At 39.4% G+C, this 58,675-nt stretch overlaps 8 protein-coding genes across 12 annotated transcripts in view; 2 read left to right on the forward strand and 6 right to left on the reverse strand.

The window, feature by feature from the left end:
* Window positions 1-10,634: 10,634 nt before the first annotated feature.
* LOC144043874 (GTPase IMAP family member 7) lies at window positions 10,635-12,418 on the reverse strand. 2 transcript variants are annotated; one of them, XM_077557942.1, is made up of 3 exons: window positions 12,281-12,418; window positions 11,855-12,006; window positions 10,635-11,716 (listed from the first exon to the last, which is right to left on the reverse strand). In XM_077557942.1, exons 1-3 carry the CDS (start codon window positions 12,303-12,305, stop codon window positions 10,865-10,867), a joined length of 1,029 nt encoding a protein of 342 aa, XP_077414068.1. In that variant the 5' UTR covers window positions 12,306-12,418; the 3' UTR covers window positions 10,635-10,864. The 2 variants fall into 2 exon arrangements, with proteins under 2 accessions (XP_077414068.1, XP_077414067.1); XM_077557941.1 differs by lacking the exon at window positions 12,281-12,418 and having other exon boundaries at window positions 11,855-12,271.
* Window positions 12,419-14,480: 2,062 nt separating this feature from the next.
* hmgxb4a (HMG box domain containing 4a) lies at window positions 14,481-21,448 on the reverse strand. The gene is made up of 13 exons (XM_077557846.1): window positions 21,345-21,448; window positions 20,684-20,779; window positions 19,683-19,819; window positions 19,508-19,583; window positions 18,794-19,387; window positions 17,336-17,539; window positions 17,057-17,238; window positions 16,874-16,955; window positions 16,737-16,801; window positions 16,568-16,664; window positions 16,336-16,490; window positions 14,836-14,958; window positions 14,481-14,744 (listed from the first exon to the last, which is right to left on the reverse strand). Exons 2-13 carry the CDS (start codon window positions 20,718-20,720, stop codon window positions 14,700-14,702), a joined length of 1,797 nt encoding a protein of 598 aa, XP_077413972.1. The 5' UTR covers window positions 20,721-20,779; window positions 21,345-21,448; the 3' UTR covers window positions 14,481-14,699.
* Window positions 21,449-21,552: 104 nt separating this feature from the next.
* On the reverse strand, window positions 21,553-26,923 carry ankrd54 (ankyrin repeat domain 54). The gene is made up of 8 exons (XM_077558300.1): window positions 26,298-26,923; window positions 26,028-26,075; window positions 25,838-25,936; window positions 25,659-25,730; window positions 23,499-23,546; window positions 23,127-23,251; window positions 22,799-22,906; window positions 21,553-22,691 (listed from the first exon to the last, which is right to left on the reverse strand). The coding sequence occupies exons 1-8, from the start codon at window positions 26,656-26,658 to the stop codon at window positions 22,617-22,619; spliced, it is 936 nt and encodes a 311-aa protein (XP_077414426.1). The 5' UTR covers window positions 26,659-26,923; the 3' UTR covers window positions 21,553-22,616.
* Window positions 26,924-28,071: 1,148 nt separating this feature from the next.
* Window positions 28,072-35,477, reverse strand: foxred2 (FAD-dependent oxidoreductase domain containing 2). Its single transcript, XM_077558299.1, has 10 exons — window positions 35,334-35,477; window positions 33,849-34,066; window positions 33,469-33,774; window positions 33,133-33,384; window positions 31,705-32,013; window positions 31,177-31,343; window positions 30,865-31,030; window positions 29,365-29,591; window positions 29,086-29,256; window positions 28,072-28,920 (listed from the first exon to the last, which is right to left on the reverse strand). Exons 2-10 carry the CDS (start codon window positions 34,061-34,063, stop codon window positions 28,691-28,693), a joined length of 2,043 nt encoding a protein of 680 aa, XP_077414425.1. The 5' UTR covers window positions 34,064-34,066; window positions 35,334-35,477; the 3' UTR covers window positions 28,072-28,690.
* Window positions 35,478-36,572: 1,095 nt separating this feature from the next.
* hmox1a (heme oxygenase 1a) lies at window positions 36,573-38,976 on the forward strand. Its single transcript, XM_077557640.1, has 6 exons — window positions 36,573-36,655; window positions 36,743-36,783; window positions 36,859-36,970; window positions 37,223-37,438; window positions 37,522-37,794; window positions 38,322-38,976. The coding sequence occupies exons 2-6, from the start codon at window positions 36,743-36,745 to the stop codon at window positions 38,469-38,471; spliced, it is 792 nt and encodes a 263-aa protein (XP_077413766.1). The 5' UTR covers window positions 36,573-36,655; the 3' UTR covers window positions 38,472-38,976.
* An 815-nt stretch (window positions 38,977-39,791) lies between these two features.
* Window positions 39,792-49,344, reverse strand: mcm5 (minichromosome maintenance complex component 5). Its single transcript, XM_077557777.1, has 16 exons — window positions 49,070-49,344; window positions 48,332-48,458; window positions 48,123-48,251; window positions 47,888-48,060; window positions 47,653-47,808; window positions 43,345-43,514; window positions 43,083-43,254; window positions 42,900-43,011; window positions 42,472-42,615; window positions 41,990-42,055; window positions 41,720-41,896; window positions 41,526-41,638; window positions 41,296-41,424; window positions 40,626-40,768; window positions 40,350-40,477; window positions 39,792-40,149 (listed from the first exon to the last, which is right to left on the reverse strand). Exons 1-16 carry the CDS (start codon window positions 49,237-49,239, stop codon window positions 40,048-40,050), a joined length of 2,211 nt encoding a protein of 736 aa, XP_077413903.1. The 5' UTR covers window positions 49,240-49,344; the 3' UTR covers window positions 39,792-40,047.
* A 6,442-nt stretch (window positions 49,345-55,786) lies between these two features.
* On the forward strand, window positions 55,787-58,191 carry LOC144044271 (uncharacterized). Its single transcript, XM_077558591.1, has 5 exons — window positions 55,787-56,074; window positions 56,163-56,326; window positions 57,530-57,640; window positions 57,706-57,871; window positions 57,947-58,191. The coding sequence occupies exons 1-5, from the start codon at window positions 55,858-55,860 to the stop codon at window positions 58,132-58,134; spliced, it is 846 nt and encodes a 281-aa protein (XP_077414717.1). The 5' UTR covers window positions 55,787-55,857; the 3' UTR covers window positions 58,135-58,191.
* engl (endoglin, like) overlaps window positions 58,025-58,675 on the reverse strand; it is a 17,602-nt gene continuing 16,951 nt past the window's right edge. For all 4 annotated transcript variants that reach the window (XR_013291220.1, XM_077558589.1, XM_077558588.1 and 1 more), the window contains exon 17: window positions 58,025-58,675. This exon is cut by the window's right edge and continues 73 nt beyond it. The gene's annotated coding sequence lies outside the window, so the exon portion shown is untranslated.

Below are 58,675 nucleotides of genomic sequence, written 5' to 3' on the forward strand. Positions count from 1 at the left end.
AATTAAAAAACAAGAAAATGCTGTAATTTTTTACTGTAGATCTTACAGAAATTTGTTACAATGTACATGTAACATGTGTCCCCCCCCCCTTTCTGTCATGGTTTTGATTGGGTCTTGTTTAGTTTCATTTCCTTCTGTTATGTTTTGGGTTTTGTTTGAGTTGAGGGTGTCTGGGGATTTGGGGACCTGGGGGCGGTTGGGGCTGGGTTGGGGTGGGTGGCGGGGGTGGGGGGACGGGGGGTCGTGGGGGGAGCGGGGGTTGTGGGCCGGTGGGGTGCCTGGTGGGCCTGCAGTGCCCCGTCCTGCTGCGTTGGGTTGGGGGCGCGGGCCGCGTTGGGGTGGGGGGCGCTCCTGCTCCGGGGTTTGCTCTCCGGCCGGTGGCCCCTGCGGGGCCCGGGGGTCGTCCTTTGGCGCGGCCGCGGCCTGGGGGGCCCTGAGGTGTTGCGCTTGCTCTGTCCTGGCGGGGGTCGACGGCTCCCCTCTTTGGTGGAGATTTTCATGCATGCTAGATCCACCACACCAGCATCTATCGAGACTCAGACACAATTTGTTTCTCCCTCAGGTCATTGATTCGGTGGAGGCTGGTGTCTGTGGATCTCACTCTGCTTCGTCTGTCCTTTCTACCTTTCCTCAGTTTCTCCTTTGGGCCCTTGAGGTTTCCCTGATTTGTTGGAGTTTAGATGTCTCTGGGGTTGGTGAAGGTTAGTGGCCCGGTGGGTGGTGTCTGGTCGGTGCTGGGCTTCGCTCTTCTTTCTTTTCTTTGGTCCCCCTTCGGGTCTCCTGGCGGCCCCACGACTCTGGCTGGATTTTGAAGTGTTCGGTTTAGGTGAACGGTATGGGAATTCTTATTTTTTATTTTTTTCTTTCTCACGCACACACGCACGCACGCACGCACGCACGCACAAACACACATACAAAAAAAAAAAAAAAAAGGGAGAACAATGATGATGACATTTCAAATGATCAATACTGAGATCTCCCAAAAGAAAGAAAAAAAAAACAAAAAAAACAATGGCGGATAGCCGTGTCGTAGTCGTTTAGCTTGCTTATGCTTTTGCAGCAAAATATTTTGCTTCTTTATTCCCACGTTCAACAAGCGGTCTTGAATCACCCGCCTTTGTCACTTCTCCTGTGTTCGTCTTTTTCATGTTGTTTTGATACATGCAAAGCCATGTTTGTTCTATAGATTGCAATAAAGTTAGGAAAGAAAAGTGTTTTTCTTCTTTGCTGATTCTTCTACGCTTTCAGTTAACTCCCTCTGGCTGCGCTACAGCGCCACTCCAGAATTGGCATATACATTACAGCCATTAAATGTCCTCAGCGTCTTCTTTTGGACACACGCAGGTCTTGAAATGCTTCTGTGTGTACGAGATTTGTTTGAAGAACGAAGCCGGCTTTGCTTCCGCCTGGACGGGGCCTTACTCTCTTGTCTCCCCTTTTTCTGTGTTGATTCATTGTGTTTTCCTCCTGCCATGCTGCCGTTTTTTGCCCTATAGTTCCACCACGTTTTGCCTTGCTTGTTTTTTTGGGGATGTTGTTGTTGTGTTTGTCTGCCAGATCCTTGTTTACCTCCTTGTTTTTGCTTGATTAACTCCCTTTTTTTTTTTTTTTACTGCACCTCTGCCTCCTCGCCCTGTTTCCCTGCAGCTCGGTCCTCATCCCACCACAACGTAACCTTTTCTTTCTCTATTTTTTTTGTGGGATTTTTCATAGTGTGTGTTTTTTTTAGTTTATTGTATCTAAGTGATTGTAAAATCTCATTTTATTTTAAATCTCTCTTTTTTTTTGGTAAAATTACTATTACTAAATATAAGAGTTGAATCAGTTCTACACCTTTCATAAGAGTCCTTTCTACAGAGGTATTGCTATACTTCTACTTATCCCCTTACAGTAAAGAGTGCCAGTACTTTTGCCACACAACCTTTATTACCTGCGCGGTGCATGAAATGTAGTCCACTGAATAGTCAGCAGAGAATTACTGAATGGTAGCACAGTAGAGCACGCGGCTAGCAAGTCTGACTCACAGTCAAGAGGATCAGGGGGTTTAAATCTTGATTTTGCTACATGTGCGGTCAAGTAACTTACGCTAGCTGTCACGCCATGTCATATGAAAAGCTAAGGGAGATCACAATAACATATTATTATAACATAAAACTTACCTCGGATTTGGTCATCACAAGCTATAGCTAAACACTAAATGGAGCTCACAAATTGCATTGTTCCTTATTGGTATGATCAAGTGTATTTTATTTTATTTTGATCTCAATACTGGGTTTTTATCCGGTTAAATTTGTATGTACCGGTATCTTTAATACACCAATACAATTTGCAAGTGCCTTTCAAGCATCCAAGGAGACTTCATAACAAAGACTTGTTTTAAAATTGTTGTGTTTGACTATTAGGATAACATCTAGATCAAAAGTTACAATTTGAGATTTTAAATGATAAATTCAAACACTAAAAGTAAGCATTGTTTTTGTTTTTCTTATATGAATAGCCTATGTTGCTAGTTTAATCAATAGCTTTTTAAAAATCATGTTTGTCCAGCAAACCTGAAAAAGACAGTGTGTCAGTCAGTAGAATAAAATGTTTTTCACATACAGGTAGCACAAGATGAATAATATGCTCTTGGTAGTTTTATACGACTTTGAATAAAAATAAAGTTTAGCTGGACACGTGCACACAAACGCTGGCCCACAGACACAAACACACACACATAAACAATTGCAGCCACACACACGCTGCTCAGAAGGAACATAAAACGAGCACTAATGGGAAAAAGATGAGAGGGCTCTCAGTGAGCACAACCAAAAAGAGGAGGAGAGACAGACGGCTGTTGGACACACTTACATCGAAATGTTCAAATGTTCAATTGCTAAGATTAACATCACGCTTATGAGCCACAGGTTTGGAGTTATTACAAATAAAATCATTCTGTCTCTAATTACTTAATCTTATTTACTTGTTTATCAACTCATTCAGTGCCATTGTCGGAAATAGACGTCAAAAATAAGTTTAATTTTTTTCCCACTTTTGTCATCAAGAGGGTGAAAACCTAGATTTTTTTTTATTGAACATTTAGAACAGATATAAAATTTGTGATTAATTGTGAGTTAACTAGTGAAGTCATGCAATTTATTCCATTTAAAATTGTAATCGCCTGACGCCCCTAATTTTTAATAATCTTTTCTCTTTTTTTATTGCGTCAGGCGATTAATTTTTTTAATTGTAATTAATCACATGACTTCAATAATTAACTCACAATTAATCAATAATTTTATATCTGTTGTAAATGTAAAATATTTAGTTTTTAGGTTTTCATTCTCTTATTAACAAAAGTGGAAAAAGTGTTAAACTAATAAAAATAGTTCAAATGAATTTTTTATGTCTATAGCTGTCAATGGCAGTGAATGAGTTAAATATGTGATGTGCAAGATAAAAGACACTCTTTTTAAATTCTTAATTAGTTCATTTTCATTTTAAAATTGTTCAAATGTCCCTCATAACCTTGTTACAAGCAATTTACAAATCCCTAATAAACCCAACCACCCTTTCTGTCCCTCGTGCTGAGTGTGAGAGGCATTTCCAAATCAATATTTGAGGTGCTTTACTAAGCTACAGTAGATGAGTGGGGAAAGGACAACCATAGTAAGAAATGTATCGTTACATCAACACATCTGTGCGTTATTACCTATGTTAAGGCGGCCTTTGAATGAGCTCTTTGTATTGAATCTCATTGGAAGGCGCAGGTTTATCGAGTGTTATTGCGGCCTCATTATTATTATTACACTTTATCCTTCCAGGGCTAAAGTGAAGTTATGAGATTGTTAAGCAAATGTATTTACTGTATGAGTAAACTATTTGGAATGTTTTCTTTGGACTACAGTATTGTCTGCTTGGAGGAACCTCGTCTGTAGCGTTTAATCATAGCATGTTATTTCGGTGTAAATCAGCAGTCGGGAGAACGGCCTACTGCTGGGAAGGAAAAAGTGTGTCATCTTGTTTATTTTCCTTTGCTTTGCTGTCTTTGCAAGCCCATAGGGCGCGATGATAACAGAAAAATATTGCGGCGGCGGCCACCGTCTTTCACATGACGGACTGCCCCCAAATCCAAACGGGGACCGCAAGGACCTTACAACAACATTTATGCACTGAGGAAGAGGAGCAAAACTTCCAGCCAGCGTGTTAATGATGGCTCACTGGTGATTCCCTCTCATGTTTGCTCAGATTTTGGTTTTGCTTATACACACAGCCACAAATCAACTCGCCATGTCCTTTTTTTTCTCTCCTTCTATCAAGTCTCATCTTCCAACATCACACTGACCACCATGTCTGCTCCCTAGAGGTGGCAAAAGTAGTCACACTCTGTACTTAAGTAGAAGAAAAAATATTTGTGTAAAGAAAAAAGAGACTGGTAAAAGCAGTAATCGAATTCCCTTACTTGAAGGGGAGTTCATTTTTGGTCATATTTGTTGACATGATAAATATGATCTGTGGGGGGGAAACATCTCACTCTAACTTGTTACAAGAAACCATCGCGTCCAGCGTATAACAACCAATCAGAGACAGAAGGCGTCAAGTCATCTTTATTTACATAATAGTTTCAAACACAAAGCGCTTACAAAAACACATAACGTAAAACATTAACAATAATACATAACTCGGTGTCATTTGTTGTGCATTTGCAGGCACATTCTTCATAACATAACCTTGTGCTGTCACTGTCTCTAATTGGTTGTTTTTCCTCTGGCGTGGTGGTTTCTTGCTAATCAAATGAAAGCCACAAGGTGGGAAGGTGACTGATAGCCCCTCACCCCCCCCACCCCCCACCCCTGGATCATATTTATCATGTGCTGCGTGGGGTCCAACAACTCCTCCAACAATACGACCATATTAGTCGTTTTACCATGCACGAAAATCTTCACATGGGAAACTAATGGGGGGTTGAGGTTAGGATGAGGCTGTTGGAGTATGGTTGATGTTACAAAACATGTAGTCAACACTAAAATAATTACTGGCCTCAGTTAGACAGATGCTCATCTTCCAACCAGACGACCCGGGTTTGAGTCCCACTAACTCCTGTTATGGTTCAGTTTAGCTTTTTTACACACAAGTAAGACAAGCATTCCCACAGTTTTGTTAACATTGTAACATGGCTAACAAAAAATACTAAATTAGGAAATTCTAAAAGAAAATACACGCTCCTTACCTGTATTTTTCTTTCTTTCTTTTTTTTTTTCCAAGAAGTTTGGAACTCCACAATGAAACTGGTGGATTTTAGACTGGAACAAAACATAACACATTCGGCTTGAATCCTGAATAAGGCCATGGATTGGGAATATCTTGCTTCTCTGAATCTGTTGCATCATCATTAACGCTCTCTGGTTCATGTTCATCCATGTTACTGCTGTCCCTTTTTTTTTTTTTTTGCCCTGCAAGTTCCCAATATCCCAATCAAGCACTCAATTAAAAGAAACCTATTTTGATAAGCATCTGTTCTGAAATGTTGGGAGTAAAAGGAAAAAGTCATCAGAAAAAAAAAACGTAGAGTACAAAGTAAAGTACAGATACCTGAATCTATTTAATTACTTTTTTTTTTCTTCTTCTCAAGGAGAGCTCAGTATTGTTCATTCGATTTGACATGTCATCATTGCTCTCCTTTTTTTATTTTTTATTTAATTTTTTATTTTTTAATATATATATATATATATATATATATATTTTTTTTTTTGTATGTGGGTGAGTATGTGTATGTGCGTGTGTGTGCGCGTGCGTGCGTGCGTGCGAGCGTGTGTGTATTCATCAGTTCACCTAAAGCCTATTAAAAAAAAATCCCTTACTAATAATATAATATAATAATAAATTGCCAAATGCAGAAACATCAATGTAAGTTATCACGATGTGGTGGCTCTCGCTAACAGGCAGAATTAAGTAACCAGAATTAGGTTAAAAAATTCTATATACGTAGACCATGTTTCTATAAATTTTGATATTTGGTTTTTATTTGAGGCAGATATTTTTTCCATTAAAATGTGATTTATGAGGAGGTTAGACCATTGGTCGATATTCAGAGTTTGTTTATTTTTCCAGTTAACCTATTTAATTACATTAAGAAAGTACATTAAATTTATTTCACTACCACCCATGTATAGAAAAAGCATCCGTTTCTTGCTAGATGCGTTCCATTATTTTGTCTATCTTAAAGCACAAGAGATAAATATTGATAGGCTGTATTTTTTTGGGGTCATAACGCTTTCCCCATGGATGCCTGTTGTGCGTCCACTAAGACGGAGTATATTTGGACAGGTGTTCTATCATATACATTCGCTTCAAGGGGCTTAGTGTGCTATTTCACTGCTGTTTCATGAAGAGAGAGAGGCAGGATATCCTGAGCGTTGATACTGTATACTGTACCCTATTCTGCATGTGTAATCCCTAACAATAAAAAACTGTTTAGCACCAATTTTCCTTTACTTTTTAACTCCCCCCCGGTTTTTGACAACTGCGGCGGTCACATCTGGAAGACAGATGTGGAGTCCCAAAGCTTTGACTCTCTCGCTCCTTCTAACTCACTCTCTCTTCCTCATGTCAGATTTTTTCCCCCTCCTCCATCCCTCTCTCTTTGGGAAACATGAGAGTAGGGCTAATTCTCCCTCACTCTCCCTGGCTCCCTCCCACAAGGCCGGACCACCCGCATTCGGAAACGCCTAGCTGTTCCCCAGCAAGAGCCGAGCTTCAACTGAATGAGAAGGAGAGATGTAAGGATGGGCCATGGCTGCTGATGGTTTTAGCAGAGTATCAATTACATCATTGTAGAAGTCCTAACCTGCTATTGTGTCAGGAGGAACGTCTGGCAGAGATGGTTCCCATTGCATCAGTAGTCCTCGCTGGAAATTATGTAGCATAAATCCCTACACCACAGCCATCTTTAGACACTTTTCAGCCTCCACTGATTTCCTACTAACAGTAAACATGTATCTCACAACAGAAGATATCCACACTTACCCTTTGACTCGACACTGTTAGATTCGCGCAAAGGAGCCGAAAAGTTCATCATTTTGACCTTGAATAACCTCTCTGGAAACAAATAATGATGATTGATTGTTATAGACAGAAACACTGCCTTTACACAACATGCATAGTAAGTCAGAAAAACTCTTTATATTATGCTCTTTATATCATGTGGCTTAATGAAGGTTTGATTTAGGGGCTTGATTTAATATTGAACATTATTATTTTAATTTTACTTTGAGGGATTAAGATTTATTAAAAGTTATATATATATATATATATATATATATATATATATATATATATATATATATATATATATATATATATATATATATATATATTCTAAGATTGGACGAATGGTGATTTGCACGACAGCCCAAGTGATTAAGCAGATATTTATGATATTTATGAGAATAATCATTTAGACATCTAAGTAAAGAACAACAATAAAGAAGGCTTAGAAATAAACAATAAATAAAATCACTTAACAGAGAGGTACCTGAAACAAAGGCAACAAAACCAAGAAGTTGAATAATTAGGTCTAATCTCTATGCAAAAATGATTCTGCAAAATGTTAGTTTTTTATTTTATTATTAACATTTACTCATTCACTACCATTGACGGCTATAGAAGTAAAAAATTCATTTGAACTATTTCTATTAGTTTAACTTTTTTTTTCCACTTTTGTTAACAAGAGTATGAAAACCTAGAATTGTTTTTTATTATTATTTCGAAAAGATAGAAAATTTGTGATTAATTGTGAGTTAACTAGTGAAGTCATGCGATTAATTACGATTTTAAAATTTTTTATCACCTGATGCACCTAATTTTTAATGATCTTTTCTTTCTTTTCTTTTTAAATAATTGTGATTATTATTTTTTTCATTTTTAATAATATTTTTATTAAGAAAAGACTATTAAAAAATTAGGAGCGTCAGGGGATTTTTTATTAATCGTAATTAATCGCATGACTTCACTAGTTAACTCACAATTAATCACAAATTATATTATATTATATTATTCTATTATTATTTTATTATATCTGTTCTAATACAATTTTAAAAAATCTAGGTTTTCGGGAAAAAATTGTGAAAATGTTACACTAATAGAAATAGTTCAAATTAATTTTGGACATCTATAGTCATCAATGGCAGTGAATGAGTTAAACTATCCAAACATAAAAAAAAATTCATGTTATTCTGTTCCTCAATTCTGCACCAAAAATAGATACATTTGCTCATTGGTCTCCCCCTGGTGGACGAGTGCTAAAACAGTTGCGTAGCATATTATAGACGCCTTATTCTAAAACTTTTTGCACCAAGAAAAAACACCAGAAAACATAATGGCTTTCAAAGCACAACCACATCAAAACACATTCAAATATAGCGCAGTAGGCCCAAGTGTTGTTCGAAAACTAAGGCACATGATTTATTACTGAAAAGTGTATTTCCTACTTGTGTTAGCCACTGTAACGTTATGTGTAGTTTGGACATGAAGACCGTATTAAAAAAAAATTTAAGAATAACGATTCAATTAAAAATCATTACACTTAAAAGTCAGATAAAAGAAAATCAGGTAGGCCTACATAAACAAATGTTTGAAGACATTTTTTAAATGATCAAATGCACATTTAGTGCAGTTATAAGTTAAACACAACTGATTTCCACTATATATAATAATAATATAAACCAAAAAAAAGTGTCAAGCACTGTAACTTGCATTGTTTGAACATCAATTGAGTGGTTCTTTCACACTTTGAGAATCATTGCGTTCCAACTGAGGTCGTTTACATGCAGTGGGCCAGCATGGCTTCCTAGTGGTTGGCATGTCTGCATCACAGGTCTGATGTTCTGAGTTTAAATCTCGATCTCCGTCCTTCCTGTATGAAATTGGCAAGTTCTTCCCACGTACCCCTCCCACATTTAAAAAACAAAATGAGATTTAGAAAATAATAAAAAATAAAGGGGTTATTAACATGTAGGATGTAGGGATTAGAAACGTTTCCCCCCATGGGCTTCAATTACATGGACACTTGTTATTCACAGGCTAGCCTTGTCCCTATCCCCGGGATCGTGGGGTTCCACTGTACAGTTGTAATATCACAATTCACCATTAGATGGCAGACATACCAGGGGTAGCAGAGGAGGGGTAGGGAACCCTGGTCCCAGAGAGCCGCTGCCCTGCATTTTTTCCATGTCTCCCTCCAACACAGCTGACTATCAGCAAGCTCCGTAGAAGCCTGATAACGATCGTGTTCATCAAATCAGGTGTGTTGACGGAGGGATACTTGGAAGACAGACAGGACAGTGGCTCTCGAGGACCAGGGTTCCTTACTCCAGTTGCACAAGGACTTTTATTGACCTACTGTGCTACAATGTGAGCAGGCCGTAATATATGTACCTTTTTTTGCTGATTTGGAATGACATATAGGACAAACAGTAACCGACCTCGGTAATACTAACTTTTTGAGTGAGTTTGTTTTTGCACTTTTGTGCTGTTCAGCAGTTTTGTGTCATCCTTCGTTGCACATGGGAGAAAAGAAAAATCACAATAGGCCTACAGTTTGTGGTTATTTTTTTGATCGTCCAAACCGTTTGTTGCTGAAGGGTATAGATCTTTTAGCATTCGTGTTGAGAAATATATTATTAAAAATGAAATACGTTAAGAACATGTATTTTGTCCAAAAATGGCATTTCCTTCACAGAGCAGATAAGCATGTGCGTATAGTCCTATGTAGCCCCCAGTAGCCCTGATGAAAAATTGTGGACCCTTCATCAAATAGCCTAGCCATTCCTTGTCTAGATATTAATGCAAGTGTAAATGGTTGGCAACCAGACAAGTGTGTACCCTGCTTCCAGTTTTTCCAAGAAGCTAATAAAGACAAGTGTTACTGTAAATAGATATAAAGGTTTATTAAGATATTAATAGATTTATAGTGCCATAGTGAGGAGGTATAGCCTATTCCCTAATTTTTTGATGACCTTACATGAACAAATAAAATTATCAGAAACAGCTATCAGTCTGTGTTGAGCGGAGGCTGTGGGTGCCTGGACCCTCCAGATGTCTCTGCACGCCTCTGACTCAGTCTCAGTCTGAAATAAACATATTATTTCACATTTAAATCTAATGGGTTCAACCAAAATTACGTGTGAGAAAGTCCGTTTTTAACAAGAACTCTTGTTTTGAATTCTATTTTAGACTTTGCATGTCAACCTGATATTGTGGCCGGCGAGCGCGCTCTCGCCATTGCAAAGGTTTGTGTCGCCACCAAGTGGACGTTTCTTAGCAGAGCATATTTTAGATATACAAACACGTTTGTTTTTTCGGAATTCAAGGCGATTAGCTCAGAAAATGTACGAGAGAGACAGACAGAGAGAGAGAGATTCGTGTCTGACATACACTTTTCGTTTGTCAAGATATTGTCTAAACAGTATCTTAGTGAACATACTGTGCCCATTTTGTTGGACAAAGAAGAGAGAGGGAAAAAAACGAATTTCTTGAGTTGCTATTTAGTATTTTTGTGGTGACTTTGTACAATGATGTACACATTAATTATGCATTTAATAAGACAAATTGGATAACAATTATGCTCAACAAGGTTGAATGAAATTAAACCCAAACAAGGCAAAACTAATTTTATTAACGGCTTTCATCACTGTTAAACAAGCAATGACATAATATTGTGTGGCATTAGAAGCTGGTCTCCATGCTGCTACAGGTAGCGTGAGCTTGTTAGCTTAGCAATACAGTTGTGAATGCTGATTGCTGAAAACAGTGAAAAGACTTTAAGGCGCAACTTAAGGCATAATACTGTACTTTTTTTGGGCAACATCTACTCTTATTTTAATGATTACTTTATTTTGTGTGTTCTTCTCCTGCGCACCTCTGTGGCCACTGAGCCCACAGTGGCGCCCATCACACCTCCAATGGGCCCACCAACAAAGAGCCCGACCAGAGCTCCTAGCAAGGCCTCCCTTCTCACCATAGTGGGCAGCCACTTCAACCATCCCACCAACTTCTCCCACAAGGCTTGAAGAGAAGAGGCGGGAGAGGAAGGTGGCATGCTGGAAGAGGGAAAAAGATGATCTAAGTCCACTTTTAGCTCTCCTATGCTTCTTTGTGCCTCTTCCAGAACTTCTCTCATGTCTTCATCAGTCACTTCTGAGTCCGCAAGCAATGAAGGATCCCCATGTGCTTCCTCTCTCCTCTGTCTTACTATCTCCAGCTGCCTCTTCCTCACTTGTTGACTAACCTCCTGGTACAGAGGGCAGCTGAAGTGCTGAGCCTCGCTCTCTTTCACTGCCTGTTCAACTTTCTCTAGCAGCTCCTCAACAGCTTTGCACTCTTCCGATTCTCCACTCCCGGTCTCCAGGGCGTGATATCGACCGCCGCATCTTTCCAGCAGCGCACGAAGGTCCTTGCGCCACGTAACCAGGTAATCCTCCAGCTTCTCGTCCTCCTCCAGCTCGTCCAAGTTGGTGAAGAGGATGATGGTGTTTCTGCTGACCGCGGAGGCGTCTAACAGCTTCTCCAGGACATCAAGTGCTTTGGTCTCGCCATCAGATGGCTGGTTCACAGGCACACATAACAAAAAAGCGTGCGGCCCCGGGATGGATAAAGTAATCAAGGAGGAGATGTGTTTTCTTCTTTCCTCTAGGTCGCAGTCTGAACTGAACCAGTCTGGACTGGAGACAACAAGCACCTACACAAACATGAATAGCAAGTAGTTCCAATATTAGCATTCTGTCCATACTTATGCTATTTTTACGCCCCTGCCAAAAATGTTATGAACAGTCCAAATGAACTGCCGAACACTGCGTGTGTCCTGTTTCGGTCCTACCTGTTTGCCGGCAATGTCGGCAGCTTTGAATTGAATGCAACTTTCGTTAAAGGCTTCGTCTTTTCCCCGAAGGCTGTCTTGCAGGCCCAAGATGTTGCAAACTGTTGACCGCCCTCCTGTCCCGCTGCGGCCCAGCACTACCAGCCTCAACTCTGCGCATGATGACAAGCGTAGCGTTGGGCGTTGCATACGATTAGAAAGAAAATACTGATGTAACTGCATGCAATACAAAAATAAAATAAAACGGAAAATAAAGACTGATAACTTGTGTGTCAAAACATCTGTGTCAAAATTATCAGTGCTACCAGCGCCCGTTCAGTTACCTTTTTTTAAAGGCATAACACAAACTTTTGTACTAGCAAATGTCATAGCCTGTGTCGATGAAGCATCTTAACTGTAACATATGAGTAGCCTTCTCTGACCGACCTGTTAGTACACCAGAAGTCGACATGTCGACCAGTTCGCTGCAGTATTTAGCGAGGAATCAGGCGGAGACGGCGCTTCCTCATTCCTGCAGGATGACTCGCAGTCTGACGGTCGACTGCAGTTCCGCTTAGGAGCGCTTGTGGCTTCTGATACTGACGGACAATGCTGAGAAGTAATGAAGTGGAAATGCTTGGTTAATTTACGTAAGTCTTTTTTATCAGATAGCAGCGATACTATATGAGAGAAAATTATTTAAAAAAAGAAAAGAAAAAAAGGAGCATGGACGATGTCTATCATCCTCCATGCCCTATAGACCATTAACGATGATGAAAACATGTTTAGAAAAGAAAAATATTCCCCAATCCATGGCCTTCTCCAAGAGAACTGTTTGATACTGTCAGCACCAATCATTTATGGCGAATGTGTCTCGTGCGAGCCTACAAAGTTTGTAGGTTTGAGGAGAGATGTGTAATACAAATCATGTTCCTGTCAAACATCTCCATCATTCGAAGCAGGAAAAAAACATAAAGGTGTATTGTTTCAGTTCTTACCATTCTTTGGTTATTCAGTAAACTACACATTAGCAAAGTAACGGAAACATGCCTTTATAGAACGTCCAGTGATTTTTTGTTTGTTTGTATTCTCTTTTTTCTGGAGAGCTCAGTTCATTCGGTAATTTTACCGATTTGACATGTCATCATTATTGCTTTTTTTTATTTATTAATTTTTATGTGGATGAGCATGTGTATGTGCGTGTGCGTGTGCGTGAGTGTGTATTCACTAGTTCACCTAAAACCTATTAAAAAATCCCATACCGTTCACCTAAACCGAACACTTCAGAATCCAGCCAGAGTCGCGAGGCCATCAGGAAACCCGAGGAAGGACCAAAGAAAAGAAAGGAAAGTGAACCAGAGTCCTTCACCAACCCCAGAGACATCTAAATTCCAACAAATCAGGGAGACCTCAATAGCCCTAAGGAGAGACGGACTCATTATTGAAATGAGTACTGTATATAACTAGAAAAATTCCCTAGAGAGAAAATGTATTTTGGCATGTATACTTAAAAGTACAGTTCAGTCTGTATTTTTTACTTTTACTTGAGTTGAATCAATACTTCTAATTTTACAGCATGATAAATTTTGCCACATGTGTTTAACAGCAAGGGCAAATGACATGATCAAAACAAAACAAAGCAACTTGGTTTATTGGTGCTATAAATGACCTCTTGTAAATATAAAATAATTGTTTTACCAGCCTACAGTTACGATGAAGTTGCTTCTAAGGGTGCCTAACAGTTTTATAAAATGTACAAAACAGCTGGGAGTTTTTACACTTCTGTTAAAGGGTAAAATGTTAAAGGTGTATTCAAGGATATTTTGTCGCTGTGTCTTACGATTGCTTCTCGATCCTATCTATCAATCTGACATAACGACGCCGTGCGTGCTCGTTCCTAGCTAGAGAAGTTTGAGTGTTTGTAGCCACTGAGCTTCGGACCCTAACCCACTGCAGAACTGGTAAGATGGTCTTCCGCATGCGCATTAAAAAAAAAGAGCAACAAACAGACGTTTGGCTTCTACTTTTCGAGAAGATCATTGAATACACCTTTAAATGAGAAATATATTAACCTATGAGTGCATTCGGAAATTCACTGTGATGCAGTGACACCACTGAGTGTTCATGTTCTGAGTCAGAGCGCACTTCCCTCCCATTCATTTCCAAATTCAGCCTATCGTCGCTGCTATGTGAAAAACACGTCAATTTTTGTCATTTTTATATTTCTGGGATGAAACTGAATGCAGACATCCCAAAAACATAAAAATGTAAACATTTTAAAAAATGGACATTAGTGTTTTTCCACATAGCTTTGAAGCTTGTTTTAAAACAATCATGTGTGAATTCACATCTGTACTGCGTGACACACTGATACACCGTGACCCCAGTTACAAGACTCCATTTTGGTGCACTCTGAACAACCGAACGCCAGATTTAAACCCGCCCTGAGTTTCTAAACGGTCGGAGTGAACCAGAGAGTGCTCAGATCGTATTTCCGAATTCACCCAAATTAAAAATGCCTAAAAGGTTGCAGATGTTCTTTAAACCATAAAAAACACACACCGACATTTACAAAACAACTGTACACAAACAACATAATAATATTTCATACAAACCCACACTGTCCAGTATCAATAAAACTAAGTGGTAAGACTATTAACAATAAACTGTTTATTTTAAAAGGCTAACAATTAAAACATGAATATAATACGGTCTAAAAAAATATTATGATTTTAAAACACGTTGGGACTAAAAATATCTGCAGTTTGCAAAGTTTCAGTGGCTACTAATAAAGTCCAAGGATGCCTCCATTCAGGGGTTTAACTTTTCACTGCAAAATCTCTCCGGCGTGCTTGAGGTCCTTCACTCACAGTCCAGGCATGATGTAGGCAATGTTGTCCAACGTGTTTGACTGACAAGTAAAAAGGGTGCCCACTTGTTAGAACACCCAAAGGAAAACAAAAAAATAATAAATTCATTGAAATATGATTCTAATACTATACCAGCACGTTCCGGGGACATCCATTTAACTGTGGTATTTGAGCAGTGAGACACGTCAAAGGCCCCAAGGCGCACAAGATGGAATCAAGAAGTACCGACAGGCTCCCAGATACCGCCACCATGCCCTAAAAAAAATAGAAATAAAATAATAACAGTCACTCAAAGGCATATTCTGGCTTGTGGTGTGCTTACGTTAGAAAAGCTGCGCAGATTCTCCCATCAACTGTATGCGTCACTTACACACCTTTATGAAATGTGCACACTTCGGGTGACATCACTGTTGTTCAACAGGTAACTACCAATCATGGCTCAGCTTGCCAATGTCACATGACCAAACTCAGGAAACAGGTGAACCGTGATTGCTTGTTCCCTGAGACACTGTGATGTCATTTTCAGTTGACAGCAAGTCACAAAATCACAATCCAAGTGTGATAGTGCTGCGGTCCCCCATCTGTATTCCCGCCGCGCCACCACGCCTCCCCTATTTTTTTTTTGATGCACCACATACACTCACTGACACGTCTGGGAAGCAGGTGGATCGGAGCGGGAGGATATAATTTCCATCTGCTCCATCTCACAGTGGCTTAAACTTTTTTTTTTATATCAATTCAGTCAATTTCATACTTTTCATGCACAGTACACTTTTTAAGTGGTGAAGTTGTACTTCATTATTACAATATTTAATAATTTTTAAAAAATCTATTAGCTGTTAAAGTCTACTTGTAACTTTGTGTTTCGCCACTAGGATGAGCTGTTGTTTCTCTAATGCTAATTAGAAGTTTAACATGGTACCAACTTGTTTTTTATGTGCATTGATTTTCATTTTCCTATTACCTTTGTGTAATTTGTAGGACTATATTTTTAATAATGTTTAGTTTGCAAGTTAAATTAAAAAGGTAAACTTTTCTTGGTTATGACAACATAAAGTGATGATGAAGGGAAACAGGCTTGGGCAAGGATGTGTGGCGCACGTGTGAGAGGGACTCAGTTTAACACGACTGACCCAACACAAAGCTTTATTTAGAACAAAGACTAAAAAAGAAAACTGGTAAGAGTTGAGTTCACTTGAAAAGCTCAGAAAACTCATTTTCCATAACTGCTCGGAACCTGGGGCTGCATTTTTGGCCGACTTTAGGCAACTATTTATAACATTAGCATGCTTTAAATCAGCTTATTGTACATTAATGTTCCTCTTTAGATTGATTACAACAATCTGCAGTAGTGCAAATAACTCAATGTCAGCCAAAAGAGGGCAGGGCAGCTACTGCACATGAACCCACATGCACGCTGCAAAACATCCAAGAACAAAAATTTTGCTTTAGGGAGCCTGCAACGGATGAATGGCATTTCAATAACAAAACTGTATTTGATTTGGGTAAATCGAAGTACGAGTTGGCCACAGATTGAATTCAACTCAAAAGTCAAGAAGCCACTGTATTTATGCATGTTCCGGTCCCCTGTGTTATTAACCTCCATATGCCTATTATTGGTGTGGGACCCACCTCTGTTTCCTGGAGCCGATGGCCAATCAGGGATAATGACTCTCCGAGCAGCTGCAGATGAGCAGCTGCATCGATAGGATCTACCTCGGGGACTCGTGCGGGGGAAAGAGGCATGGTAGCCGGTGCTCGGTTAGGTGACACCAAACCAGCTTTGGCTAGGAAACAAGATATGGTCATAAGAACCACTTTCATGAGGAGTCAAGTTCCAGGCAAGAGTTAGTGACACGTGTACCTTTGCTTTTGCTTTCATTGGAGCTTTTGTGTTTGACTGTGGTAGCTTCGGCCTTGTTCTGTTTGTGCTGCAAGTACTGAGCTTTCTGCCTCCAAAACTGCAGCAGGAATACAAGAGAGAGTTACGGCAAAAACTCAATAGTGGAAATAAAAATAAAACAACTACTCACCAGTTTGTCTTTTTCCGGCATCCTCTTCCATACCTCGCCCAACTTTTTGCTGAGCTCACCAAAAACTGCAGGGTAAAAATAAATACGTATTAGTGTTATTACAAGAAAGTTAAGACTTTTTTCAACAAATGGTATACCTAGTCCTGGCTGTTCAGCAGTTATGTTCACTCTATACTCCTTGCAAAACACCTGATATGCAGATGCACTCTTCTTCTTGGGCTGAAGGAAGACAAGCAAACAAGCACAGTCACATTAAAGGTGGAAAGGTTTTAAAAGGATTCATTTTGGTCTGAAACGTCATCATGCAACGAGAGGCTTGCCTTATCTTTTTCCTTGTCATGCTTCTCCCGATCTTTCTCCTCTTTCTTCTTCTTCTTCTCCGTGGTCCCGGCATCACTGCCTTGTTGTTGGTGCGGAGGGATGGGTGTGCCCATCGCATACATTGGACCAACAGCGCTGTGAGAGACGGTGGGATGGGAGTTGCCGTGGCTCCTTGACGAATCTGAAGAATGACATTCAAATGCGTTGTTTGAGAAAAAGCATTGTAAACATAGCAAAACAGACATGGATGAAATTTAGGGGAAACTATTTGACAGCACCTCCAAAGCCTTTGCTGTGCTTTTTGTCCTTCCCACTCTTTTCCTTCACTCTGTCTTTCTCCTTGTCTTTTTTCTTCTTGCTTTTCTTGCTCTTCTTTTTCTTCTTTGACTGGTGTGTGTACGAGTCGTCTATAACTAGTTCGCCCGCCTCCAGCTCACCTCCCGTCGACGAGCTGTCATCTCCCATGCCCCCTCCATAATGACCTTGACAGAAAGCAAAACATTAAATGTTGCGTTACAAGTGGTTCATTTGGAACTGCAATGTTGCGTTGGTATGGATGCAAAGCTTTGTATAGTAGGGATGTAAGGATAATGGCAATATTGCGATATTAAAATTGCAAAGATATTGTCGTCATGTCACGACAGGAGACTCGGCTCTTTTAGTGTTCACTTATTTGTTTTACTATTATTTTATGTTTCATGGTTTTATTTTATTTTAACTATCAATCTATTATGTTTTATGTTTACTGTACAGCACTGTTATTTTAAAGTGCTTTATAAATAAAGTTGAGAGTTGAGTAAAAGCATCACAGCTGTTAAATAGGCAGGTTGTATTCCATGGCAGTTGTGCAGTGCGCGCACCCTCTGGTGGTTAGTCTATTAGCGCAGTTTAATCTTAAGCAGAAATGTTTTAGTTATCACTCCCATAAATCTGTCATAATAGCAAATATTTGTCAACATCTTCATTAAAAAAAAAACATGATTTTCTGCCCATTTCAGCTGAATATAGCATTGTGAACTACATATACCATGATCCTGTGTCACTGAGCCAATAGGAGCACATGATAATGACATGTGATATGACATGGCTTAGGCTATTTCTTTGTCATTGCTGTTATGCATAAAAACACAATTTTGTGTCGTTTTTCCAACATGAGCTTTTTTTTCTTTCTTTTTGTTTAAACACCAATCAATGTTGTCAAGCTCGCAATTACACAGAATTTCTGATCCGTCAATTGGTAAGTATATTACGTCATCATACTGAATTTGTATCCAAAGGGCTGGGCAAGTACCGTTACCAGGTATGAGTACCGGTCCAATACCAGGCCTTATTTCTAGGTATTTGTACTCGTGGCGACAATCAATATTGCTTGTAGCAGTTTTACGATCAGGAACTAGAAATGTGAAATTAGAAGTGAAATAGAAAATTGCCATTCATTTCATGCCATTTTTTAGGAAAAATATTATATTAGGATATACTGTATAGATCTTTCTTTAAAATTGTTTGTCATTGTTTTAGTTTTTTTAGAAAATGTACACCGCATGGTTCAAATGACACAATTGCATTTATGGCACAATTTGAATTCAATTGGAACTGGGTACTTGGTATAACTACTGTACGTAAAACAACTGGCATTATCAGGACTCATTGAATTGTGCCAGTTTATCTTATTGTTGTGGCTAGTAAATTCATTGTAGTTGATCATTTTCGTTCCTATATAATTAAGGTGTTGTTACCTTCCACTTCCACCTCTTTCCCCACTACTGGCAGAGGATCCCGACTGTGTTGTGGCTTTTTCTTGGGTAATTTTGACACCTGCATCCGCTCTCGATCTTTCTCTTTCTTGCCACTCACTTTGGATGAGTGGTGTGTTATTGGGGTACACTCTGTTTCCTCTTTCTCTGGTGACATAATTAGTTTCATTTTGAGCCCGTCAGCCTCCCGTAATGTTAGAGGCTCCTCTTTGAGGGCTCCACCGTGGAACAGCGAAGACTTTGAGGAAGATGAGGAGTGCTTCTTGGTGGAAGATGATGACGATGATGACGAAGGCGTGGGGCGGGAGTGAGAAAAAGAGTGGCTCCCTTTGCTTCCACTGCTGCTGCCCTCCCGCTTGCGGTCTTTTGAAGAGTGTGAGGACAAGGAGGGATAGGAGGGCTTTTTGTGTACATTGGGACTGGGGTCCGATCCTGTGGCCAGGGGAGAGGTGATAGCTTGCAGGAGACCCATTGCTGTATCTGCTGGGTGGGACGATGAAGGGGAAGAGAGTGTCGGAGAGCGGTCGACAGATTTGTGCTTCTTTTTGTGGCTGAAGTGGCCCGAGCCGTCATGCTCTGAGAAGAAAGTCACAAAGGCAATCAATGTGAAAATACAGTTTTTCCTTAAATAGTGCCCCTACCTTTTTAATGGCATGTCTAAATTAGTTGGTAGCTGCATCATCAACTTGAACTAACCTCTGTAGTAGTAGTCATCGCTATATTTCTTCTTCTTTTTGTGTGAGTCACCTCCCAGCATGAATAGCTCTGAGTCCTAATATATAACACAAAAATTCTAATCTGTATTCAACCATTCACCAAAGATATAACGACCTGTGTAATATAGAGCAAAACTGTGGTTACGAAAATTTACCTTTGGCCGTTTTTTGGAAGACTTGCGAACCTGAGCTGCAATCTCCTCCTCCTCTCGTAGAAGATCTTTGTATGACCTCCTCTTCTCCCTTTGGCTACGACCAGCGACAAGACCCCTCTCTCCCTCCATCCCAATGTCTAACTCACGAACACAAATATTTGAAAAGCATAGTAAAATAAAAACATATTTAACAAAATGTTCTGAAAAAATACAGCTTTTGCCATAAATGTTCAGTACTTAATCATTGTCTATAACAATGATTCCCAACCAGGGTACCATGGCAGACTAGTTTGACATACAAGAGCACCACGGGAAATAATCGAAAACCATCTAGTTTATCTGAAACTTATGTTTACTAATTACAAATACATCATTGTTAAAGAGGAAGTCAACCCCCAAAAAATATTTATAATAAGTTGCATGTGACCCCCACTTCTCTAAACATGGTATTCTGATTAATATTGTTAGTGAAATATAAATTATGCAGCAAAATCCACCCGTTTTTATCCATCTCCGGGGCAGCCATTTTGCGACTTGTCGTCAACTGATGACGACAAGAGTTGTTCCCAGCTCAGCTTTAGAAATTAAGCAAACTGTGATGTCATTTTCAGTCAACAGCAAGTGGCAAAATGGCCGCCCACAAACACATATTCATCAGATTGCCATATTTAGACTGGCACATTATTGTCTAGAACATTTCTGGGTTGATTTCCCCTTTAATTAATCTATGTAGTGATGTATAGTGAACGGCAGAAAAAAAAAAAGTTCTTCCATTAGATGGCAGAAAGTGCACTAAAACTGCATAATCATCTGCCATTCTAGTGTATTAACTTTGAGTTGTATATACACAGGCCATCATTATTTCAGTATTCACATTTTTTTAATGACATTTATGATGATCCATGAGAATTTTCTCATATAAAATGGGTGCCTAGCTAAATGATGGTTGGGAAACACTGGCCTTTAATGTGTTTTCTGCATTCATGTAAAAATGTCATTACCCATTTCTCCTTTGTTGCTGATCTCTTCAAAAGCCATTGCTACTCAATGTATTTTCATCTAAGAAGTCACAGAGAGCATGAAGGCAGAATGGGGACCTAGAAAAGTAGAATTAGAAAAGTAATTGAGAGGGGATCATGTTTGAATAACTGTTGCCCAGTAACAACAACGCAAAGTGTAATATATTGGCTATTATCGACGTCATTGTCTCACCTTCAACATTGCACAGATAATGAATTACATAGATATAACTTAGCAGTCCACCAAACACCGGCGTGCTTTCTACAAGAGTTGCCATTGTTTTTTTAAGGATACTATGTTCTTGTCGGTCACCTATTTAAGAGCACAAATAGTAACAACTTCCCGCCTACTTTTCGTAATGATACACAAACACACCCCCTCTGCCATCAACTTGACTACCCGGCTTCGTGGGTCTTTCCACCCCTGTAACGCTCCATACCGCGAGGGGCTCCTCTTTCCTGGAGAATCGTCTCACTAAACCCCGGTGCTTTCCACATAGCGAGGCCGCTGTCCATTTAACGAGGATTACACTCATGCAAACGTGCGTTCGCCTAGTCTCAGTTATTCACCTTCAACCTCGGTCTCGTGCTCATTTGCGAAACTACCAGAAGGTCAGTGAGATGATGTTTATCAATGAATTACCTCAAATGAGTCTCCAAATTACGCGGGCCAGGCCGCCATCTTTACTCCGGCGAACAACAATACGTCTGCGCATAGGGGCGGGGCTTGTGTTCAGCAGCCAATCAACGACGAGGTAGAACAGGATAACGTCATTAGTGTCAGTAATATACTGTACAACTGTACTTTAGATGCGCGCGCTTGTACTGATAAATTGAAATACAAAAGCCAATTATAATCACACAAGCGATTCCATTTATTTGATCAAACATACATTTTGACAGCACTTTTACACTAGTTAAACATTAACATGCAATACAAATGGGAAATATCCTGTTGATGAAGAAAACAAAAGTACAAAAGTAAAAATGGTTGCACATTTAGTTTTAAGTATAGACCTTCAGTAATAATAACAACAGGGAAAGGCAGGCACAGTCAGATGCATCATATTCCACCAATTCAATCTGTGCTCTGCCGTCCAGTCTGTTGCCAATAGGCAGAATTGATGAGGGGTTGTTGGCAAGAAAGTGAATAAATCAAATGCACTTGGAATTACATGGAACTAATAATCACTGATTTAATGGGGAACATCCTCTCCCATCAAAACATTTCTGCAACTGTCACCAACCTCAAATTGGTACTTTTTGGCACAATAGAGGTAGCTTTGTTCAACATCATCTTTAAATCATCAAATTCTTTAAAGGTTTTCTTTTTCATTTTTTTTTGTCAGAAAACAAGATATTATTGGAGGGGCACACTGAAGATGCAAAGGAACAATAAAATGGTTCTCCCATGTTGTCAATGTTTTTGCTCCACTAAGATGGCTGGACAAGAAATTTTGCTTGACAATGAATAGGCTAGTAATGAATCAGATTGTTTCACAAAGACCAATAAATACTGTATATTCAGCACATGGACTGCTTTCAGACTGTTAAAACACACACATTTATATTTAATGGTGGTACACATTCTGTTCTTAAATTAATTTGTTATATTATTTTTCAGAGTCCTAATTCCTAAACCTTCTATCTTCTCCCTGATTTTCACAGACTTCAGTCATATAAAAAAAAAATACAATTGTTTTACTTTGTTTAATTGTAGTTAAAAAAAATAATAATTTAAAGTCCCTCTCTTGATCAAATAATTTGTTGCAAAAAGCTAGAATTCTAGGATCTCTGAATGACAATCCTTACAGTGAAATACTTGTCCAGATTACAAACAGAGGTATCAATCAGTGTTCAAGATGGTGGAGAGGTTTGCTTTAAAAGGGGAGCAGGAATCCCGTTTCTTAATCATCTACCTGGCTCCCAAATTCTGTTTCTGAAGGCTGAGTGAAGTAAAGCTGGCCAGTAAATCAGTCACCTCATCCACCTAAAAAAAGACAATGGGATTTTTTATTGTAATATATTTGATTGATTGAAATTGATGATAAATCACCAATGAAATCATATGCAATGTTATGTGTGTGCACATCTTACTTGCTCTTTGGTTCGTGTGTGTTGCAGCCGGGAGGAAATATGCTCCAGTCTCTCTTTAGCTTCACTTTGGCCCATTAAATTGAGATATTCCCTCAGCATTTGAATAATCTGAGTAGAGAAAATAACATGCATACATTGACATCATCATTATCACCAGTACATGCATAAAAGTTTGGAAACTTGCAGACATCTCACTTTAAAAAAAATATATATATATATATACGTATATAGCCAGTATAGTATACCAAATAATAAATAAAAGATCTTGGGGGGGTAAATTGAGACATTCACTTGGGTTTTAAAGTATGTCCAAGACTGTGTTCTCTACCTGTGTGACTTCTCCTCTCAAGGTTTCTAAACTGCGAGAATCCCCTTCCTGCAGAATGTTAAGTTTGGAACGTGCAAGATGTAGAGGGGTCCGGCCTGCTCGGTCAAGGGCATCGACACGGGATCCTTCACAGAAAAAAACAGGATGGCACAATTGTCAGCTCAATCATTAATATTCAGTGACACCAGAATCTTAACCTCTGACTGTAGCCTACATTTAAATTGATGTACGTAATTACTAAGCTGCTACTCAAATCTGTTTTTGAAATAATTTCAAGATAAACAATATTACATCATCTTTTAATTGATTGTGATGTTTTCATCGGGAAAAAAAGTGGGTTACATTGACACACGCAAAGTACTACTGTCTCACCTCCTCTTAGCAATGTGGTGATGACAGGCACATGGTTTGTACAGGCCGCTGCAGAAAAACAGGTTAAAGCTGCATTAAGCAAAGCAAGCAAGTAAAATTACAGATTTTTACACATCTATATCCAGAAGAAATGCCCTGATGTGTAGAGCAAGCCCTAGCGTGTTTACAACAGCGTCTATAAGCCAATAAAGCTGTTCTAAATAGAGGCATTTGGGGCGAAAACGTTGAGATGTAATGCGTGCTCCCGTCTCCGGGTAGTTTCCAATTTTCTTTTTTCCACTTCCGCATTGTGGTTTTAATTTCTTTTTTGGGTGATTTGAATGCATTGCTGGAATGCTAAACTCCTGCGCCATAATGCGTAGAAGCGCTTACCCTGACACTTGAGATAAACAAAACGACTGCAAGCTTTTACATTGATGGAATCTGCTGGGAGTAAGAAAAGGACACGTTCTAGCACAGCTGGAACTCCGGCACGGACCCCCAAAAAAAGAATAAAGGAGAAGTTTTATCCAGCACGACAAAACAAGCCAAAATATAGTCTGATAGGCACAGACAGAGGACTCGTGTAAACATCGGAGCAGTGACAGTGACAATTGGCTTGCTTTCTACTGAGAAGGTAAGATATGATAACAACTATATGTCAAAGTAAGACGTAAACAATAATCATGACAAATGAAAGTGGAAATCAAACGCTAATATTGCTTATGAGCGTTGTAAATGTGATCTAGAGGACATGATCCGTGTATGGCTGATACATGTCGCACATTCTGTTTTCTGCATTGTCCAAGTGTTTAGTGTACGTCTCGCAGGGGAGAAGCGGCTCTGGGGAGAAGGGACTACATGTTGTTGTTGTTAGCTCGTGTGCTAATTCTGCTCGAGGGTTCGGTTCTTGTTTCTGGCGTCAGCCGCGGCCATCAGTAGCTCCTAGCCGGTTGTGTGAAGACAAATAAAAAGGTGACAATGCCAACCACATCTGCTGCTGGCAGCATTCTTGTGAGACGTCACAGTACTGTTCGCAACTTCAGCGTCTTTCCAATAAACATTTTATATTAATAAGAACAGACACATGTTTTAAATGCTTTCAGGAATACGGTTGAAATAAAGACTTCATTTTTAGTTGCTTGATTTAAAGTATTATGAGGAACAAATGAATTTGAGCATTATTGTGTATTTGAACTACAGTATCATGGCCTAAAATATTACTAGATAATAATAAAGTCTTTGCATGCTACTGCACTGTATCACAGTATAAAATTAGATTATCTGTACAAGCAATTTATTTAGAATTGCTCTATCATTGTCTTATTATCTTTCTATCATTCTATCAGTTGTTGTAATCATCTTTGCTAGTCCGTAAATAGTGGCCTCTTGCCAGAGGAGTTTCTGTTCGCTCGTTCTAATACAGGCCTGCGCGGCTCATGCACGAGCATCATGGAGGCTGCATTTACCCTTTCGTCCAGAGGTGGCAGTCGTGTGTAAAAAAGTTTCAAACTTATTAAGGCAGCTTTAAATGATCATGTAACAACAGAAAATTATGCGCTTGAAAACTAAATAAAGCATTGTTTTGTATCAAATATTTAAAAAAAAAAAACATAAATGTGAGTTTTATTATCCATAAATAGACCATGTGACAAGATCCGGTCCTGCATGTTTTTAAGGTTTCTCGACTCCAACGCACCTGATTCAATGATCAGGACAAATATCAGACTCCTGCAGAGCTTGCTGATGATCTTAAATATGAATCAGCTGTGTTGAACATAGGAAACCTCTAAAACATGCAGGACTCAGGCCCTCAAAGACCGGACTTTAACACCACTGTTTTAGACCGTGTTTCATCACTAGGTTTGCAGGTCAGCTGGATCCGATCCCAGCTGATGTTAGGGGAGAGGCGAGGAACAACCTATATTCCCACTTATGGACAATTTAGAGTCTTAAATAAACCTAAAATGCATATTTTTGAAATGTTGGAGGAAACTGTGGAGTCACTCCACACAAAGTCCGGAGGCAAGATTCAAACCCCAAATCTCAGATTTGAGAGACAAAGGTGCCAACAACTTGTCCACCATCCTGCTCGTGGTTTGTTAATATAATGCATGGCACTAGGGCAGCACGCATGAAGCCCATGTGCTGCTGTTTTAAGAGGTGCCTTTTCTCTCTTACCCAGATGGAGTGGAGTGTTACCCAGACTGTCACGTTGGTTGGGGTCAGCACCGTAGGTCAGCAGTAATTGCACTAGACATAAACAGGGGTATTTATTGATAATTTAGAAGGTATGTCATATTAAAATAATACATTTAAAATGGATTACGTTATTTAAATGTAACTAAAGCAGTACTTACCAATGCTTTCATTTCCATTGCAAGAAGAAAAATGTAAGGCTGTTCTTCCCTTGTCATCTGCTGCACATGGGTCTATGTCCTCCTGCAGGAGCTTCCGAACTGGAATAACACACATTTACTGATCAAACCAGCTTGTTCTCTATCCCATCTAATTTTTTTTTAAACGCTTCACCATCATGTTCATTCGTACCTGTGTCAATGTCATTGCTGTTAGCTGCATCCCTCAGTCTTTTCACGGCTGTGATGAAAAGACATTCAAAGTATAAGGGGGTTTAAATACTCCTCTTTTGTGAGAGGCGCAATGGCCTGGTTTTATGTGTTATCTGAGTGTATACAACTGTTGATTGAAACATTAATTGATTTATAACCGCGCCCATCGTTTCCAATTGTTTAAACGTTGCATGAGGTGCTACTAATTACAGACAGTCATCGTAACGCAACTGTTTATATAAGCACTCACCGTACACATCTTTACCAATCGGGTTCTTTGTGGCTCTGTGAAACCGCCTGCTCTTGCTCCCGGTCATCTTTCCTCCGCCAGGTCCAGTTTCTGTTCGTCCTGGTTCCCATAATAAGTGCAAGTACCTAAGTTCTTTGTCGTCTCCATGTCCGACTCGTCCTAACAACACTTTGCTTTCTCCTATCCCACTTAATCCAAATCCGACATTGGTGGCCCCGTCGTCCATCCTCTCCACGTAGCCCAGATGCGCCCCTTCCTTAGCTTCCCTTGTTCCATGATCGGGACTTGGTTCGACTATGTATTCCCCCTCGGAGCTTGAATGATCATTATCTGGTGCAACAACTGAGCTCCACCCGTCCATACTTACTTATTTTCATGACATGTGGAAGCTGTGTTTACTATGCACTTCTTGTTAGCACAAGCTGACGGGAGGAAAAAAAGGAACTATAAATTAACGTCGCCATTAATGTCTAGAGTGGATGTGGTATCTATTCCTAGGATTCCTAGGACTACATTATGGCGCGTCGACAAATCAAACTAACTCCTCATTTTAATGTGTTCCTTTCACCGGAAAAGTATTTCAATAGCAGATGTATTCCCGTCACAACACCAAAATGTCCCCTGTTTGGCGTTTTCCGTTTCACACTAAAGTAGTAAAAAGCACAGCCATTGAACAGTCGCACGTCCAACGAGTTAAAACTACACCAATCGCGTTCCACGTTGTTCATCTGTTGCCGTCCAATGGGGACAGACAAAGAAGCAGCCAATCACAACATTTACTACTCTACTACGTGCATCTGCGCAATGTGCGCATTAGTGGTACGCACATTCAAATGTTGGTCGTGAACTCAACTGATGGTCGAAGTGCTAATATTTTAACTTGTTTGCTCCACTTTTATTTACATTTTAATGTGAATTGACGCCAAGAGATGTGCTGTACATACTGTTTAAGTTTCAAACCCCACAACCACTCGTTATGTTGTACATTATTAGGCACATCTTGCTTTCCATAATAAGACCAGTGGAGGTACGGTACAAATTTTGTGAGAAACACACAGACGCACACAAAAAAACAGGGATAAATAAATCTTTGGCAAAACAATTGAAATGGCAAATAGCCTACATAAAGCCTGATAGACACATGAAAAAAATCTTACTGGATTTAGTTATGTGAGAGACTGAACTCATCCATTATCTACCGCTTGTCAGAGGTTGATTTCCCGCTCCATCCTGCCCTCACTCGTGAACAAGGCACCAAGACACCTGAACTCCTCCACTTGGGGCAGGATGGTAAATGGTACTTCATTTATATTGCGCTTTTCCACCTCACAAGGCCCTCAAAGCGCATTACATTCAACTACTCATTCACCTGATGACGCAGCATCAGGAGCAACTGGGGGTTTAGCATCTTACTCAAAGATCCTTCGACGTGGTCATAATGGCATGGGATTGAACCCACAACCTCTGGTTTGCGAGCCGACCACTGTATCACTGATCCAGAGAGGGAACGCCACCCCTTTCCAGCTGAGAACCATAGCCTCAGATTTGAAGATGCTGATTTACATTTTGCGAACCACTCCAGTGAGAGTTGGAGATGAAGAAACCAACAGCACCACATCATCTGCAAAAGGCAGAGATGCATTGCTGAGGCCACCAGACTGGACCCCCTCAAAGCTTCAGCTGTGCCTAGAAATTCCGTCCATAAAGGTCGTAAAGGGACTGAACAGCCGAACAGACTCAACTCATGACAATAAAAATTGCCATCCTAATACTGTATAGTGTGTCTTTGTCATGTATTTGGAAATTACAAACACAAAACACCACACATTTTGCAATCTCTCACACTACTCTCATACCTCAAACCAAAATTTTGTTGTAGTACCTAATAGAACCCGAGAGACATTGACAAAAAAAATACAAAGAAGAGGAAGCAGCTATGCTAGCTGTTAGCTTATCGGTTAAATACATTGGAGTGCTGATTCCTCGCCAACTCTTATAATTTCTGTATTCACCGAGTTGGTCCTGCATTTATGAAGTCTAGCATCAGCATGAGTTTTCGTTCCCTTCCTGATAATCTATCGTTCTGTTCCACAATCATAGATTCTGTGCCCTGAACCACACCAGTGTTACACACAACAGGAACACGTTTTAACGTTCATGATTGTCGGCCCTGACAGCTTTCTGGACACATTGAAGAAGAAAAAAACACTTTGGGTCTTTTGCGAGCTAGCTTTGGCCGGAAAGCGGTACCAGTACTCTATCTTCGTGTATGCCTTACTGGACATAAAGCTCGTGTGAGGAGTGAAAAACGGAAGAATCAAACTAGTATGGAAAATGAACCATCCAGGTTATCTGAATTACATTATGGATATGTGGTGGCGGTAGCAAAACAGTCATAAATCAAGTTTTAGTGCTGAAGACATGGAGGCTCCAGCCTGTGCAAGGTAGTTAGGAAATGCAGCATCAGCCCCTGATGTGTCAGCTGGTTCCTCACCAGGAGAAGGCCGAGTGACATGAAAATGCATCAGTTTACTTTTCTGAGTGATGCCTTGCTGCTTCAGGTATCCCTGACGACAAAACAGTGGAGGCAGGCGGTGGGTGAGAGATAAGCGGAAACATGATTCTAAAAGATGGAAGAAAAGACAACTGTCAGGCTTGACCACAAGATTTGCGATCGTAAATATCCAGCAGGTTTAATATGACTATCTTCAGAGAAGATTGGGGTCAAATTATAGGTTATCGGCATGTTTGTACCCGACTTTAGTTCAAACAGGTTGGACGTCTTTACCTGCATAGAAGGCTCTGAGGTCAGTGTTGACACAGTGTTCCAGGAAACGTCTCAAAGGCTGGATGTGAGATATGGGGCCGTCCCACTCAGTGAGGAAGTCTTCAACCATGTGATGAATTGCCTTAGGCCTTGGTAAAGGCCACCCATGGGGACGGTGCTTCATCTCTTCCTCTATAATACAATAGAGGCAATTTAGCCAACTGCCCTGCAGAATGTTACCTGTTAAATGTCAGGACCCAAATATGGCCACCACCCTGATGGCCACCAAGTTTTACTCACCAGTGGGAAGTGTCTCATAGTAGTATAAAACTGGGTGTAGAAAGTTGGATTTCCAAGCTTTGCTCCAGTCTGTTACTGCCCTGTCTCCTCCCAGATAGTCAATCTTCTTTTTCCCATACTGCATCACTAGAATCACCAGTCCATGCTCGGACACCTCATGACCCGACAGAGACGAGAACTGAGGCAAGGCCTGCAGTGGGAATTCCTCCACATATTGGCAGTAAGATCTTTCAGTCAAATTAAGGAGAGAGGAAAATAAAATGTGCTATCAACAACAAATACAGTAACTCTAAAGTAGCATCTCCATAACAATAAATACAAATTTATTTTTAACATAAACGTTCTGATAACGTTATTATCTTGGAAATGTTACATGATGTGATTTTCATCAAAGTCCCAACAAAGACCGTTTTTGTAACACCACACAAACAATTAATTACGTAAATGTTTTCCAAGTTTTACAGAACACAACATGTAAATGTCAGAGTACAGAGTGCAGAGTGGAAAACTAAGGTATGTGAACCTTTAGATTTAATAACTGGTAGACAAGCTCAGCAATCTTTTTGGGATGTCTGGCGTGAATTGCTCTCCTGAGATCATGCCACTGCATATTTATTGAGTTGAGGTCAGGACTCTCACTGGGCCACTTCAACTCAATTATACGATTCATTTCAACACCCCTATTGTTACTAGTAGATCAACCGCCTGCTGTTGAGATTTATGGCAGACAGGTGCTATTATGATCTGCTACAAAATGTCTAGATAAACTTTGCAAACTTGGGAAATCATTTGTCCATTGATAATAGCAAAGCATCCAGACCCCGAGAGAGTACAATTAATACTTTTAAAAACACATTATGCCACTTGCTGCCGACTGAAGATGACGACCAATCATGGCTCATTTTGCTAAGGACAAAACCAAACCCAGAAAACATGTCAGCCGTGATTGGTTGTTACCCATTTCCTAAACACCTGAGATGTCATTTTCAGTCGACAGCAATTGGCAAAAATGTGTTTATAAAGGTATTAAAAGTTATCAAATTCATTCTAGACAAAATATTAACTTTTTACAGCTGAAAATGGCTAAATGAATCAAAAACCCATTCAACATGTGCCAGAGATTTCTGAAAGTCTTTGGCCGGCACACTGTGCTCTCACAATCATCTTTACAGAATGGCTTCACCAGGGCATACTAGCAACAGTGCTGAACTTTCTCCATTTATAGACAATCAGCCTTACACTGGCTGCGAGTCATCATTGGTCCCTGAGCAACTATGATGTCACTTTTAGTCAACAACAAGTTGCAAAATGGCCACCCCCCTGAGATGGATAAAAAGGAGGTAGATTTTGCTGCTGAACTCCTTTTCCACACACACAATGTTAATCAGAATACCGCGTTTAGACTAATGGAGCTGCATTTAATGTAAAAATGTCATGTAAAAAATACTGACAGTTTAAATTTCAAGTTGACCAATGGGCAGATGTCAAAATAGAACTTACCCTCTCAGCAATATGACATCTCCTAGTATCTCAAACATCTGGTATGGCCCAGAGGCCTCGCCCACCCGCTTCAAAACCGCAGAGAGCAGCTGCGTTGTCAACAATCTTGTAGATGGCCATGGTGTTCTATGGTAACGTTGCTCAAGCAAATGATGCACAGCTCGCACTGAGACACAAACAGAAATATGTAAATGCTTGCTCAAAATGCATGTTGCTAAGTGTACTACAGCAGCACTGTGTGTCTTAATCATTGTAGCATCAACAAAAGGAGTGGAGCGTCCGCAAAAAGGCCTTCAGGATTGAAATGTTCACCTGTGTATCGAAATCCGTGAATAAAACCGCCGGCTGATTTGCGATAGTCTCTGGAGTGAGCAGCAGTTCCCAGTACAAACAAACCAGGGGTGTTTTGACCTTCATACCAGGCCGTCACCCGTGGCAACCTCCCTTTTGCATTTTTACTGGTGAGTGGGCAGGCAGAGCTGTGGAGAGGTTTATATTTTGGAATCAACATGATCTAAAACAACAGCAGTGATTATTCGTGGACTGTTTATGACACTAAAGAGGGACTTTATGAATAATACAATGTACTGACACAGACATAATGATATCCGGTACAGTCGCACAGAACAATTATCTATTTATGAACACAATTTATTTTTAACCTATCAGACACATAAGTGAACATAAACCAAAAAAAAGCCATTTGTCAAAATTTTTGTTTGGATATGAATTATTATTTTAGCCATCAGGAAAGCTATATTTACTGTAATAAAAAAATACACTAGAGTGTAAAATCTGTTTTACAGTACAAAAAAAATAATAACTGCATATTACTTGTACCTGTCAAATACGCTGAAGTTGAATCGAAAGCCAAGGCATCGGATCACACGATCGTAGGGTTTCCTCATGGAGAAATTGTCCATATGATACGCAAGCAGATCTTCAGCTGCCACGTCCGATTTGTTCGTCTCCGACTGGTTTTGTATGTACTTATTTATCGTCACAAACAACTGTCCTTTCTTCTCTTTGCCTGATTTCCTTCTGCCATCTTCCTTTTGTTGAACGATCACTATTCGCTTCAGGCTGGCTTCTAGCAACCCATCAAGAGACTTCAGCTGATATGTGTCTATGAGTTCATTATTCACAGCCCTGAAAACACAAACAAAAGGTTAGGTCATCTTACAATATGATTAGGAGTCACTTTGAAAGGTCTGCAAAAATGTGTGTGGTCATGGGGCTGCCTGATTGCATTTGATTGGTGAAATGGAGTCAAACGTCATTAGTGGTTAGGACCCAAGGAGGAAATCTCTTTGATGAGCCAAAACCAAATAGATTTTTGGATTCGAATCAGAATGGTTCGTAGCCTATTGTCCCATGTACACTCACGTCTCAGTGTGACGTATGTGAAAGTACGCTACATTCAAGTACAACGCCGTGAAGCAATAAAATATGTTGCAATTTCCTTGACTGTGACTGCTCTTGTAAAATCCCCCCCCCTCAGTTTTATATATAATTGTATTTTGTTAGCGGCACCTCTGCTGTTGTGACAAAACAGCTAATGATTTTGACTTGCAGTGCTCACAGAATGCCAAAGGGACGATGCATTTTGGGGGGCACTGACTACTTGTATGACATAGAAATTTGATTTTGACACATAGATAAGCTGTTTTGGTAGAGGTATGAGTTTTTGCAGATGATCCATGGTGTTGTGCAAAATCATCCAAGTTAAGAAGCAATAAGTGAATGCAGATGAGTCAAAGCAATTGAGAAGGATCTTTGCAATTGTGACAGTACCGACTCTTTTTTTGGAAAGGAACTCGGAGTGAAGCAGTTTTCAAAATGTCATCTCAGTTTCAAGAAATGTGCCAAACCTATGGAGAAAAACTGTAATATGAAAAGAAAAATGCACTGAGCTGTCACCGCCTAACAAATGCAATTATGCCTTCTAGTGGCAGAAAAATTACCTCAACACAAATCAATATATTTTTACAGTTACAGTATCTTTTTAACTTTAACAAAATTTTATGAATTATTATGGAATTACTGTATCAATGTCTAAAAGCCATATTTCTATTAGTTTAACTTTTATGTTAACAAGAGTACGAAAACTTAAGAATTTTTTTTTTGTTGTACATTTAGAACAGATATAAAGTTTGCGATTAATCGTGGGTTAACTATTTAAAATCCTAATGTATATATGATTTATGTATCAACATGTATTGAATTAATCGGACAGAAAAATACAGACAGGGTGGTCTCTGATTCTACCTGAGATCTCCAACGTAATGCGTTTGCCAGGCCAGTCGAACAGGGCTGCGGCTGACCATGTGAACCCGACTCGCGTGTCCTAAAATACTCTGGGCTGTTTCAAAAGCAGAGTTCCCTTTGCCTAGAATCAGTACAGCTTGGTTCTTGTAGTCTTCAGAGTTTGTGGAGATCGATTCATAGCCCTCAACCAGGTCAGAACCAACAAAGTCAACCTCCTGAGGAACCCACAAACCGGTGGCAACCAAAAGGACGCTGAGACACAAAAAGCACAATGCAACCTTATGTTTATTTTGTGACAATAAGTTTTACTTTCAAGGTCAGTGAACGCAAAATCACCTGCATGTGTATTCCTTTGCATGTTGATCATTTAGGATGTAACTTCTTCCAGTGGGTGACACCAGTGCCCTGATCCTTCCAATATCCACGCCATATTGGACCCTGAGCCCGAGCTCCGTCTCAAACATGGACAGGTAGAGTGGGTAGGCATCAGCCGGAGGGTAAAACTCGCTGTTTACTTGCCAGAAGAGGAGCTCCGGTTTATCGCTCAACAACGAGTTCCAATCATGGCGGAGATTAAACTCTCGGTTCTGCCGCCCAGTGTGGATCTTATTGATGCTGATGAGTTTTCTGTGTCGGGGATATCTTGACAAGAAAAACATAAAGGCTGACTGTGATATGAATTTCAACACAGAGGACACAAATCACTCTCCACCTACTTGTGAAAGAAACTCCCAGGTCCAGAGTTTCTCTCCAAAATGATGTAGTCTCTTTTGGCTTTGGAGAGGAAGTAACCCATCTGAAGTCCGGCAGGCCCAGCTCCAAGGACGCAATAGTCATGACGGCGAGTGCCATTGTGCTCCTGATCATCTCCAATGCATTTGGTAACGCCGGTTAGGATGAAGATGATCAAACATCGAAGGCTGGAATCCATCACCTGTTGAACCAGAGGTGTAAAAGTGAGATAGACTGTTGAACTGGAGACAGACATTGAATATATTCTGTGTTGACGGCAGTCTTGTTTGTTGCTGCCACAAAGGAGAACCAAATCAGGTTCAGACTCAAGGAGTGTCCAAACTTTTTTTCCAAGGGCCATATTCAGAAAAATCGAAGGATGAAAGGACCACTTCGACATTCTTCACCTTTAATTTACAGTATTTAACAGTAAAACCAGTCTTTCTGTGCATGTTAAGATAGGTGAAGCATTTATTGTTTTATATAATCGCAAATAAATATTGTTTGTTCAACTACTATTTGCATTGTCAAAGAGAGCAAACTTTTAAAATAAAATACAAACATTAAAACATAAAATAAAAAAATAACTTTTGATTGGTCATTCATTTGTACAAATAACACTCACAGTGGACTGACCAATAAAATAAAATTTTGAACAAAAATCTTAAATTTATCAAATTGTGACATAGGAGATTCTGTCTCAATGCCAGCAATATATATGATATAATATACCATATTTCTGTTTTTGTTTTGTTTTTTTACATTACCTTGTGATAAAATAAATACTTTCCTTGATTTTGGGGTTGTCAGCTGGCCCGTATCACACTATAGAATACATCTGCCCTGTACTTAATCAAGTGTAGCCATTAATTGTAGGCAAATCACACGAGCCTGGGTCAAATGTGATTTTTTTTTTACATAATGTGCCACAAATGGTCCACATGTCATTGTTTAGGCACCTCTGTGACAATAACTACCCTGCAAATTATTTGAGTTGTTTTTAACACAACATAAAGGTAATAAAATGCCCTGAGGAAGAGACCATGATGGATGAAAATATCCACAAACACAAGCAACATATAGATGATTCTGTCACACCATAACAAGTGATGCAAGGCTGCTTAAACAGACCTAGTGTCAACAATGCTCATCTCCAAGATAGTCATTATGAACGTATCTATTATTCCCAGCATGCATGGGCATGTGGCCCATTATTAAAACTATCCAGGAATCCTGAACTGCAGAGGATTTCAGCACAAAGTCAGTGTTCAGTTATTATTAGACAGAGCGTAAAATGCGACAAAAGGTGCAAGAATGCGCATGAGAAACGGGACATGAATCCCCGGCTCTCCTTGAACTCTCCAGCCGCTCTTATGTCACTCTCTTGTGGATACGGCGACTCCCGTCGCCCGTGGAACCAAATGAACCGACCGAGTGCCCAATCAAAAAGGACAGCGAATCTGCATTACCTTCTACAACAGTCGGTCCCTTGAACGCGACATCGGCGGCGAGGAGAGAATCAAATCTATGATGATTTCTACATTTGTATGTGTTTTGATTTCAACCGCTTGAGAATGTGTTAGCTCCCGAAAATCGTCAAGCACCGCCCATCTTGTCCACCAGTGGACTTCTGCCCGCCCAACGAGGCGTGGCTAAGATACATCTGCCAAGAGTGCCTAAACTAAATAAATCCTAAATAAATTACTAAATGTATGGAGCAATATTTAATTATTTCAGTATGTATCAAATTATTTATTTATTGATTTCAATAGCTCTCCAATTAGTTCAAGTTTTTTTTTAACTATTCAATTGACTATTTTGATATTCAGATATTTCACTATTTAATTATCACAATTCACACTATTTATTTGTGTAAGTTTGTCACTCTCCCAAGGACTTCTGTGCATCATTAAACAATTGTATCTGTCATTTTCTCAAACTTATTTGGGTGGCACTGGGTGGGGTTAGTCATAGATCCATTCAGAAACCATTCAAGGGTCTTTTGGAGCCCCAAACAGAAATTAACTGCCCCCACAAAAGCTAGGGACGGTGATGTTGGAAGCTGAACATGACCGTTGCTGTCATCAAACTATCACTGTTATGGAAGTAAATAGTGTTTCCTTGCCACTGTCACGGAGTACTTGCTCATGTTGGATTCAGTTGGCTTTCATTGGTTGTCGGCCTGCTCAATGTGTAAAGTGCGTTGCAATAACCTCTTCTGTGAATTGGAGCTATCTAAATAAAATTGACTAAATGAACTGATTTGTTGTATGATTACATTTTTTATAATCATCACAGAAAATATTTTTATTTGTATTTATTTTAAGAATAAATATGTAAGTGTATAGAGTAATAGTACATTTGATCGTTGTTGTTGGGCAGCGACTCCATTTTAATCACATGTCCCATTACTGGTGATTTTAGGGGCACCATGTCGGTGGCCCCTGCAGTAAAGTGTTTCAAACTCTTCTTTGATATGCCCTTTTTTAGCGTTGAGCACGGAACCGTTTGTTCACCTACAATTCAAAACCAAAGCTGAGAATTTCTACTGTGTCATGTTTTGTCATTTTTCTCTCCCCTTCTGCAATGTCATGTTATGGTGCAAGTGAGCAGAGTCATGTCAGTCAGCAGTTAGCACTTCCCATCTGTCTCAGCACCTTTAGCACATTATGCCTGAGTATAAATGAGACACGGTGGATCAGTGAGGCCACAGTGGGCCACAGGAAGCAACAATTGTCAGAGCCAGGCTGTAATCTTTCAAACACCGTTAAACAGCAAGGACATTAATAAGGTAAGATACAGTATGTTTATTAATATAATCTCAGTTGTTGTGTATGCTTTTAACTGTATTTTATTAAGCGTACACCTGCCTGTGTAGATGGAGACCAAGAAGAGTGCAAGGAAATATGACATGGGCAGGTATGAAAGAGAAATGTTCAGTGTGCAGAATGCATTGAAAATAATTGTAATGCTTATATAATGTGCTATGTACAGTGATTTATCAGAGCAGATTAAAGAAGCCACAAAGGACAACCATGTGAGAGCTGAAAATACAGAGCTGATGCTGAGTTACCAGAAGGGAGAGGTCACCCTGCCACAGTACAAGGTCGGTTCCACACTAACTTTACATTAAAATATTAAATCTGTGGCCAACGAGGCATCAAGTATCAAGCTAAAACAGCTATGATTGAACATAGTAGTTAAGTATTTCCAAACCTTTCTTGAGCGTTGACGCATATTTTACTTTATTAAAAAAAAAAATATATATATATGGCACACCGCTAAACAGAAACGTCTGAAAAAGTGGATATGATAACGAATGTGAATGCAAAATTAAACTCGTTTATACCTCTGTCAGCTCCTGCTGTGCTCCCTCCACGAGATCTACACGGTGCTAGAAGAGGAACTAGATAAGAATTGTTCCCATCCAGCGGTCGCACCTATATACTTCCCTCAGGAACTTGCTCGCCTTGAATACCTGGAGAATGACCTAGAGCATTTTTTTGGCCCTGATTGGAGAGGGAAGGTGATTGTTCCAGCTGCCACCCACAGATACACTCAGAGAATTCGAGAGGTGAATGCAAAATGAACAGCCAGTCAGTCCCATAGCTTGTTTGCTATGATGTAAATCCACTAATGCAGAGTTCTCTTCCGCAGATTGGTAAAGTGAATCCGGTGCTGCTGGTGGCCCACGCCTACACTCGATATCTTGGGGATCTGTCAGGAGGACAAGTCCTAGGGAAAATTACCCAGAAATCCCTCAACCTGACAGGAAAGGAGGGTCTTTCGTTTTTCTTCTTCCCTGGCGTGAGCAGTCCTAATCGCTTCAAGCAGCTGTACCGCAGCCGCATGAACGCCATCGAGCTGACCGAGGAGGAGAGGGAGGCTGTGCTGAAGGAGGCGGTTGAGGCCTTTGAGTTCAACACCCAGGTGACTATTCCAAACACAGGGTAACTTGTTGTGAAGTATCTTAACTCATTCACTGCCATTGACGGTTATAGATGTGAAAAAATCATTTTAACTATTTCTATTACTTTTGTTAACAAGAGTATGAAAACCTAGTTTTTATTGTACATTTAGAACAGATATAACATTTGTGAATAATCCTGAGTTAACTGTTGAAGTCATGCGATTAATTCCGAGTAAAAATTTTAATCGCCTGACGCCCCTAATTTTTAATAATCATTTCGGCAGGCAATAATTTTTTTTTTTATTGTAATTAATCGCATGACTTCACTAGTTAACTCGCAATTAATCACAAATTTTATATGTGTTCTAAATGTACATTTTCATACTCTTAACAAAAGTGGAAAAAAATGTTAAACTAATTAGTTCAAATGAATTTTTGACGTTTGTAGCCGTCAATGGCAGTGAATGAGTTAAGAATCGGACTTTTAGAGGAACTAGATAATATAGTCTGTTGAGGAAATATGCTGACATGTTTTGTTTTCCTCCAGGTTTTTGATGACTTGCAGAAGCTTCTGTGTGTCGCAACACAACAGTCGAAAATCAACGCGGCCACTTTTCCATTTCTTCCACTCAAGCATTTCACTGTGGGACTGTGCGTCACACTGGCTACTATTGGAATGGGAATCTACATCTTGTAGTATAAGCTAACACCACAAGCACCTACAGCACTTTACTAATCCCTTTTAACTAATGAAACAAATCTTAAGACCTGACTTGAACATGTCAGCACTTGTATTTGACTTAACAATCTACTGTATATCCTTACTTTTATTACATTTACATCTAAGTGATGATATTGACTTTGATTTAAGAGTTTTCGTATGTATTTGTAAAAACAAACAAAACGGATAAACTTGTTTGCATGGCTCTAATTTTTTCCCCTTCTCTATTCTATTAGTCTTTTTGTTCCATCAAGGGGAAATTCCACATTTGTTACAAATCACACTATGCACCTCTCAATTGTACAGCAAATATTGACCTCAGATCAGATCATACTCAGATGTCCGCCTTTCAAGTTAAGTCACTGTATAAGTGTTGTTAAAAAGAAAAAATCAAATCAAATCAAAAACCATGTTTGATGGATTTAGCCCTTTTAAGAACAAATATATAGATGCAAATGAATGAATAAAAATGTACCCATTTTGTGAGTGTTTTTAGCAGTTTTGTTTCAAATGTAACCATAGCTATATTTTTATAAACATTTCTGGGATATTTAAAAAAAACAAAAACGTTTTTTCAGATGTTATTTTCAGTTATAGGTGATTTTTCTTTAACAAATGAGTATTATTATAAATACATCTTATACAGGTGTTAGAAAAAAATTAGAATATCCTCAAAAAGTTGAATTATTTCCGTAATTCCATTCAAAAAGTCAAAGTTTCATAGATTATAGATACAGCGTCCACAACTCAAGTGTTTATTTTTATTTTATTTGGGATTCCAGCTCATAAAACCCACTGAAAGAGGATGTCAAAAAAATAGAATAATGTGAAGAAATCACCATCCATACTTCTCAGTGTTTTTGCTATCTTCAAAAGTTGGTTGGATTCCATTTGCCTTAACTGCCTCGATGTGCCGTGGTTAAGGCAAAGGGAATATAAGCAACTATTGAAGATTGACATCTCGTTTTAAAAATACCATCCATCTTTCCCCCCCATGCAAAACACTGGGAAGCATTATTAAATTTTTTTGACATCCTGTTTTAGTGGGTTTTATGAGCTGGAAGCCCAAATGTAAAAATAAACAAATAAATACTTGAAATCAGAGTTGTGGGCCTTGAATCTATGATAGTTTGACTTTTTGAATGGAATTACAGAAATTATTCAACTTTTGAAGATATTCTATTTTTTTTATGAGCACCTGTATTCTAGAAAGAAACAGAGGCAACACAAGCAAATTGCAATCCAACAAACAGTTAAATCAGTTTGATTCTGAATAGGAAAAAGGCCAACCAAAAATTACCATTACAACATTTTATTTCTGATTTCCAACATTTAAATTCTTTACAGGACATGCTGATATGTGAAAACACTTTTTTTTGTGCTACAAAAATATTCCATGTCAGAGCAACAGTTGCATTTCTGACTTAAGTTTTAAGTTTACATCGATTCAAGCGCACAGATGATCATGTGGGACAGATGTGAAGACTCCCAATTTGCAAAGACAAGCCAGAACTACTTGCATCAATATGTATACTGATTGTGACAAAATCATCTATTTGACTCTGTAGAGTACTTTCCTCTGCATGCGGTGCTGAAGCTCTCCCCTCCTCATCATCAGGTGTAGGACTTTGTAGATGGCGTGGTCGGGATATTTCTGCATCGTGCATCACAATGACAAAAAAAATAAATGTTACATGCTTCTTAAGTATATTAAAAGAAAATCAGTTCACAATAAAATTCTTGATTAGTGATGATTGAAAGCACAAAAGAAAGATGAAATCCACTGTTCAACGGATGATGGTCTTTTCAGCGGTGTGTTCGAATAGAAACTGTAGTTTTCACCTTCCTACTGACCTGTTTGGTGAAGTCTTGGATGATACTGTGCTCGGACACTTGTGAGCCAATTGCAAAGCGCCTCTTTAACTGCTTCTCAATGCGGGAAATCATTTCCTGGTCCTCTTGAGTGGTGAAACCCTCCACTCCTATGTATCAGAATGGAACCATGTTTAAAAAAAACAAAATTGACTTTTTGTTTTGTTTCAATATTTCAAGCCATTTTCAGTGGACCAATGCAATCAACAACATATTTATGATGTAGTGGTAGAAAAACCGCAGCTAAAAAAAGCGCACCTGAAAGACTGCCGGAGAGTGCAGCATCCAGTGTGGAAACCTGGAAGAGACGCAGAGCTTCATCCACTTCTTGCTCTCCAGCCACAGCCTGCAGCTTCATTTTGGCCAACGACTCTGCAATACGCACCACAGCCTCCAGTTGCCTGGAATATCACAGACCCAAAAATGATGTGGAAGTCACCCAAAATGGAGTGGAACAACAGAAACATCTGAGTTTATTAGTTAGGCGCCTTTAAGTGGCCATGCAACATTAAAGCGTAAGTCAACACAAAAAAATTACTTACAGTAATATGTTATATGGCCCCTCTAGTCTAAACATGGCCTTCTGATTAATATTGCTTTTGTGGGATATGAATTATGTAGCAAAGTCCACTTGTTTTGATCAAATACAGGGGGCACTGAGCAACTGATGTCATTTTCAGTCGACAGCAAGTGGCAAAATGGCCGCCCCGTGATGGATAAAAATGGGTGGATTTTGTTACTTTATTTATATTCCACTAACACAGTATTATAGAGTACCATATTTAGATTAGTGGGGCTACATAAACTAAAAAGCAACTACAGTATGAAAAATGTTTACATTGGATCATATGGAAGATATTGCTGATCCAAACAAACACAAAATGGCCAAGTAGCTAGCTTCAACATGAGAAAGAAAAATAACAAATACCTGACAGTGATCGGGATGGAGGCTCTTTTGTCCGATTCTCTCTCATGCGCTCTTGCACCGCTCCTCATCAGCACGTACCTATTTTTCAGCTTCTCTGCAGCAGCGGCAGAGAGACGAGGGCCACATTTACTGCAAGAGCATTTTCACACCAAACAGTTTTGATGAGTATTTAAGCAGACAGCATACAGTACGTCTGTCATGAGGGAAAAAGGCAAAAGCTCAAGACTTACGCTCTGGCAAAGGCAATGTACTTCTTAAAGGTGGCCAGCGGAATCTCACCCTCAACAGCTTCAGTTTGTGTCTGGGCACTCAGATGAACGTTCATAACGTGACGAGCGAGCGTCTGCAAGGTGTATAGAGGGCAAAAATGACACTCCGAAACTAAAGGATGTGACTGTGAAGGAAAATACACAAGGCCCATTACCATGTCCCTTTGCTGATCGTGCACGTCTTTAATGATGAAGATCATGTCGAATCGGGACAAGATGGTGGGCATGAAGTCTATGTTGTCTTCCCCCTTGGTGTCGTCCCAGCGGCCAAACACGGAATTAGCAGCAGCCAGCACTGAGCAGCGGGAGTTCAAAGTGGTGGTGATGCCAGCCTAGGGAAAGTGGATGATTCGGTACAGTTCAAATACGTTATAACCATCCTCCCACAGTTTACCGCCCCACCATACATCCGATCAATCTGTTACCTTGGCGATGGAGATGGTCTGTTGCTCCATGGCCTCGTGGATGGCAACTCTGTCGTCTTCTCGCATCTGCAAAAACAGACAAACTGGGTTTGTTTGAAAATTGTAAATGAAGACATTGCTATTGAAGCTTACAGATGTTATGTCATATTTTTTAAAGTTACTTTTTGCCTTGAATCATGAAGGATTTTGGCCATCTCGGGCCTCTAATAGTAGACATACTATAGAATTTAAATATAGTACCAGTGCTCTAATACTTGCTTCCATAGGAGGCTATTTGTCCCATTTTTTGGCTGAACCAGAACAACCTTAAAATATTAACTGCTCCAAAACAAAAAGACCAATAACGACAATTAAATTCTGAATATTCTATGTATTATTTTGCTCTTCAAAAAGAGTTGCATACTGAAAAATATTTAGAGGCAAGCAATGATGAGTTTGCCAACTAAATCGGATAATAGCCCACAGACATGCCTCAATGTTACCTTGTCAAACTCGTCAATACAGACAACGCCGCCATCAGCCAGAACCATAGCGCCACCCTCCATGATGAACCCACGCGTAGCTGGGTCCCTCAAAACAGATGCAGTCAGACCAGCAGCACTGCTACCCTTTCCTGATGTGTAAACCTGAGGGTGCACGAAACAAGAGTTTTATTCCATTAACATTGTAAGTAATGAGGTATGGAGGTATGCAGTACTTTGCCTACTCAAATTTACGTTTTTTTGCAATCTATTCTAACTCACCTAGTTAATGCCACAAGGTGGCGCCAAAGCCCCAAATAAGTCAAATTATTTTTGAACTGTACAGTTTTTAACTAATGAGAATGACAAATATTTTTGGCGGTGTGTCAATTACTTGCAATTTTTCCATTTGTGCCAGGGCTACTGTCTAGAAACACAACAACAATTACCCCAATAGGCGAGCATCTCTCCACAAACTTGAGCAACTGAGACTTGGCTGTACCAGGATCCCCAAGCATGAGCAGGTTGATGTCTCCCCTGCGAGTGAGACCATCGGGCAGCCTAGAAAAAGGATGTGCACGTGTGTAAGCAGAACCAAGCACTCATTTTGACGTCCGACCCAACAGCCTCACCTTTTCCGTGAACCTCCAAACAACAGACAGGTGATGGCCTTTTTGAGATCATCACTGCCGTAGATTGACGGAGCAACGGAGCGAGCCAGGGAGGTGTAAACGTCAGGAGAAGCGGCCAGCGACCGCAGCTCTTCCTCTTCCTGTGGCGACACTGATCCAGTAGCACCACGACCTGCAGGGGACACAACACTTTACCATTTTGGTCCGGCCTGAATGGAGAAATCAGGGGTCAGGCACAGATGTATTCATTTAGTTTTTATACCTGCCCCTTCTGTGTCAACTTGGATGCCAACCACTCTCAGGTAGGATGCACGAATTCCCACACCAGCACTCTTCTCTCTGCCTTTGGCCTTCACAGCAGCCGTCTTCTTGATGGAGTAGATGCCCATGATGGTTACTCGGTTCCCAGGGACCACACGGTCACACAAGTACCTGGCAAAGGAAGTACTGTGAGTTTGCAGGTACATAACAAGATTGCTATGTGACTTTTTCATTGTTATAGTCAATTAAAATGGTATGTCAAAAACTTGAAAATTATAACATTACTACCATCAATTACTTAATGCTCAATCATACAATTCAACAGTATATGTATGTATTGTATAATATTAGGGCCTGACTGATTAATCAGGCGATATTAGAACTTTTAAAATAGCCTATTTTTGCCAATTACATTTTTTTTTAAACACACATTATTCCAATTCTTTATTATTATGCTCACTTTTGGCAAGTATGAAATCCAATATACACCGTTCAAATTTCAATATGGTTAAAAAAATTTCTCATTCCACATTCTTACAAATTTCACACAATTTTACATCAAACATTTCCCCATTCATTTTCAATGAGACAGACGTTCAACTTTCTACAGGAAAATGACAGAGCTGCACAAATGATGACCAATCATGACCAAAGTGAACAGGTGAGCCATGATTGATCGCTACTTGAGATGTCAGTCGACAGCAAATGACAAAATGGCTGCCCCCTAAGATGGAGAAAAATTGGTGAATTTTGCTGCTAAATTCACATTCCACAAACACAATATTAATCAGAATACCGTGTTTAGACTAGTGTACTTACATACAACATATTGCAAATATTTTTGTGGGTTTGACTTACCCCTTTAAGGTACTCAAATAAATTTCTCTATATTATTATTATTATTATTATTATTATTATTATTATTATTATTATGGGACTGCTTTGCGAAGCAAGCAGGCACATATTGTTATTCTACCTAGGACAGTGGTTTATTTTTCTTGTTATGGGACTGCTTTGCGAAGCAAGCAGGCACATATTGTTATTCTACCTAGGACAGTGGTTTATTTTTCTTGTTGTTATTATTATATATTATTCCACGATTTTTCCGCTAAAATGCGGCCCGTACCGTACATCGCACCGGCACAAATGAGGTATCAAACGATGCGGCTCGATCTGACTCGCTGCGCTATTATTTTTCTAAGAATTCCCAGTTACCTTGGCGACGCTATTCCCAAAAAACTCCCAAATTAACTCCCCATTGGGAATGAATGGGAAAAAATCACACTTCAAGCACCTTTTTCCAAGACACGCTGCGCGCGCATACGTTATCCGACCGATACGAATTTTAGCTCATTTTGTAGGAATTTTTCCCATCTTTAGCTCAGTGTCGAAATCTTTTTTAAGGAATGTAAGCTCTCCCCTCTGTGCGGGTTCAAAGACAGTGAGCAAACAGCAGACAAATAGCCTTCTCCCATTGTTGTGTATTGCAAGTGCCAGAGTGGAGCAATTAACTTTAGAGTGGCGGGAACAAATAAATGTACTTCCAAAAGTTTCACTTCAACTCATCACCATGGCCACAATCTTTGCTCACTAGACATCAAATTCTCACATTTTGTAGTCACGAGTGTCTTCTTTCAGACAAACTAACTTTTATTTGGCTAAGGTGTCATTTAGTACCTTTATTTTCACTTTATGCGAGGACAAGTCGGACAAACTCGCCTATCTCTTTCATGTTAAATTCAGGCGCCTTTCGCTCTTCATTTCTGATAAATCATAAGTTTTCAACCTGCTCTCATTTGGTCATTTTTCATCCGATTAAAAAAATGAGAACATGCTCGTGTTCCCCAAACCCTTGCCGTTCTAACGAGCCATTTCTTGAATGTGTATCTTGAACCGTTAAGTCGTGAGAGGCTTTTGTTCAAGGGGTGCGTCTCTCATACAATCTCAATGGAATGTGGGGCGCGTGACGGCTCCAAGTCAAAAATGTGTGTGCGCTCTTAAAGTGACAGTGAGATATTTTTAGTTTCTGTTGATTATGGTTAACTTCCACATTTCTTGACCGATTTTTGTCGTTTAAATTTTAAACTCTTCAGCTCATTTACATTTTTTTAAATACATTTTCAGGGACAGTGAAATACTTTTAGTTGATGTTGATTATGGTTAACTTCCACATTTCTTGAGCGATTCCAGTCGTTTAAATTTTAAACTGTTTAGCTCATTTACAAAGTCAAATGTGTGTGCGTGAAAGTGCATTTTTCTTAAAGGGACAGTGAGATATTTTTAGTTGATGTTGATTATGGTTAACTTCCACATTTCTTGAGCGATTCCAGTGGTTTAAATTTTAAACTGTTCAGCTCATTTACAAGAGTCAGCAGTCCCATTCAAAATTTCCGCGGGAATTTTTCTAGTTGTTATTATTATATATTATTCCACGATTTTTCCGCTAAAATGCGGCCCGTACCGTACATCGCACCGGCACAAATGAGGTATCAAACGATGCGGCTCGATCTGACTCGCTGCGCTATTATTTTTCTAAGAATTCCCAGTTACCTTGGCGACGCTATTCCCAAAAAACTCCCAAATTAACTCCCCATTGGGAATGAATGGGAAAAAATCACACTTCAAGCACCTTTTTCCAAGACACGCTGCGCGCGCATACGTTATCCGACCGATACGAATTTTAGCTCATTTTGTAGGAATTTGTCCCATCTTTAGCTCAGTGTCGAAATCTTTTTTAAGGAATGAAAGCCCCCCCCCCTGTTCGGGTTCAAAGACAGTGGCTGAATTAGCTTTCTCACACACTCTGTTGGCTAATTAGCCATCCAGTGCCGGGAACCAAATAATGTATTAGAAAAAAATTCACTTCAACTCGTCACCACTGCCACAATCTTTTGTCACTAGACGTCAAATTCTCACATTTTGTAGTCACGAGTGTCTTCTTTCAGACAAACTAACTTTTATTTGGTTAAGGTGTCATTTAGTACCTTTATTTTCCCTTTAAGCGAGTAGAAGTTGGACTCTCTCGCCTATCTCTCCCATGTTAATTTGGGCGACTTCTTCCTCTTCATTTCGAATAAATCATAAGTTTTCAACCTGCTCTCATTTGGTCATTTTTCATCCGATTAAAAAAATGAGAACATGCTCGTGTTCCCCAAACCCTTGCCGTTCTAACGAGCCCTTTCTTGAATCTGTATCTTCAACCGTTAAGTCGCGAGAGGCTTTTGTTGAAGGGGTGCTTCTCTCATTCTATCTCAATGCAATGTGGGTGCGTGACGTCACTTCAACTCGTCACCATGGCAACGATCTTTTGTCACTAGACGTCAAATTCTCACATTTTGTAGTCACGAGTGTCTTCTTTCAGACAAACTAACTTTTATTTGACTAAGGTGTCATTTAGTACCTTTATTTTCACCTTAAGCAAGAGAAGTCGGACTAATTCGCCTGTCTTGTACATGTTAATTTCAGGCGCCTTCCTCTCTCCATTTCTGATAAATCATAAGTTTTCAACCTGCTCTCATTTGGTCATTTTTTATCCGATTAAGAAAATGAGAACATGCTCGTGTTCCCCAAACCCTTGCCGTTCTAACGAGCCATTTCTTGAATCTGTATCTTCAACCGTTAAGTCGTGAGAGGCTTTTGTACAAGGGGTGCTTCTCTCATGCGATCTCAATGGAATGTGGGGCGCGTGACGTCTCCAAGTCAAAAATGTATGTGCTCTTAAAGTGACAGTGACATATTTTTAGATTATGGTTAACTTCCACATTTCTTGACCGATTCCAGTCATTTAAATTTTAAAATGTTCAGCTCATTTACATTTTTTAAAATACTTTTTCAGGGACAGTGAGATACTTTTAGTTGATGTTGATTATGGTTAACTTCCACATTTCTTGAGCGATTCCAGTGGTTTAAATTTTAAACTGTTCAGCTCATTACCAAAGAGTCAGCAGTCCCATTCAAAATTTCCGCGGGAATTTTTCTAGTTATTAATTTACTATTCAGCTTATTTTTAGAATTTCGAACCTGCCAAATATTAATATCAGCCTAAAAAAAGAAGAAGATATTAGTCAGGCTCCATTATGTATGCATGTATGTATAGATGCATGTATTTCAGATTGCACTTTGTAATGGATGATTAATCTTAGGAAATGATAAAGAGATATGTTTTAACCAAGTCCAAACTGACTATATACTCCTTTTCAGACTGGCAGCTCATAGTGTTTAAACATGTATTGGAGATTGGCCATTTTGTTTGGATCTACTTAAGGTGTCAAATATGTTTGATTGTGGGATTAGGTTTTAATGTAGTTACCTGTCACAGTAGAGCTGAAGGTGCCGAGGCATTTCTCCATGCGGTACAGCATCTGGACTCTCCTGCAGTCGGAGTGTCTGAAAGTCAACACAAACGCAGCGATCCGGGATGATAAAATAGGGGTCCAAGGGGCACTTAACCCTAGCGGTGCTATCACTGTAGAAAGAGAAATTGGACAATTAGTTTATAAAAACACGTTGTGTGTGCTCATTGCCATTTTCCAAGTCGTGCTTACTTGCTGCACTTGCGAGGAAGAGCGTAGCCCTGCAGGCCCGGAGGCAGAGAGACGTTGGTGATCATGTGACGACAGTTGCGACACTGCAGACACACCTTGGTGGCCTTAGCCTTCACAGGGGTCGCTGAGATGATTATGCCATGTACTTTCACCAGACGAGACACCTGCTCAGACTGCAGAAGAAAGATGTAATAAGTTTAAATAATCAGTGAGTCATGACAAAAACATTTTTTACCTTCAGGCTGCGAATAGAAGCGTGATGTGCATCGCTCTTTAGCATGACTTGAATGTCCTGCACAGTCTCTTCTCCGACAGGACGCGGACGTGTCACCTCATCAGCTACCTCCTTAGCAGCCTCCTCCAACTGTACGTTACAGTCATGTTTTAACAGGTTAATAGGATGAACAGTAATACATTATATTAGGTTTGAATGAAGCATCCAACCAGAGTCAGGTTATCTGAAGGCAGCTTGTACAGACAATCTGACAGATCCTCGTCAAAGCTGGCGAGGTCCTCCATCTCCACCTCAACGCAGTACTCGCCAAGGGTGTAGTGTCTCTTCAACTCATCTCTAAGATGCAGAGAAACAAACACTCAATGAACAGTGTGTCAGGGAACCTTATAAAACATTTTACATGTCCAGATGGTGTCAATTTCGGCATCCAGAAACATTCTAGTGGGTTTCACAATGAGAAGCTTTTGTGTAAATTAGCAAGCAACAGTTGCAGACAGTGCTGGGAAGTGATGTCGCACAATTACTTGTCATTGAACTTAAGTGCATTTTTCAGCTATCTACACTTTACTAACTCTTACTTTTATTCCCTACATTTGAAAACAATTATGTACTTTGTATCCTTTATTTTGTCTCATTATTTTCCACGAAGATATATACAGTATTGCGTGCCTATTTATTAAAACATGCAATGTATACAAGAGAAAATAAAAAAACAATGTATTACATTTCGTAGTCTGTATAAGAAGTACTGCAATTTGCGAATCTTTTTTTTTTTTTCCAAACATATGTGAGTACTTTCACCACCTCTGCTCATTTGTGTCAACATGCATAATAATATATTTTGAAAATTACTCTTCACGTGCAAGAAGTAGACGAACTTATTGCATTACTTTCTTTAAACGTACAATTGTGATTTACTTTTTTTTTTCGGACGGAAGATCACCTACCTGTATTTATATGTGAACCCAGTTCGGTCGGTACCCACTCTAAACTGTCGTAGAAATTCACGGAATCGTTTCTTGATCTGAATCCGCTTCTGTCCCCCTTCATCTGGGCCTTGTTCTCCCCCTCCGAAGCTGTCACTGTAGTAGATTCCAGGGTCGTCAAAGCCAGACATGTTGGTTTGGTTTCTTAAGGAAAAGGAAAAGCACACGTCTACAAACAATAGCGCTGGCCAGCCCGTTCGCGGCAAAACTAAACTGCTTCCTGTCTGTTTTCCCGCGAATCTGTCGCGCGGAGGCGGTCTTTATTGTCGCTCATTGGCTGACAAAAAATATGGCCTGATTTTATTGGTCTGCTTGCTGATACCGGAAGTGACATCAGTGGGAGGTGGTGCTCGTGTAGCGCGAGTGGCGCGAAAAAAGCAAGTTTAGTGTTCGGGGAGGGTCGTGGAGTTTTCAGTGCCAAAGTGAATATATAGTTTAACCCAGTTGTCCATCTTGGTAACTCTCAAGAATGAGCTGAGAAACGAAATGAAATGAGAAAATGCATACTGTTGTTAATAGGGCAGTAAATAAGCGAAGTGCACATTACGTTTGCGCATGCGTGGGGAAAAAAAGCGAGGCTACTAGTGATGGGCATGACAGTTCTTTTAAGTGAACTGAATCTTTAGAATCAGTTCATTAAAAAGAACCGTTCAAAAAATTCATTCTTCTACGATGCGGTTGAAATGTTAGAAATCAGAGCTCATTCCATTCGAGCTAATTCATTTTCAATGACCGTATGGTAGTTTAGCCTACCCACAATGCACCAGGCCGCTACCCATAAAGCCCCGTGCAGTCAGGATACGCACTTCGCTTATTGTCATCTTGACTATGCCATGAATTGCAGACAAACATGATTACATACGCTGAGAGTAAAACATACAGCACACGCAGTGTGTGATTTGAAAGGCAGCACCAATTGTTTCCCAAACGCCATCAGCTTTTGCTGAAGCTGATTCTCCCATTGCGGTGCGACAGCACCCCACAGTGGTCATATTGTAAATTGACAGTGCCATGGTAAATGGGGCTGACATTGCTTTGAGCGGTAGGTTGGCGAGTACTGTACTGTAGAGGTGGCATCAGTAATAATAATAATAATAATAATAATGATAATAAATCACAAAAATCAACATTTTGAGAGGAGTAGTAAAAAAAATCACACACAAAAAATCATCAGTTTCCGGAAGAAGTCGTCAGAAAAATACTCAAGTAAAATACAGACAGCTGAAAAATGTTCTGAGGTGACTTTGTTTTTCCCCACAACTGAGAACATACATTTCATTAGATTTTTACAAAGTAGCATTTACCAGTTATATGTTTTTGCTTTTAAACTAAAAAAAAATATTTATATATAATGTTCAACAGAATGCACACCTATGAAAGACAGCACTCCAATACAAATGTGGACAAAATGGTTACCCAATTAGAAAAGGGTGCCACAAATTTTGGAATACATTTGTGTAAGTTCTCAAACTCTTTGTAGTCTTTGTGGTCTTCATTAAACACAAGAAGAACTTGATTCATCATCCCACCGTCAGGATGATTTTCAATACCAATTTTGAACCAGCAAACACTATTGTAGTGCCATAATCAGTTCGGAGTGTGGGAAACCAAAAAGCAGCAACAAGCAGACATCCAATTAACATCGTCTATAACAAAAAAAAAAACTGCAAAAAGGCCTGCATCTTCACACCTTTTCATTTTCTATATTTTCTCATACATGGGCCATGATTAGATGTGCGTCACATGTCAATAAGCTGAGCCTTTGTAAAGCATTTTGAGCATCATAAGGTGTAGATAAAAGTGCTATACAAACAGTAAGTGCACTCCATTTACCATTTACACTTCCTAAATTATGACTTTTTGCAGCTTCCGATTAGCAACCAAATGTATCAGACAATGATAACCCAAGAAAACATCAAATCTGGTTTTCAAACATTGATTTCATTTAATCAAGTGTCTAGCAGGGCAAACCACGATGGGCTGCTTGCAGAGTTCAGCCAACGAGCCGCCTCTTTGAAGTTAAATGCTTCTGATAAACCTTTTTTTCTCTCTCTCCTTCTCGGCGCGTAATGGAGGAGAAGAAGGAGGAGGAGAAAATTGTGCCAGCGGGTACTAGTTAGCCCTAAGGACAACATGAATACCCCATGGCTCTGTTCTAAAAATAGCTCACAATTGATGGGACATTGTGAATTACTAAGAAGAATTAAAACAGAAACAGAATGCTAAATGCTTATTTATTTATTTATTTATTTATTTAAACTTAACATGATACACATTTCTTCTGTACTAAATATTATATGCCTTGTTTAAAAAATAAAATAGATTGTGTTTAATGTTTTTATTTATCCACATTTTTCAAAAAAGTTCAGCCATTTTAGAGCTGTAATTTTAATACCGTGATATTTTTGCTTAAGGTTATCATACCGTTAGAATGTAATCTTAGTCCATGCTTACTTTGCACTGGTTGCCACTTATTTGCAGGACACATATTGTATAGACAAACAACTATTCACACTGATAGCAACACCTATGGACAATTTAAAGTGTCCAGCGAAACTAATATGCATGTTTATGGAAGGTGCTAGGAAGTCGGAGTACCTGCAGAAACAATTCACACAAACACTGGGAGAACTCGTTACCTCCACTCAGAACGGCTGCAGCAAAGATTTGACCCCTGAACCTCAGAATTGTGATTACGTGTATCTATATGGCAAATACAGTATATATGGACAGTTTATACTGTAATGTACCGTATATTCATTCTAATATGTACTGCTGTGTAAGCTTGTCTCATCTTAAATCATTTTAGGATGGAAATGACCATCGTGGTTATAATGTGCATGTTTCTTGCTATGTGGTATTTGAAAAACTGTAAAATGCTGTCATCTGCTTCTGCAACAGCAAGAGAAAATGTATCGGCAATAGATTGTTTTTGTTTCCTGTGCAGTGGGAGGCACGCGTCGTGTGTGTGACCGTGTGATATCGAGAGCTGGTACACCCTGACGTTCCCATGGCTCTAAATATACTGCATGCTGTTTACACATCCTGTTTCACCATCACAGTTGTTTATCTTTCAACTTAATAAAATATGTCATGCTGAAAAATATTGTCAAAAAATATAAATAATTCTCTCTTCTGCCATATAATGTCTTTAAATAAATTGTAATCACAAGGAGAGGTGAAAGAAAACTGAGAAGTTGTGAGAACTGTAGTGCGCTGGTGTTCAAGAAATAAAGAAGCTGGTGGCTGTGGGAAAGTGGCATCACACTTTTTGACACCAGTCCCACAACTGAAACCACAGAGAGCCACTGCCAGCATTTTCATGATTTTATTTTTGTGTATATATTTATTTTATATCATTTAGGTGTTTATAGCTTTCAGCTAACAAAACCCTCTGTCTCAGTGGGTTTTGTTAGCTGAAACTGAAATGTAGAAAAGAAAAAGAAATAAAACAATGATGACAATTTTAATATAGACACATGCAAACTATGCATAAAACAAAGACAATTACATCTTCAGTCCATTAGGTTAATGTTAATGCTAAATATAATCTAAGCGGTGCTATAACCTTTTAAGTAACGGATTGAACACAAACGATACAGCAACACTATATATTCTTTATCCTTTGTGAAGAAAGACAAATATTAGTGCTGTATTGATGAGAGAAGTTGAGACAACTCAATGAACAATTAAGCCATCTATCTGTTTTATACTGTCTGGCCACCAGCACAGCATGATGGCCTGTGACCAAAAAAAATTGAATTGAATTGAAAAAATTGAATACTGTTGAATACTTGAATACTTCTCCATAAAAAAGAAAAAAGAAAAAAAAATGAATACTGTTATGCCGTTACTGTATGTTTTTATAAAGTACAATATTGTGGAGAGGTAATTTTTCTAATGAAAATACACTCTTTTTATTGTTCTTTTGTGAAAGATTGGGTTTATTTATTTATTTATGAATTCATTCATTCATTCATGGGAACAAGGTCATTTGAGATGAATGACTGAGTTATGAGCATCATTATGGAATTAATTACACTTGTATCTCAAGGCACCTCTTCAATAAAAAAAAAACTTTCGTAAAAATGTAGCCCTATTTGTCAGTGCTTCATCTTTCTGGAATTCTGGAATGTTTCAAACCTCCCTTCAGCTTTCAAGCTAACATCTCACAGCACACTATACATATCAATAGATCGATGGGGGGATTCTCAATGGAGATGAGCTGGTCTTCTTATTTCTTTTTTTATTAAAAGAAAGAAAGAATGAATGAATGAATGAATGAATGAATATCCAGGACAAAATGCTGGTAACTTAAGATGTTGTTGCACAACCTTTTGAGGCCATCACTGCAATCAAAGCCGTTTTTGTGACTTTTAATGAAACTTCTGCACCTCTCAGCTGGTATGTTGGCCCATTGCATTGTTGGTATATTTTTGCCTTACAATTATTGATATGTGCTGTTTGTGCTTTTGTTTTGTTTCTGGTTTGTCTCTTACCCAAGCTGGTATTGTTAGTTTTCATTACCATTGCTGGTATGAGCTTTCAATGTCATATTAGTTAATTAACACATTGTTTTAGTTCTGTTTGTCGACACACATGTTTGTGTGTCAGTGTTCATGGAAACCGCTGTTGGTTACTGCAAGCTTACAGGAAAGTAGCTAAATTTGTTTTCAAAGTTTGATATGAATGAGATTGGGGGTGTTACTTAAGTTTAAGTTTTTCTTCCTCCCACTCCTTTTCAGGTTAGGTTTACTGTATTTAAGTATTGTCTGGAGAAATTGATAAATTGTCGATTATGATTGCTGTCTGAAATAAATGAACAATGAATGAATGAATGAACCCCTCGTGAGCAAACTGATTTAGCTCAGAGGATTTAGATCAAATACTGGGTTGCACATTACAATTATATCATTATTGTTTATACAATATACATACATACAATTTGGTTGAACACCTCACAGGAAAACATCTCATACACATTGCAAGTTTCATACGTTTTACTCAATTCACATAAATTAACTACTGTTCAGATAAACCTTCATTCAGTAAGTCAGAAAATAAATATTGCAACATAGGCCTGTTTCTTTCTCTTTTCCATCCTCTCCAAGTTTCTGATTCTTAGAAAGACAGTTTGCCACAACCACGAGAATTGAACCCCCCCCTCCGTGCACCGTGAACCCACCAAAGCCACCAGCCCGTCTCGCTTCCCTGCACTCCTCTCGTCTGCTCCCCCAAACAGCCCCTCGGAGAGACTCACGAGCCCCCCGCCACACCAACCACAGGGCTGAGACGCGCCTCTCTCCATGCACATCAAGGCAGGTGAGCTCTTGCTCACACAAGATGTGTACACAAATGTGAGAAAGGCAGTTCACCGTCCTGAATGATTTGATTTCAATCTGGGGGTAGAAACTTTTCACTTGACAAGATTGAATGAACTCATAGTTAATAAGTTGAAGTGATTTCATTTCTCTAAATGGTTGACTATACTGTATCATCTTCATGTAGGCTAAGTTGGTGTATCTTGTAGAACAAGCCTATTTTTTACTGTCTAATTTCATTTTTATTTATTTTATATTATTATTATATTCAGTTTTATTTTGATTTGCAAGCTTAGATCACGTCAGTATTGTTGGTCCAGAGTATGTGCTTCTATGTTGCAAATTAGTAAGTAAGAACAATAGATGGAGCCAAGTTTTTTATTATTATTATTATTTCTCTTTAATACCAAATGTTGGCGCACTTTACTAAAGCACTAATTGATAGTAGAGTTTGCAAGACTGATGATTCATTTTTTAAATGAACATTGTGCTGCCATTGCGTATGTTCTATATTTCCTCAGGCAGATGTTTTATAAGAATGTCAGGCTGTGAGTCAGTGAAAATAAAGAAACACCCTCTATCTGTGTGTAGGTTGATGATCGTATAGTACTCAATTTGATCGTGGGATGTTCAACCCGCACCATAAATAACTCAACCCCATCGACTTTATTAGAACATCTTAACTCACAACTGATCAAATCGACGTCCCATATTTCGTATTTGCAAATCAAAATGTTATATTTTTGGTTATTGTTTGGTACACGGATGCGTCTCACAATGCTCTGTCACATTTCAAAATGCATTCAAACGTTGGCGTGTCATCAGCAGATGTGCTTTGGGAGGAGAAAAGAGGACGTAACTGACAACGCTAGAATTTCACTCCACATTCGTCTGTGTGCATTTCAGAGGTAAGGAGATCACTTCAAGGCGGATGAATTTCTTTGTAATTTTTATTTATTTTTAAATCATCATAAATGTCTGATGTTATCATTGAATAAAGGTCAAATCAGTGATTTGTGGCTTAGGCCACGCTTTGTGGAGTATTACAAATAGCCCAAATATGCTGACACAATATATATTCTTACACCTAATACAAAAGTTACATCAGTTAAAGCTTGCTTTCAGATAGATTCAAAAAATGTTCAGACTCACATTGTAAGAGAAACCTTTTAAACATACATTACAAGATGTGTTGGTCATTTATGATCAAATGTGCTTGATGTTTTTCTAGAGTAAAATATCCAAATTGCTATTAAAGTAGTTCAGCAGCAGTTTTGACAATGCGATAACAGCTCACAAGGGGGATCTCCTCCAAGAAGACGTTTGGCAGGCGGTGGGTTTGGTTGGAAACCTCAACGTTTGGCTTCTCAAACGAACCCGCTGCAGCAGGTGTTTAACGAAGATTGTCTGACTTCTGCAGCTTGTGTCATGCCGCGGTCGTTTCTGGTGAGGAGTAAAAAAGTTCACCCCCCTGGTCCATCCAAGGACTTCATTAGACAGCAGGGTACATCTCACATTGATCGAAGTCAGCCCGTGGACCAATTTGGGAAGGACACTGAAGATGATGTGCAGCCCGTTTTCCCAAAGGAGGAGGGAACATCTTTGCAGCGGCAGAGCTATCTTGCGAGAGATCACTCTGCATCTGGTTAGTTGCATCACAGAAGATAGAAATGTATTGAGCAATCAGAAATATCAATTGCAACCAAAGACATATCGACTGTTTTGTCTTCCAGCAAACTCCACTGCCAATAATTGTAATGCAGTGTCGGACTCTGCAGACAGAAAGCAGACAACTGACCGTGAGCGACAACTCGAGAGTCTGGTCTACATGTTACTCCACCGCACATCACATCCAGGTCTCAGATCGCCATTCAGCCAGTGTCCTCTCTGTGAAAAGGTATTTTGCCTTCTAAGTATGCATGATTTCATTTCATGTAGGATAAGAAAGCAGAGATGAGAGAAACAATAGTTAAAAAACAAACAAAAAAAACCCACTGATTGCAGCTAAATGTTAAATTCAGAGTGCCTTAAGTGGTAAAGCGGCGATTCTAATTAAAGACCTCACATCTTTTTTTCAATATTTTGGTGACCATACTGTGCTTACATTAGTGGACCACTTAAATGATTAACTCTTTAAAAATATCAACCAAAATGACACATTATCATCATAACATTTGAGTCAGCTCTTGTGCTGAATCTTATTAGGCAGAGGGAGAGTACATGTGTACAGATAAATCTACAACAGAGGACACCAAAATGGTGCCCACACCAGGTAGCCAGAAATTCCCTCACAAATGGTGGGAAATTGTGATTTTCTAGGCATGTTGTGGTTTTCAAACGTTTTATACCAAGTAATACCTAAAAAAAAATACTATAGCTCTCCAAATACCTCCATCATGGCCAACATTAAATTATAGCAAGCTATCAAGTCAAAGTCTTTAAGACCAAGATGAAAGAAGAGACTCTAATCTTTATTTTGGTAGGTTCCATGTTTTTATAACAATAGAACACAATATTTTGTGGGCCTTGCAAAATCAGTCAAAATCCAGTAAAACGGCAAAGGGGATTTCTTCAGTGAAAATGGCTGGGAGTAAATGAGTTGAATAAATTAAATGATTCGATTGCAAAAAAAGGTCATTTATAGTAACATTTTAAGAATGTCATTCTATTAAAAATTTAGTACAGTAAAATGTACATGAAAAGTAAAAATGTTTGGTTACAGTCGATTACAAAAAAAGGTGTAAACAGGTTTACATAGCTAAACGTTTGATTCTAATATGTTCAATTGTAGTTCTAAATTTTGTAAATGTGGTTTGCATTTAATTCTGTGATACGTGTGTGTACCACTAGAAGGAGTCCTCCTGTAGATCATTTGAAAATGTGAACACTTGCAGAGCTGTTCCGTTGATATTGATCCGATACCTTGTAAAATTACTGTTGATAATGAAATCGTGGGAAATAAATTAACATGATTAGTGTCTTCACACTCATAAATCTACTTTAAAAAATGTATTTCACAAGTGTGTATGAAACTGGTAGCTCTTCACATTAATCAGTACCAAAGTAGCTCTCATCTTCAAAAAAGTTGTTTTTCTCTCAGTCTCTTCCAGAAGTCGATCTGCAGGCTCCTGTCAATAGCACCTTTCCCGTTTCTTTGATGAGGTCCCCAGACTTGAGTTTCACAGCAATTGGGAGCTATGGCAGAGCAAAGGTACTGTAATATACAGAGAACTCGTTTCATGCAGTCATATTTTACATGTCTTCGTCCCAAATCAGGCACGGAACTTTGGCTGCAAGGTGTGTGGGAAATTTTTCAAGCGCTCTTCTACGCTGTCCACACATCTGCTCATCCATTCAGACACGCGGCCTTACCCGTGCCAGTACTGTGGCAAAAGGTTCCACCAAAAGTCGGACATGAAGAAACACACATTCATACACACAGGTGAGGCGCAGTAACAAATAAGTGGTCGTATCGGATATCGGGTTAAGCGTGCCCCTCCCTCTTGCCTGCACTCAGGTGAGAAACCACACGTGTGCAAGGTGTGCGGTCGAGGATTCAGTCAAAGCTCCAACCTCATCACCCACAGTCGGAAACACGACAGCCACCGACCGTTCAGCTGCCCCCGCTGTCTCAACAACTTCCAACGCAGGGTGGACCTGCAGCGCCACCAACAGGCCACCTGTGGCTTTGCAAGCATATACTGACCACATCAAAAATGTGCCACGTGACATTGTGCGTGCTCATCAGGGGGAACAATTAAAAAGCAGATTGATTATAGTTTTACTTTTGGTTTGTGTTTTGTTTTTCATGAAAGCTTTATGTATTGTACATTGGCATAATAATAACTTCATGATTTAAAAACACAATTAGGAAACATTCAGCAAAACTATTGGCTTCCCATTCCCCCCCAGAATGTGTCATTATGTAATTTTATAAAAACAGGATGCTCTTATAATGAAAGCACTGTACGTTAGTTATGTATCACATTAACCGTGACGAGACAGAGATATTGTCTTTTAGCTGTAGCTGATATTCACCGCTTCAACACAGATAATGACGAATGGTGGTGTAGGCCACTTCAAATTTGGCCTTCAGTTCATTTTCTGAGGATGTAAATACATAATCCTGCATGTTTACAGCTCTTTTTAAATAGCCAGCGGCAGTGAAAACGTTGTTTCTGGATTTGCACGATGTCGTAATGAGCAGGAGGGATCGTAGACATGGTTGTGCCTTGCAGCGATGACT

Source organism: Vanacampus margaritifer, chromosome 2, assembly GCF_051991255.1.
Source record: "Vanacampus margaritifer isolate UIUO_Vmar chromosome 2, RoL_Vmar_1.0, whole genome shotgun sequence".
Taxonomy (NCBI): domain Eukaryota; kingdom Metazoa; phylum Chordata; class Actinopteri; order Syngnathiformes; family Syngnathidae; genus Vanacampus; species Vanacampus margaritifer.

Excerpts from the sequence above, each read along its gene's own strand:
- LOC144043874 (XM_077557941.1), bottom strand. The coding sequence starts at position 12,076 with ATGCAGTTACATCAGTATTTTCTTTCTAATCGTATGCAACGCCCAACG. Across the intron at positions 11,717-11,854 it reads CCGACATTGCCGGCAAACAG|GTGCTTGTTGTCTCCAGTCC; the intron begins GTAGGACCGAAA and ends ATGTTTGTGTAG.
- hmgxb4a (XM_077557846.1), bottom strand. The coding sequence starts at position 20,720 with ATGGCTTTTGAAGAGATCAGCAACAAAGGAGAAATGG. Across the intron at positions 17,540-18,793 it reads GAAAGAGGTGGAAGTGGAAG|GTCATTATGGAGGGGGCATG; the intron begins GTAACAACACCT and ends CTTTCTGTCAAG. Across the intron at positions 16,802-16,873 it reads TGCTGAACAGCCAGGACTAG|TTTTTGGTGAGCTCAGCAAA; the intron begins GTATACCATTTG and ends TTTACCCTGCAG.
- ankrd54 (XM_077558300.1), bottom strand. The coding sequence starts at position 26,658 with ATGGACGGGTGGAGCTCAGTTGTTGCACCAGATAATGATCATTCAAGC. Across the intron at positions 23,547-25,658 it reads TAACACTCCACTCCATCTGG|CGGCCTGTACAAACCATGTG; the intron begins GTAAGAGAGAAA and ends GTTTTTCTGCAG. Across the intron at positions 22,692-22,798 it reads ACACACGAACCAAAGAGCAA|GTGGATGAGGTGACTGATTT; the intron begins GTAAGATGTGCA and ends GTCTTTTTTTAG.
- foxred2 (XM_077558299.1), bottom strand. The coding sequence starts at position 34,063 with ATGGATTCCAGCCTTCGATGTTTGATCATCTTCATCCTAACCGGCGTT. Across the intron at positions 31,031-31,176 it reads TCACGGATTTCGATACACAG|TGCGAGCTGTGCATCATTTG; the intron begins GTGAACATTTCA and ends TTTGTGTCTCAG. Across the intron at positions 28,921-29,085 it reads CCTCAGAGCCTTCTATGCAG|AATCATGTTTCCGCTTATCT; the intron begins GTAAAGACGTCC and ends TCCATCTTTTAG.
- hmox1a (XM_077557640.1), top strand. The coding sequence starts at position 36,743 with ATGGAGACCAAGAAGAGTGCAAGGAAATATGACATGGGCAG. Across the intron at positions 36,784-36,858 it reads AGGAAATATGACATGGGCAG|TGATTTATCAGAGCAGATTA; the intron begins GTATGAAAGAGA and ends TGCTATGTACAG. Across the intron at positions 37,795-38,321 it reads CCTTTGAGTTCAACACCCAG|GTTTTTGATGACTTGCAGAA; the intron begins GTGACTATTCCA and ends GTTTTCCTCCAG.
- mcm5 (XM_077557777.1), bottom strand. The coding sequence starts at position 49,239 with ATGTCTGGCTTTGACGACCCTGGAATCTACTACAGTGACAGCTTCGGA. Across the intron at positions 41,639-41,719 it reads ACGATCAGCAAAGGGACATG|ACGCTCGCTCGTCACGTTAT; the intron begins GTAATGGGCCTT and ends TACACCTTGCAG. Across the intron at positions 40,478-40,625 it reads ACTCTCCGGCAGTCTTTCAG|GAGTGGAGGGTTTCACCACT; the intron begins GTGCGCTTTTTT and ends TCTGATACATAG.
- LOC144044271 (XM_077558591.1), top strand. The coding sequence starts at position 55,858 with ATGCCGCGGTCGTTTCTGGTGAGGAGTAAAAAAGTTCACCCCCCTGGT. Across the intron at positions 56,075-56,162 it reads GAGAGATCACTCTGCATCTG|CAAACTCCACTGCCAATAAT; the intron begins GTTAGTTGCATC and ends TTTGTCTTCCAG. Across the intron at positions 57,872-57,946 it reads ACACACATTCATACACACAG|GTGAGAAACCACACGTGTGC; the intron begins GTGAGGCGCAGT and ends GCCTGCACTCAG.